Source organism: Eumetopias jubatus, unplaced genomic scaffold (assembly GCF_037043125.1).
Source record: "Eumetopias jubatus isolate StellerSeaLion01/CBP00866 unplaced genomic scaffold, mEumJub1_p1.0 scaffold_3, whole genome shotgun sequence".
NCBI lineage: Eukaryota > Metazoa > Chordata > Mammalia > Carnivora > Otariidae > Eumetopias > Eumetopias jubatus.
The window spans coordinates 111,791,652-111,863,740 of NW_028274809.1; positions in this window are offsets into that span (position 1 = coordinate 111,791,652).

Here is a 72,089-nt window from a genome sequence, read left to right on the forward strand (position 1 = left end):
TCAATGGAGAAAAACTGAGAGCTTTCCCCCTAAGGTCAGGAACACAGCAAGAATGTCCACTATCACCACTGCTATTCAACATAATATTAGAAGTCCTAGCCACAGCAATCAGACAACAAAAAGAAATAAAAAGCATCCATTTTGGGAAAGAAGAAGTCAAACCCTCCCTCTTTGCAGATGATATGATACTTTATGTGGAAAACCCAAAAGATTCCACCTCAAAACTGCTAGAACTCATACAGGAATTCAATTCAGTGGCAGGATATAAAATCAATGCACAGAAATCAGTGGCATTCCTATACACCAACAAGACAGAAGAAAGAGAAATTAAGGAGTTGATCCCATTTACAATTGCACTCCAAACCATAAGATAACTAGGAAAAATCTAACCAAACTGGCAAAGGATCTGCACTCAGAAAACTATAAAATACTCATGAAAGAAATTGAGGAAGACACAAAGTAATGGAAAAATTTTCCATGCTCATGGACTGGAAGAAGAAACATTGTGAAGATGTCAATGCTACCTAGCGCGATCTACACATTCAATGCAATCCCTATCAAAATACCATCCACTGTTTTCAAAGAAATGGAACAAATAATCCTAAAATTTGTATGGAACCAGAAAAGACCCTGAATAGCCAGAGGAATGTTGAAAAAGAAAAGCAAAGCCAGTGGCATCACAATTCCGGACTTCCAGCTCTATTACAAAGCTGTCATCATCAAGACAGTATGGTACTGGCACAAAAACAGACAAACAGATCAGTGGAACAGAATCGAGAGCCCAGAAATGGACCCTCAACTCTATGGTCAACTAATCTTCAACAAAGCAAGAAAGAATGTCCAGTGGAAAAAAAAGAGAGTCTCTTCAACAAATGGTGTTGGGAAAATTGGACAGCCATATGCAGAAGAATGAAACTGGACCATTTCCTTACACCACACACAGAAATAGACTCCAAATGGTTAAAAGACCTAAATGTGAGACAGGAGTCCATCAAAATCCTAAAGGAGAACACGGGCAGCAACCTCTTCAACCTCAGCCGTAGCAACTTCTTCCTAGAAACATCACCAAAGGCAAGGGAAGCAAGGGCAAAAATGAACTATTGGGACTTCATCAAGATAAAAAGCTTTTGCACAGCAAAAGAAACAGTCCACAAAACCAAAAGACAACCGACAGAATGGGAGAAGATATTTGCAACTGACATATCAGATAAAGGGCTAGTATCCAAAATCTATAAAGAACTTATCAAACTCAACACCCAAAGAACAAATAATCTAATCAAGAAATGGGCAGAAGACATGAACAGACATTTTTCCAAAGAAGACATCCAAATGGCCAACAGTCCCATGAAAAAGTGCTCAGCATCCCTCGGCATCAGGGAAATCCAAATCAAAACCTCAATTACATACCACCTCACATCAGTCAGAATGGCTAAAATTAACAAGTGAGGAAATGACAGATATTGGCGGGGATTCGGAGAAAGGGGAGCCCTCCTATACTGTTGGTGGGAATACAAGCTGGTGCAAACACTCTGGAAAACAACATTGATGTTCCTCAAAAAGTTGAAAATAGAGCTACCATACAACTACAAATTGTACTACTGGGTATTTACCCTAATGATACAAATGTCAGGATCCGAAGGGGTACATGTACCCCAATGTTTATAGCAGCAATGTTCACAATAGCCAAACTGTGGAAAGAGCCAAGATGTCCTTCAACAGATGAATGGATAAAGAAGAAGTGGTGTATATGTACAATGGAATATTATGCAGCCATCAAATGTAATGAGATCTTGCCATTTGCAACGACCTAGATGGAACTGGAGGGTGTTATGCTGAGTGTAATAAGTCAATCAGAGAAAGACATGTATCATGTGACCTCATTGATATGAGGAATTCTTAATCTCAGGAAACAAACTGAGGGTTGCTGGAGTGGGGGGAGTGGGAGGGATGGGGTGGCTGGGTGATAGACATTGGGGAGGATATGTGCTATGGTGAGCGCTGTGAATTATGCAAGACTATTGAATCACAGATCTGTACCTCTGAAACAAATAATGCAATATATGTTAAGAAAAAGAAGAAGTAGAAGATAGCAGGAGGGGAAGAATGAAGGGGGGAAATCAGAGGGGGAGATGTACCATGAGAGACAATGGACTCTGAAAAACAAACTGAGGATTCTAGAGGGGAGGGGGGTGGGAGGATGGGTTAGCGTGGTGATGGGTATTAAAGAGGGCACGTTCTGCTTGGACCACTGGGTGTTATGCACAAACAATGAATCGTGGAACACTACATCAAAAACTAATGATGTAATATATGGTGATTAACACAACAATAAAAATTTTAAAAACATTCAAAAACTAATGTATGGTGATTAAGATAACATAATTTTTTTAATTAAAAAATAGAATGTTTCAGTCTAAAACAGGAAATGTCAATAAGGCCTCAAAGCAGAAAGAAGAAAGAAGTACTCTTTTTCATTTTATGTTGGTTGCTCTAAATCTCATTTAATTCTTCAATATTAGAACATGGGTATTATAATATCTATCAACAGATAAAGAAATTAAGATTTGGCATAAATTTAGCAGGATGATAAAGCTAGTAGTTCCCAGAGCAAATATTGTAGGCCAGGTGTGATTACCTGGAAGTTATATCTTTTCCATCACTGAGCTGTCTCTTGTGGACAAAAACAGGAAAAAAAGAATAAAAGAGATTCCTGGTTTTCATGTAGTCATCGTTTCAATTATAAACCACAAAATATGTATTTTTCTTCCACTTAGGTATAACTTAGATTAGCTAAATTATTAATTGTTATTTGAATATCTACAACATGCCAATTTAGAGCAAGAATAAAGAAATGCAACATTTAGATGTAAGGTAGCGGCATGTATATGTCAACTATGATTAGTCACTGACAATACTATTCTGATATTAGTGATTATTTTCTGAGGAAACAGATTTGTTTTTCTTTTTCAAAGGAAATAATAGAACTCATAATCAGCCTCACCAAGCATAAGGGGGGACATAAGACACTCTCATCATGATGACATGAGCACAAAGATGAGATTCAGTCAGTGGGACCATAAGTGGGAGCCAGTTAGCTTCATCAGTGCAAAACTCTGCTGAGAATAGCAGCACAAAGGAGTCTTCTTCCCTGCCTTGTCTGCCCACCTGCCACCCAGCATATTAAATATTATCTGGCTACAGTTTTGCTAATATCCCTGGAATGCCTGACTTCCATACTCTCCATACCCATGCCATGAAACATAGTTCTGAGTTCTCCAGTTATGATATTGGGTGTTCCCCCAAAACACTGGTTTATTAAGTTGGTCCCTGACATTCTTTACTCTTGGTTGCCTCTATTGGACCTTACTGGGGTTACACAGTAGAGCTCCAGGAGAATGCTCACCTGGAATCCACATGCCAGCATTGCACAGATGGAAAAAAGGGTTAGTTAGTTCCCATGTCATGTTTCATCATCAATCAACCAAACAAATAAGTGCCTACCACAGGACAGAGATGAAGAACTCACAATTTGTAAGAAGCCTAGCGCCTGGTGTCCTCAAGCCCACACAAAGGAGGACTGATAGTTGGGACTCTGAATGATGAGTTCAGACGGAACTGAGACCCATTAATAATCCGCTTCCATGCCACTGGGAGCATGGCACTCAATGATTGAAGGCACTCTCTTGCCACAATGCAGTGAATGCATGATTTTAACAGAACCCATGTTTTTTCTTATAATTCACTCAATTATGTTCTTTAGTCATTCATTTGATAAACATTCTTTAAACACTTCACATATGCTGGATGATTTTCCAACCTTTTAGTTACCAGGAAAATATGACAAAATATGAGCTATCACTGTGCAACTACCAGAATGACTGAAATTAAAAATTTTAAATGGGAGCATGTTTTCAGAAAAAGTGGAAAATTTATTAATTGCTGATGAACTAAAATTGATATAGTCACTTTGGAAAACTGTTTGGCACTCTCCACTAAAGCTGTGTCTGCAAACCATATGACACAGAAATTTCACCCTTAATAGGTACTCAGTGGAAGTGGATAATTGTGTCACTAAAAGATATATTCAAACAGGTGCTGGGGCACCTGGGTGTCTTAGTCAGTTAAGCATCTGCCTTTGGCTCAGGTCATGATGCCAGAGTCCTGGGATCAAGCCCGTGATGGGCTCCCTGATCAATGGGGAGTCTGCTTCTCCCTCTCCCTCCCCCTTTTCCCCTCCCCCACTTGTGTTCTCTCTCCCTTTCTCTCTCTCTCTAATATATAAAATCTTAAAAAAAATGCCCCAAAGTGGAAACAACTCTAAAAAGATGGATAAATGAATTGTGGTATTTTTATACAATGGAATACTATTTTTCAAGGAAAATGAATAAAATAAAACCACCTTCTACAATACCGGTGAGTTTCACAGACAACATTCCTTGAAAGCAGACAAACACAAAAGAGTTAATACTGAATTATTGCATTTATATAAAATTCAGAATTATGATAACTAATGTATGGTGTTTGATCAGGACAGGGTTTAACTTTTTTTTAAAGATTTTATTTATTTATTTGACGGAGAGAGACACAGCGAGAGGAACACAAACAGGGAGAGTGGAAGAGGGAGAAACAGTCTCCCCACGGAGCAGGGAGCCCAACGCGGGACTCGATCCCAGGACTCTGGGATCATGACCTAAGCCGAAGGCAGACACTTAACAACTGAGCCACCCAGGCACCCCAGAACAGTGTTTTACTTTGACAGGATGAAGGGGTTAGTGATGGGGCAAAAAAAGGGCTTCTGGGATGCTGGCGATATTGTTTTCTGTATTAGTTACATGGGTGTGTTCACTTTATGATAATGCTGTGAGCCTTATATCTTACATAATTTTCTAGGTATTAAATTCCAAGTTAAAAATATGTATTAATAAGAAGAAAGAAAATGAAAAACCAAAAATGCAAAGGATATGAAATGTTTTATTATTGAAAAGAGAGAGTGTTGGATGTGTAGTCTCAGATATCTCAGAAAGTAGGGGTCTAGGATGGACTCAGAGATCCTTACCCAGTGGATCCAAAGTCCAGTTCTGGAGACTCTCTGATAATTCTTAAATATCTCTTATCTAGATTCTTCACCCCCCAGAATGTCTTCTGGAGGGTTGTCAACTTTAGGAACATAAAGACCTTTGTATGTGTTGTTCTAAGTATTGGTGAGAATGGAAAATGGGGCTTCTGACATCTACTTATAGAATCATTGGCTGCCTTCAAAATTTCCTCTTCATTTTGATTTTCAGAGGTGTGAAATATGTTATGCTCATGGTCAGATTTTTTAAAAATTATTTTTAAATTATTTGTTGTTTCTGACTTCTGGTCTTCAGGGAATGATTAGTGTATGTCATGAATTTTGGAATATTTTCAGTGTTATTTCCCCAAATATGTCTTCAGACCCATTCTCTTCTCTTTCTGGGATTCTAATTCAATAAGACCATTTGATATTTTCCCCCAGCTCTTGGTGCTCTATCCCACTTTTTTTTTCTCACTAATTCCTCTTTGTACTTCAGTTTGGGCAATTTCTATTGACCTGTCTTCAAGTTCCCTGATTATTTTAAAACTATATTAAGTCTCCTGCTGAGTCAAACTACCAAAGACTTAGTCATAGAAATCATCTGTGCTTCTGATGACATGATACTCTATGTAGAAAACCCAAAAGATTCCACCCAAAAATTACTAGAACTCAGATAGGAATTCATGAGTCACAGGATATAAAATCAGTGCACAGAAATCAGTGGTATTTCTATACACTAATGATAAGGCAGAAGAAAGAGAAATCAAGGAATCAATCCCATTTACAATTGCACCAAAACCATAAGATACTGAGGAATAAATCTAATCAAAGAGGTAGAGGATCCGTACTCTAAAAACTATAAAATGCTTATGAAAGAAATTTAAGAAGACACAAATAAATGGAAAAACATTCTATGCTTATGGATTGGAAGAACAAATATTGTTAAAATGTCTTATGCTACCCAAAGCAATCTATGCATTCAGTGTAATCCTTATCAAAATACCATCAACATTTTTTACAGAGCTGTAACAAACAACTCTAAAATTTATATGGAACCAGAAAAGACTCCAAATAGCCAAAGGACTGTTAAAAAAAGAAAACCAAAGCTGGAAGCATACAATTCCAAACTTTAAGCTGTATTACAAAGCTGTAATACAAAGCTGTAATAATCAAGACAGTGTGGTACTGCCACAAAAACAGACACATAGATCAATGGAACAGAACAGAGAACCCAGAAATAGATCTTAAACTCTATGGTCAACTAATCTTCAATAAAGCAGGAAAGAAAAAGAAAAAAAAAAAAAGAATATCCGATGGAAAAAAAGATAGTCTCCTCAACAAATGGTGCTGAGAAAATTGGACAGCCACATGCAGAAGAATAAAACTGGACCACTTTCTTACACCCTACATAAAGATAAACTCAAAATGGATGAAGACCTAAATGCAAGACAGGATACTATCAAAATCCTAGAGGAGCACACAGGCAACAACCTCTTTGACCTTGGCCACAGCAACTTCTAGCTAGACATGTTTTCAAAGGCTAGGGAAACAAAAACAAAAATGAACTATTGGGACTTCATCAAGGTAAAAAGCTTTTGCACAGTAAGGAAAGAGTTGACAAAACTAAAAGGCAACCTATGGAATCGAAGAAGATATTTGCAAGGGTCTTATCAGATAAGGGGCTAGTATCTAAAATCTATAAATAACTTATCAAACTCAACACCCCCCCAAAAAAATCTAGTCAAGAAATGGGAAGAAGACATGAACAGACGTTTCTCCAAAAAAAGACATACAAATGGCCGATAGAAGCATGAAAAAGTGCTCAACATCACTCCGCATCAGGGAAATACAAATCAAAACTACAATGAGATATCACCTCTCACCAGTCAGAATGGCTAAGACTAACAACTGAGGAAACAACAGATGTCGGTGAGGATGTGGAGAAAGGGGAACCCTCTTACACTGTTGGTAGCAATGTAAACTGGTATAGCCATGCTGGAAAACAGTATAGAGGTTCCTCAAAAAGTTAAAAAAAAAAAAACTACCTTATGGCCCAGTAATTACACTATTTAGGTATTTATCCAAAGGATACGGACAGTGATTTGAAGGAGCACCTGAAACCCAGTGTTTATAGCAGCAATGTCCACAATAGCCAAAATATGGAAAGAGCCCAGCTGTTCATCGACAGATGAATAGATCAAGAAGGTGTGGTATACAGATAGAATAGATAGAATAGAATATTACTCAGCCATCAAAAAGAATGAAATCTTGCCATTTACAATGACGTGGAACTAAAGGGTAGTATGTTAAGCAAAATAAGTCAATCAGAGAAAAACAAATACCACATGATTTCACTCATATATGGAATTTAAGAAACAAAACAGATGAACATAGGGGAAGGGGAGGAAGGGGAGGAAAAATAAAATAAGATAAAAACAGAGGGAGACAAACCATAAGAGACTCTTTTAACTATAGGAAACAATAGGGTTGCTGGAGGGCAGGTGGGTGGGAGGATGGGGTAACTGGGTGATGGGCATTAAGGAGGGCACTTTATGTAATGAGCACTTAGAGGTATATGCAACTGATGAATCACTAAATTCTACCCCAAAACTAATATTATATTATATGTTAATTAAATTGAACTTAAATTAAAATTTAATTAAAAAGAAAGAAATCATCTGTTTCTGACTGCTTATATTTCCAAGTGATTCTCATAGTTTTCATCTGTTGCTGATATTGCTTGCCTGATCTTGCAGGTTTTCTACCTTTTCCATGTATTGATAATTACTTAAATACCTGCCTTAGAGCTCTTGCATCTGTGTCATACCTGAGTCTGGTTCCAATCATTGCTCCTTTGCATTCCTCCTCACTTTTTGTTGAAATGCACACTCGTACAGGAGAGTATATACTAAAGTAAGTATTTTTTTAAATTTTATTATGTTATGTTAGTCACCATTAACCAATCCCCCCCCTAAAATCCTGTTTGTTTCTCAGAGTCCATAGTCTGTCATGGTTCATCTCTCCCTCCAATTTCCCTCCCTTCATTTTTCCCTTCCTTCTCCTAATGTCCTCCATGCTATTCCTTATGTTCCACAAATAAGTGAAACCATATGATAATTGACTTTCTCTGCTTGACTTATTTCACTTAGCATAATCTCCTCCAGTCCCATCCATGTTGATGGAAAAGTTGGGTATTCATCCTTTCTGAGGGCTGAGTAGTATTCCATTGTATATGTAGACCACATCTTCTTTATCCATTCATCTGTTGAAGGGCATCTTGGCTCTTTCCACAGTTTGGCTATTGCAGACATTGCTCCTATGAACACTGGGGTGCATATGGCCCTTCTTTTCACTACATCTCTGTCTTTGGGGTAAATACCCAGGAGTGCAATTGCTGGATCATAGTGTAGCTCTATTTTTAAATTTTTGAGGGAGCTCCATACTGTTTTCCAAAGTGGCTGTACCAAACTAACATTCCCACCAACAGGGTAAGATGGTTACCCTTTCTCCACAACCTCTCCAACATTTGTTGTTTCTTTCCCTGTCCATTTTTGCCATTCTAACTGGTGTAAGGTGGTATCTCAATGTGGTTTTGATTTGAATTTCCCTGATGGCTAATGATGATGAACATTTTTTCATGTATCTGTTAGTCATTTGTATGTCTCCTTCAGAGAAGTGTCTTTTCATATCTTCTGCCCATTTTTTGACTTGATTATTTGTTTTTTGGGTGTTGAGTTTGAGAAGTTCTTTATAGATCTTGGATACCAGCCCTTTATCTGTAGTGTCATTTGCAAATATCTTCTCCCATTCTGTGGGTTGCCTCTTTGTTTTGTTGACTGTTTGCTTTGCTGTGCAGAAGTTTTTTATCTTGATGAAGTCCCAAAAGTTCATTTTTGCTTTTGTTTTACTAGCTTTTGGAGATGTATCTTGAAAGAAGTTGCTGTAGTGATGTCAAAGAGGTTACTGCCTATGTTCTCCTCTAGGATTTTGATGGATTTCCTGTCTCACACTGAGGTCTTTCTTTGAGTTTATCTTTGTGTATGGTGTTAGAGAATGGTCAAGTTTCATTCTTCTGCATGTGGCTGTCCAATTTTCCCAGCACCATTTATTGAAGAAACTGTCTTTTTTCCATTTCATGTTTTTCCTGCTTTGTCAAAGATAATTTGACCATAGAGTTGAAGGTCCATTTCTGGGCTCTCTATTCTGTTCCATTGATCTCTGTGGAGTACCAGTACCATGTTTTTGTGCCAGTACCATGCTGTCTTGGTGATCACTGCTTTGTTATATAGCTTGAAATCGGGCAACATGATGCCCCCAGCTTTGTTTTTCTTTTTCAACATTTCCTTGGCAATTCGGGGTCTTTTCTGATTCCATACAAATTTTAGGATTGTTTGTTCCAGCACTTTGAAAATGTTATTGGAATTTTGATTAGGATGGCATTGAAGATATAGATTGCTCTGGGTAGCATAGACATTTTAACAATGTTTATTCTTCCGATCCATGAGCATGGAATATTTTTCCATCTTTTTTGTGTCTTCTTCAATTTCTTTCATGAGTGTTCTGTAGTTCCTAGAGTATAGATCCTTTACCTCTTTGGTTAGGTTTATTCTGAGGTATCTTATGGTTTTTGGTGCTATTGTAAATGGAATCATTTCTCTAATTTCTCTTTCTACAGTTGCGTTGTTAGTGTATAAGAAAGCAACTGATTTCTGTGCATTGATTTTGTATCCTGCCACATTACTGAATTTCCATTTGAGTTCTAGTAATTTGGGGGTGGAGTCTTATGGGTTTTCCACATAAAGTATCATGTCATCTGCGAAAAGAGAGAGTTTGACTTATTTTTTGCCAATTTGAATACCTTTTATTTCTTTTTGTTTTCTGATTGCTGTTGCTAGGACTTCTAGTACTATGTTGAACAATAGTGGCGAGAGTGGGCATTCTTGACGTGTTCCTGATCTTAAGGAAAAGGCTCTCGGCTTTTCCCCATTGAGGATGATATTCGCTGTGGGTTTTTATTAGATGGATTTTATGAACTTGAGGAATGTTCTCTCTATCCCTATACTCTGAAGAGTTTTAATCAGGAAAGGATGTTGTATTTTGTCAAATGCTCTTTCTGCATCAATCGAGAGGACCATATGGTTCTTCTCTCTCCTCTTATTAATGTGATCTATCACATTGATTGATTTTTGAATGTTGAACCACCCTTGCATCCTGGGATAAATCCCACTTGGTCGTGGTGGATGATCCTTTTAATGTATTGTTGGATCCTATTAGCTAGGAGTTTGTTGAGAATTTTGGAATCCATATTCATCAGGGATATTGGTCTGAAATTCTCCTTTTTGATGGGGTCTTTGCCTGGTTTGGGGATTAAGGTAATGCCGGCCTCATAGAATGAGACTGGAAGCTTTCCTTCTGTTTCTATTTTTTGAAACAGCTTCAGGAGAATAGGTATTTTTCTTTGAATGTTTCGTAGAATTCCCCAGGGAATCCATCAGGCCTTGGACTCTTGTTCTTTGGGAGGTTTTTGACCACTGCTTCAATCTCATTACTGGTTATTGGCCTATTCAGGTTGTCAATTTCTTCCTGTTTCAGTCTTGGCAGTTTATAGGTTTCCAGGAAGGCATCTATTCCATCCAGGTTGCTCAATTTATTGGCATACAGTTGTTGATAATAATTTATAATAATTGTTTCTATTTCCTTGGTGTTAGTCGTGATGTCTCCCCTTTCATTCATAATTTTATTAATTTGGGTCCTTTCTCTTTTCTTTTGGATAAGTCTGGCCAGTGCCTTATTGATCTTATTAATTCTTTCAAAGAACCAGCTTCTAGTTTCATTGATCTGATCTACTATGTTTCTGGTTTCTTGAGGTAAGTATTTTTTATACTTATAATGAGTGCAACTTCTCTTCAGCTAGGTCTTTGGTATAGGTTTGTGTGTTACTCAAGTTTAAAACAAGTTGGGAGGCTGGGTTTAAAATTTATTGTTACTCTTAGTGCACTGAAGGTCCAAATCACTTGACTCTCTATAATTGTCTCTCTTGGTTTAGGGTCTTCTTGTTATACTGTCCTCCAGAGACTGTCTTCCTCTCTCAGCTTTTCTAGCTGTTATTTTAATTTAGCACTTGTTAACATGCTGGTGGAGAGTAAACAAGAGAGTGTGCATGTTTTTGAGGCTTTCCTTAAGCTTCAGTCTTAAGCAAGGAGTGTAAATCTGTCTTGGGGTGTGGCCTTCACCAGTGATATTGCCCCCACCAGATGAATTCTGGGCCTAGCATGCACCCCTGCTCTTCCCTCAGTAGAAGAGCTTTGTGCCCTTTCCCTATCCCCCTTGCCCTTTCCAGCTGAAGTGAGTTGATGTGAGTATCCTTAAGCTACAGTTTGATTATTTTTCCCCAGAAGTTTAAGCCTATTTGTTCATAGTAGCGATGGGTTTGGGGAGATTTCACTGTGGTTTCTATTACCCTCCCTTAACCAGACCACAGGTGAAACCTTCTCCAGGGTCTTCATAGTCACCACAGCCAGATGGAGCCTGAGGAGCTCCTGGAGAAAGAACCCACAAGAGGATGTTACAATCCCTATGGTCTCAGCCCTGAGAGACTTTCACACTCATGTTAACCCACAATTAGCCTTTAGAAAATGGTTAAAGTTTTCTACTTTAATTTTCCTTTTTTATTTTTATTATTTTATTTAAATTCAATTAGCCAATGTATAGTACATTATTAGCTTCAGATGTAGAGTTCAGTAATTCCTCAGTTGTGTATAATACCCAGTTGCTCATCACATCATGTGCCCTCCTTAATGCCTATCACCCAATTACCCCATCCCCCAACCACCTGCCCTCCTGCAACCCTGCTTCTTTCCTATAATTAAGAGTATTTCATGGTTTATATCCTCTCTCTAATGACTTCCCATCCAGTTTTCCCTCCTTTCCCCTATGACCCTCTGTGCTATTTCTTGTATTCCACATATGACTGAAACCATATGATAATTGTTGTTCTCTGATTCACTTATTTCACTTAATGGCATGTGAGGCATTCCACAGTTTCTGTTCCAGGAAAATTATCTTGCTTTGTCTCCTTGCAGAGTACTATCTTTCTCTGTAGATCTCAGGTTAACTATCTTCCCTATGACCTCAGTTCTCTGGCTCAAGAAAAGTCACTAATTTGAAGTTTGTCCAGCTTGTTTCTTGTACTAAGGGAAAAAGTGATATGCTTTTTAGCATATCTTTACATCTTGGAACTGAAACCTATTGAGCCTTAATGCACTTAATAATTCCTTAATAATAGCATTTGACCAACTCCAAATAATCCAGGTACTTTAGACCAAAGAGAGCCATTATTTACTAAAATCATATATAGAAACACATTTTGTTTGGGGTGGCCAAATAAGTTGAAAAAGCACAAATTGATTCTTTAACAGGCATTTTTCTATAGAAATAAATCATTTTACTTACCCTTAGGGTATACAAAGAGTTTTCAATAATATATCAATTATTAAGAAAATTGATTGTAGACTTGAAAATAATGTAAACTACAATAAATAAAATTAAACTATAAAATAATAACTGAATCTTCTTTAAGGATATTTTTAAGACTTTTAAACGGAGAACAAATAAAAAAAAAACTTAAGGCATAGGCTACTTAAATAATAGTAAAAAAAAAAAAAAGGAATCATACCAAACATGATACAAAGTCAAAGCTATATTTATAAGATAATTCAAGTCCAGGGAACTTCTTACTATTAAATAAGATAGAATGGATATAACTAAAATAACTTTTCATCAGAAAAGTCTTAAAAATATAAGATTATCAAGTAAGAGCCATGTCCTTCAGCACATGAAAATGAGATACCACTTTCTTCTGTCCTCCTTATCATCAGATGTGAAGTCAGCCATTATTTGAACTGGTGTCCCTGTAGGGAATGCATTGTTTCTCTCTGGTAGCTTTTAGGATAATTTCTTTAGCTTTCAGAAGTTTAAATATGATGTGTATTGGCATGAATTTCTCTGGGTTTATCCCATTTGGGGTGTGCTCAAGTTTCTGACCCTGAGTTTGTGTCTTATACCAAATTTAGGATGTTTTAAACTGTTAGTTCTTCAAATATATTTTCAACACCTAATTCTTTCTCCACTCTTTCTGGGCCCCTAAGATACAAATATTAGGTCTTTTGTTATAGTTTCACAGAAGCCTGAGGCTGTTCCAGTGGTGGTGGTGTTGCTGTTGTTCTTTGTAGTCTATTGGTTCTCTGTTGTTGAGATTGAGTACATTCTATTACCTGTTTCAAGTTCATAAATTCTGTATTCTGTCATATTCATTCAACTACTGAGTACTTCCAGCAAGTTCTCTATTTTGGTTATTGTATTTTTCAGTTCTATATTTATATTTGGCTCCTTTTTCACAACCTCTGTGTCTTTGCTGAGCTCATCTTTTTTTTATTTATTTAGTTTCTTCCAAGAAAATTCATAACTACTTGTTTAAGTGATTTTATGATGGCTGCTCTTATATCTTTGTCAAACAAATCCAACTTCTTCTCAAGTTCACCTCAATGTAGTGTCTATTGGTTGTCTTTTTCATTTAAGTCATGATTTTTATGTTCTTGGTATGATTGTGATTTTTTATTGTATTCTGGATATTTTACATATTATGAGTCTCTGGGTCCTGTTTAAATCTTCTCTTTTAGCAGGCAGTCACCTTGTTTAAGTTTAGCATGCAGGTTCTCAAGGCCCTCCCTTGTTCTGAGCAGATCAGGTCAGCTGCAGTGTATGGTTTGGAGGCTGGGAAAGCTTGGCCTGCCAGGTTCTGCTGGAAATGCTCTTGTGGATATATCAGCTGTCACTACTCCTGGGGATGGGTTTTTGCACCACATCACCACTGGGTTTTCCATTTGCTGGTCCCTTTGCTAAGAAATCAAGCTTTTCTTGTTCTCTTTCCTTTTTTTTACTTTCTGTCCATGACTGGTGATTGTGGGTTGTAGGATTTTTCTGTCACCCAATCTGACTTATATAAGAGATAAAATTAAAGACCACTAGACTCATTGTAATGTCATTCTTCAGATCCTTAAATTGTTGGCAGTTGACCTTCCTCTTCTCACCTTTGAGATTCCTTTTATAATTGCCTGTTGCATTATTTCCAGTGTATTTGTCTTGAGAGTAGAGAAGCAGGGTCTATGTCATCTTATCCATGAACTAGAGCATTGCCATCCTTTCTTCTCAACTGCTGGCCTAACTGATCAGTTTCAGTGCCACATACAGACAAGAGTAAAGACTTCTCCACAGACACCAACAATGGGTAAGGTCTAATCCCTAACTGAATATTCCATTCATATAACTCATAGTGTTTGAGTTATAAGAACAGTCATATAACTCTGCTTCTCTGATTTTATTCCTAGCTGCAACAGAAATAAATTTCAGAAGACAGTAAAAAATTATGAGTCTAATGTACACAATAATATACTAATTCTTAAAACCTCAAATAACATGTTCTTAAAGAAAAAACATTTCAAAAATAATTAAGAAATATATTGAATGCCTTTATATCCCAATATTAAACAAGTATCTTTTTAAAAATCTCAAGAGCCTTTTATTTGATCATTCAAAAAGGAAATAGATATATCCTATAATATGCAAACCATTCTATGGAACTCAAATCTTTGAAAACTCCCACCATATTTGAATAACACAGTATAATAACCAAGATATCAAAGCTTGAAAAAAATGATAGGCAAAAAAATTTGTAGACTAGTACCTCAATTAGTAGATAAACATTGTAAACATTGTGGTTGCAAACACTGTTACAGTACTAAATGCCAATGAATTGTTCAGTTTAAAATGGTAAATTTTATGTTACGTGAATCTCACCTTAAGAAAAATATGGTACCTGGAAGTTTAAAACTCAGAGATATTCTTCGAACTATTGAATTAGCCAGGATTCCTTAGAGAAAGAGAACCAAGAGGAAATTTTGTGTGTGTATGTGTGTGTGTGTGTGTGTATAATTTATATATTGTATAAATATATAATTATTTGAAAATATATATAACTATTCTTTGCCAATTTGAATACCTTTTATTTCTTTTTGTTGTCTGATGGTTGCTGCTAGGACTTCTGTTCAACATAGTACTATGTTGAACAATAGTGGTGAGAGTGGGCATCCTTGTTTTGTTCCTGATCTTAAGCCGAAGGTTCTCTTTTCCCCATTGAGAATGATACTTGCTGTGGGTTTTTCATAGATGGATTTTATAAAATTGAGGAATGTTCCCTCTATCCCTATACTCTGAAGAGTTTTAATCAGGAAAGGATGCTGTATTTTGTCAAATACTTTTTCTGCATCAATTGAGGGGACCATATGACTCTTCTCTCTCCTCTTACCAATGTGTTCTATCACATTGATTGATTTGTAAATGTTGAAACACCCAACACTCTCTCTTCACAGATGACATGATACTTTATGTGGAAAACCCAAAAGGCTCCACCCCCAAATTATGAGAACTCATGCAGCAATTCAGGAATGTGGCAGGATACAAAATCAATGCACAGAAATCAGTTGCTTTCTTATAGACTAACAATGTAACTGTAGAAAGAGAAATTAAAGAATCAATTCCATTTACAATAGCCCCCCAAACCATAAGATACCTTGGAATAAGCCTAACCAAAGAGGTAAAGGATCTATACTCTAGGAACTACAGAATACTCATGAAAGAAATTGAAGAAGACACAAAAAGATGGAAAAACATTCCATGCTCATGGATTGGAAGAATAAACATTGTTAAAATGTCTATGCTGCACAGAGCAATCTATACTTTCTCAACGTCATCAAGATCAAAATACCAATGGCATTTTTGAAAGTGCTGAAACAAACATCCTAAAATCTGCATGGAATCATAAAAGACCCCCGAATCACCAAGGAAATGTTGAAAAAGAAAAACAAAGCTGGGGGCATCACGTTGCCTGATTTCAAGCTATATTACAAAGCCGTGATCACCAAGACAGCATGGTACTGGCACAAAAACAGACACATACTGATGGAACAGAATAGAGAGCCCAGATATGGACCCTCAACTCTATGGTCAAATAATCTTCAACAAAGCAGGAAAAAACACGCAATGGAAAAAAGACAGTCTCTTCAATAAGTGCTGCTGGGAAAATTGGACAGCTATATACAGAACAATGAAACTCCATACACAAAGATAAACTCAAAGTGGATGACATACCTCAATGTGAGACAGGAATCCATCAAAATCCTAGAGGAGAACATAGGCAGTAACCTCTTCGACATCGGCCACAGCACCTTCTTTCAAGATACAATTGCAAAGGCAAGGGAAACAAAAGTGTAAATGAACTTGTGGGACTTCATCAAGATAAAAGCTTCTGCACAGCCAAGGAAACAGTCAACAAAACAAAGAAGCAACCCACGGAATGGGAGAAGATATTTGCAAATGACACTACAGACAAAGGGATGATATCCAAGATCTATAAAGAACTCCTCAAACTCAACACCCAAAAAACAATCAAATCAAAAAAATGGGCAGAAGACATGAACAGACACTTCTCAAAAGAAAACATACAAATGGCTAACAGACACATGAAAAAAATTTTCAACATCATTAGCCATCAGAGAAATTCAAATCAAAACCTCATTGAGATATCACTTTACACCAGTTAGAATGGCAAAAATTGATAAGGCCTGAAACAACAAATGTTGGAGGGGTTGTGGAGAAAGGGGAACCATCTTACACTGTTGGTGGGAATGCAAGTTGGTACAGCCACTTTGGAAAACAATGTGGAGGTTCTTCAAAAAATTAAAAATAGAGCTACCCTATGACCCAGCAATTGCACTAGTGGGTATTTACCCCAAAGACACAAATGGAGTGAAAAGAAGGGCCATATGCACCCCAATGTTCATAGCAGCAATGTCCACAATAGCCAAACTGTGGAAAGAGCCGAGATGCCCTTCAACAGACGAATGGATAAAGAATGTGGTCCATATATACAATGGACTATCACTCAGCCCTCAGAAAGGATGAATACCCAACTTTTACATCAACATGGATGGGATTGGAGGAGATTATGCTAATTGAAATAAGTCAAGCAGAGAAAGTCAATTATCATATGGTTTCACTTATTTGTGGGATATAAGGAATAGCATGGAGTACATTAGGAGAAGGAAGGTAAAAATGAAGGGGGGAAAATCGGAGGGAGAGATGCACCATGAGAGGCTATGGACTCTGAGAAACAAACTGAGGGTTTTAGAGAGGAGGGTGGTGGGGGTTTGGGTTAGCCTGGTGATGAGTATTAAGGAGGGCACGTATTGCATGAAACACTGTGTGTTATACGGAAACAATGAATCATGGAACACTACATCAAAAACTAATGATGTACTATATGGTGACTAACATAACATAATAATAAAAAAATAAAAAAACAGAAAACAAAAACAAGAACAAAAACAAAAACAAAATATATAATTATTAAAATAGGTATTTATATATAAATATAAATATAAATATAATTTTAAAATATATTTATTTATATATTATATAATATATATTTTAAATATATAAAATATATGTATTATACATAAAATAAATATATATAAATATAATTTATATATAAATTATATATAAGTTTTATATTATATATAATATATAAATATAAAAATAAAAATATGTGTGTGTGTGTATATATAATCTTTTAAATTTACATAGAGAGGTATATTTAAAGATTGGCTCACATGGTTATGGCAGCTGGCAAATCGTAAATCTACAGGGTGGGCCAGCAGGCTGGAGATGACAAGAGAACTGACGCCAGAGTTCCAGTCTCAAAGCAGTTCATTGTAGAACCAGAATAAACCAATATTTCAAATAAAATTGAAAGACAGTTCTGCCAGACAATTCTATCTTGCTCAAGGGAGGTCTGTCTTTTTGTTCTATTCAAACCTTCAACAAATTGGATGAGGCCCACACATATTTAGGAGGGAAATCTGCTTCACTCAAAGTCTACTGTTTTAAATGTCAATCTCATCCAAAGATATCCTCACAGAAAAACCTAGAATAATGCTTGACCAGATCTCAGGGTGCCCAATAACCCAGCCAAGTTGACACATAAACTTAACCCCACAATTATCCATCCCAGAAATATTAGTAAAGTGACAGAGTAAAGGGAATGTGAGACTATAAGCCATAATAGCATAGTAAGTTTTTTAAATATGTGTATAAAATAACCATAATGGTAACTGCAAAATTGTTAGTAATCAATGTCATGAGGATTCTGTTCCCACACTGTATGTACACAGTATAGGAAGATGGATCAAAGAAGTTGACATACCTTTGTTTTCTAACCTTTGACAATTCAAATGGTTACCTGTACAATAAAAACTAAAATAAAGATGATGTTAATCACACACAAAACTTCTGAAGTGTAATTGAAGCTTGTTTAATCAGGGATATTTGACCAATTATTTTGAGACAAAAGTTAAATTCCTCACCTTTCACTTTATGTGTACCAATATAAAGTTTTAGTACAATAACAAGTTAAGTATAGAAAATGAAACTTAGAAACTAGAAGATATAGAAGCAAATTGCTATTCAATCCTGGGATGGAGAAAAAGTCCTTACAAGCTGAAAAATAATAAGAGGGGCACCTGGGAGGCTCAGTTGTTAAGCATCTGCCTTCGGCTCAGGTCATGATCCCAGGGTCCTGGGATCAAGCCCCACATTGAGCTCTCTGCTCAGCGGGAGGCCTGATTCTCCCTCTCCCACTCCCCCTGCTTGTGTTCCCTCTCTTGCTGTGTCTCTCTCTGTCAAATAAATAAATAAAATCTTAAAAAAAATAAAAATAAAAATAATAAGAAATTGTTGACAATCTAAATACTGTGTCATTCATTCTCTTAACTCATTTTCCCCAGGAAATCTAGATTAAGCAAAGGTCCCTGGACCCTTCCAAGGGATGTTCTTTTTGGGATAGTAGAGCAGGGGGAAGAGTGAGAAACGCTCTGGGAAGTACCTCACTACTTAGCCAAGCACCAGCACCTCAGCTCTGTAAAGGGCAAGGGTGGAATGCTGGTTATTACCACACTGTTCATAGATCTCTTTCTTCCCAAGAGCCTGGTGCCCAATTAGGTGAACGTGAACTTTGATTGCAACATTTTGAAAAAAACCTACAAATGTCACTAGGGAATGGGTATAGATGGGGCACAAAATAATGAAAGCTCGAATAAACCCAAACTATAATTACTTTAGATTTCTAGGATAGATAGGTACAGGGAAAATGGATGGGGAAAAACAGGACTCATGATGTGCTGCATCAGTGTGAGATTTGCAAAATGCTCCTTCTTTCAGTGGACTTCAATTTATTCAAGGGAAATTAATAACCACGTCAATCTTCAGTTCAATTACAGTTAATAGACTGCATGCCTGTTATGTGTTGGCTGCAATACCAGGAGCTGAGGTTACCAATGAGGAATGAAATTTCCACTGTGCTCAACTCCTTAGTCAGAGGGATACATATATAAGCAAATATGCTTTACAGGACAAGTGACTTCAGAAAGACAGGAAGGAAGGGGGGGGAGGGAAGAAAAGCTAAATAAATTAGAAATTGTATTTGTTGACCAAAAGCCAAACTCCAGAAGCATTTTTTTGTTTGTTTGTTTGTTTAAATTATGGGCTACTTTTTTCACATAAAGAAGTCCAGAATTGGCTGTCCAAGGCTGTGATACAAGCTCTAAGAAGTCACCAAAGACCCAGGCTCCCTCATTCTTTCTGCTTCACCATCTTGGTATGTTCTTTCCTCAAGATCACAATATGGCTGCTGAAGATCTAACCTTGTAGGTTAGAAGAAAGAGAAGATCAATGAGCAAAAAGAACACTTCTTCTACTTTCCCAGAAGCCCTCTCTGGTTATATCTACTTACATTTCATTGACCAGTCATACTGTAGTGGAGTGTGGGATAGTTTTTTAGCCGAGTATATTGACACTCTGAATAAAGCAGGGATTTGTTATTAAGTGTATCAATCAGGATTCAGTCATAGAAGCACTACAGGGAATTACAAGGATAAACTGAAATCTGCAAGCATGGCTGGAGCCCATGAGGACAAACTGCCATCTATACAGATAAAGTGAAATCTACATCTGTCTCTCACTGTCTCCAACCTTAATGGCATGGGTGACCTGAGGGAAAAGTTGGTGCTCCTTGCCAAGGAGTGATGTATTCATTCTTCCCAGGACTCAGAGCAGCTGAAGGAAGCAATCTGGTAGAACTGCAGGAGACATGAGCCAACAAGGCAGAGACAACACACATGAGGGCAGCAGCACCTGGTACCCTACAGGAGCTTCAGAGCATAAAAAATTCCTGCTGCTTCATCTCTGCCATGCAAATCTTAACACAAATCATTTTATTTTCTGGTAAACCCTTATCCAAAACTATACAGAAAAGTATTTTGGAAAGGTAGTTTCAATTTAACTAGGTTGACATATCTCAAAACCATCCCATTAAGGTAAAAGGGATAATGGGCATTGTTCAGGCAAGAAGCCATGTCTGCCACAGAAGGAGAGTAAAAACATAGGACATCCAGGGAAGGACAATGATGAACCAGCACTGGGTTGTAGAAGATGATGTGTTTTCTGACTGCATGGGAAACTTCTCAGACTGAAGTAGCAGCATGTGCCAAAGAGGAAGAAAACACAATCTGATAGGTACTTCCATATCACTAAAGCATAAAATAGAAGTAGGTTTGGAGAAGTGAAAAGGAGAGAAAGCTGAAAACCATAGAATAATTTTCACCTTAATTTCATAACCCCCATAATGTAAGAGAAAGTATCATTAACTCCTAACACTCTCATGTTTGACAGGATCTTGACCCCTTTCCAAGGATGTGAGGTTGCAGTTATCAGTTAAGATTGTATCCAGTTTTAAGGAAAAGAAATTCAAATGACAGTAGCTTAAATATTTAGAGTTTTATTTGTCATAAAATACAAACATATGGAAGAAGTTCAGAGCAGATGTAGTATCTGAGTGGTGACATCAGGCTTTTTCAACATTTATCCTCTACTGTGCTTTCTGAGTGTTTTTGATTGCGTATGCTGGAAACAAACCCTGAAACCAGGCTTTGCCTGCAGAGGGTTCACTGGGGAGACCTTTCAGGAGATACAGCAATAAGAATATGAAGAAGGCAGGTCTGGCCAAAGGGAGAAGCTGAACACCAAACAGTTTCAACTGATTACTCAGTTAATCTTACTAAAGCTCTGGGACAACGATACCCTTTGGAGTCATCCCAAAAGTAGATACAGCAGTGGGGCCTCTATAACTTCACATCAGTCTGTCATTGCCATCACCTTGCCCCCAGGAGGGTTAACTATGGGCAGGGTTGTTCCCTTAGGTCAAGGGAAATTTCCTATAAGAGATGCAGTTGTGTTTTCAGCTATTATTCTCAGTAACTGGAGGACAGATATGTGAGACCCCAGAATCCACTACAGTTGGTAAAATTTCATCCTCATATGTGTCATCTAATGGTCACAAGGTGGCTGCTGTGTCTCTTAGTTTCATATCCTCTTCAGGCAGATTCTAAAGGTACAAATGGGCACAAACATTTTTCCAACAAGGCTGAATCTTTTCATTCATGAATATGTGCCCTTCTAAGGGATTTCTGCTGATATTTTATTTGTGGGAGCTTTCACCTACTATAGGGAAAGTTGGAAATTCAAAGTTAAGGATATTGTTAAAGACAATGTATGACATACAAGTTTCTTTGTAAAAGGAGGGGGCAGTGAAGAATGGATATTTGGAAGGTAGTTATCAGGTCTGATACACTGCTTTAATGACATTAAAGGGAATTGAATAGAACTAGTCCCCAACCATCCTAAATTCAGGTGTCAACTGACAAATGTTCTAGGAAAAAGAAACCATCCTCTACTATCAGCATGAAGAAATATTGGAACACAACTTTGGAGAATAATTTGTATTTATTAATGTTAAAAATGTGCATAATCTTCAGACTAGAACTCCTCATCTAGGAATAGATTCTAGAGAAACCCTAGCACATGTGCAGGTAAAGGAGCCATATCTTTAAAACCTAAATGTCAAAGATAGGGAAATGAATGAATAAGATGTAACAAGGTCATAAAAGCATGCATTCACTCCACAGATATTTCTTGAGCTTCCATTAAATGTTAGGCCTTGGTCCTTCTTTTTCAGAGGCTTGAGAAATTGGCCAAGAAGACTTGGCCCATCCATGATGTTACTCCTATTGATTCTTCTTGGGTCTGTTTTTGCTCAACAAGACTCCTGCTTGTTCCTTTCTTAGAACTGCACAAAAACATTGATTTGACTGAATAAATCCTGTCCTGGAAGCAATTGCTGTGGCATGTATCACAAGATAAAGCAGAGAGCAGGTGTGGTCCTTAAAGCCATGGCTTCCCGATCACAGCTGGCAGGGCCTTAGAGCTCACTACAATACCTAGATCAGACAGAGCACATGTCTAGCCCGTTACAATGAATTACTATTAACTTCTTTAATTGAAGCCAATTATTAGAGCAGTGAGAATTACTGAGGGAGTCTTGAACTATGGACATAAAATGGAACAGAACTGAAAGCATAATTGTCTCAAATCCTGAGAGAAGTAATTTGATTCATCAATTTTATTATTTGAGGGTTTTTAACTCAAAATCATTTGTTTTTTAAATGGTATTTTTGTGGATTCAAAATTATATCATAAACTTAATTATATCTGATTATAAATTATATAACAACAATTATTCTATTATTTGTTTATAAATAAATGGTTCAATAATAAATAACATAATCTGTATAGACTGTGAGTGTCCTCCTTATTAAATATAGGATACTATACACCAAATGTCATCTCACAGCTGAGATAGGAGCTGGCATCCTACCAGAGATTGTATGGGATAAATGGGAATTGTCACAAACTCCCTCCTTCCCAGAAATGTAAAACAAAACAAAACAAACAAACATCCACAGTGCAATAAGACCTCATTTCTTTCTGCAGAAAGAAGTGAGTAAATGCAATAGGTAAGACCAGGCATCCGAGTCATCTAAAGACTGTTGTTTATCCTGAAGGATAAACTTGAACCTATTTCAGACTCTCTGTAATCTTGTTTTAGAAATAAATCTAACTGGTTAGAGGAGCAGTTAACCCATGCCATTTAGCTTTACCTAGTGGTTTCTCCCGACTGACTCATTCCACCGTGTAGGAAACAGCTTTCTCATGACTTCAGGAGAAATGTTTTCTCCTTAAGAATGTAAGCCAGTGCAAAAGGGTTCATCCCCTCTCTACCTGGCCAGCTGGGTCTTGGACATCTTCAGGTGGGAAGGGACACGCTGTGGGGGTTGGGAGTTCCTAAGTCCCTGTTCCTACAGACTCCATCTTTGCTATTTCCAATTCATACTTTAAGAACTAGACCACAGTAACTCTCTGCAGAGGGTTTTCGTAAAGGGCCAGGCGGGTGGGGTCTTCTTGTCCTCAGTGGGAGTGGACATCCCTTTCCCTTAATGGCAGCAAAAAGACCACCTTCACCTTCATGTGTCCTGCCAAACAGGAAGGCCAAGATGTCATGACTGGGAGTTTACTGAAGGAAAATATCAAAAACACTGGAAACATTGGCTTTCAAATGTTGTAACTACAGTAGAATCCTGCTAGGGGTAGGAAGCAATATCAACTTTCTTGGTCTTCCTCAGAGACACAGTGAAAAGTGGATTCTATCAGGCAGAGGAACAGAGAGTGAGAGAGAAGACAGGAGACTCACAGTGAGCCTCACACATCAGCTCACTGGAAGGTTTGCTCAGCGTCATAGCCTCTTGCCAGAGGAGGTCAGTGTGAATGAGGCAAATCGGAATCAAAAGTTCCAGGCTTCTGTACATTTATGGGACAGAGACTGCAACCAGGAGTGATGTCATTACAGCTGAGTGAGTGGGTGCTCATGTGCCTGAGTGTGCATGCACCTGGAGAGTTAGAGAGCAAAGGCATGACCTTGTTGGACAAGTGTGAAATTGCAAATTAGTTTTTCTGATATGATATTACTTCATGAGTAATTGGGACATTTCTTAACCTCAGGGTGTGATTTGAAATTGGAGCATGGCCATATGGCATTATTATTATGCAGTATCTCTATCAACAGTGGCTGCAGGAATAGAATTATTTTCTACAACCATGTTAAAGGTTTTTTGTTTGTTTGTTTGGTCATTTTTAATCCAAAATACTGCTAGATAGATCAGTGAGCTTTGGTTCAATGGGATAAAATTCCTTGGCACAGACAGCATAGTAGAGGAATTCCACTCAGTTAAAGACAAGTCTGGGTGACTTCTCACTGTTGCATTTTTTTTCCCTCTACATTGTTGACTCAATTTTCACATGCTAATTTCTCTTCCATTCTTACCACTCCCCTCCCAAGCTAGTGGAGAATCTCACATGCATTAATGAATAAAACAATTAATGCCCACCTATGATTCTGATGAGGTTTGTAGGCCATCTAATCTAGACACAGAGCATAATTTTTCAGTCTGCAGGTACTCAGAAATGCACACAGATAATGGTAATGAGGCCATTACCACCCCCAATTTGGCCAGCCCTAGTTCAGTTTCTGTCCTGTAAGTGTACATGGTCCTGGCACCGTTGGTACAGAGACCTTCCTGAATTTCCCTCTGCAGAAGAGTCCAGGATTGTGAATTAAACATTTCAATAAAGAGTCTCTACCACCAAACAATGTGCAACCTGGGACAGGACACTTACCTATTTAGAGCTTGACTCGTGATATTATGTCAGCTCACCTTCCACTTGCATCAAGAAATAGAATATTGCCCTTTTCACTCTAGGTTATCTTGCATCTGACTCATTTGTGTCCTATTAAACTGTTATAGGGGAGGAAGATATATGATACTTGCCTATAAGGAAATGCTGTATCCTTGCCTTTATTTTTGACACAGTCTGCTCCAACCCTCCTGAATCATTCATACGGAGAGTGGGGTCCTCTAGTGCATGAAAGAATTCTCCAACTATTCATTTATTTGCTAAGCACCAATGAGATAGATTGTATGGTCTCCAACACTCTGGCTACTCTCCTTCCTAGACTCTTCATCAGGGATGAAAATCCACTTCCACTTCATTATGTTACAGTTAAGTATGGTTATCATACTTTGAAAACTACAGAAGCAAAATATGTGGTGTAGCCAACCATTTTTTTTTGCCAGATGTTAATTTTATTGAAGCTGGATTTACATATAATAAAATTAGTAGGTTTTAAGTGTATAATTTAATGAATTTAACAAATGTATACTCCTGTCTAATCCACATCCTGACCAAGGTATGGGAATTTTTTATAAACCCAGAAAATTCTTTTATGCTCTTTTACAAGCAATTCCCTCACTAGTCAATCACTAATCTGATTTCTTTAATCATATCTCAGTTTTGCCAATTCTAGAGCATTGTATAAATTGTATTTTACAGTATATACTCTTTCATTGAGTGTAATGTTTTGAGATTCATATGTATTGCTGCATGTCTCAGTAATTCATTGATTTTCATTGTAGAATAGTGTTTTATTGTGTGGATATACAAGAACTTGGTTATGCATTCACCTGTTGATTAGCAAATAGATGATGGGATTTTTGGCTATTTTTTTAATGTAGCAAAGTTAAATGCATGAAATGATTAGACAATAATGTGCCAGTTTATTCAGAGCTCAAATACATGCTACTACCATAGTGTGTTGGAAAGAACACAGAATTTCAAGGAAAATAGGGGAAAAAAGCTTTCTAGTTTCATTTCTGCAATTACCTGGGGATCTGAAAAAACCAACAATCTTTTTAATGTTGGTCTTCTCCCATATCAAAAGGTTATCAGCTGTTGAGAAGATAGAATATACGCATGTTTCCCTCCCACTGAGTACAAGTAAAAACCCTGGACATTTTATATAGAAAACAAACATAAGAAAATTTTGAATGGTGAAGAGAATAAATCAAATGAACTAGAATTTTCAGGACCTAAGGAACAACACAGTAATAAGTTCCCTGGGTTCCTTTTGCATTATATATCCCAGAGTTGGAGCCAAAGAAGCCAACAACCCAGAAAGGCAAGGAGATGAAAATTAAAACAAAACAAAACAAAACAAAACAAAACCCAACACACACACACACACACACACACACACACACACACACACACACACACAAACTCTGCTCACTCTACCCAAAGCACCAAGAAAGGCGTCAGCTTAGTAAGACAGAAAGCTTTCAGATCATAATTACTCAAGCCAAACACAGAAGAAAAAAAAGGGGGACCCACCTCAACTCAGGATAGTAAAGGTCAAGGGGAACTCTAAATGTCCACCCTTGCCAGCTATACTCTCCTGGTGCCATGTTAGTATCAGTCAAAGCCAAGCAGGGGGTTAGGATCTGGTCCCCATTGGGCAGTGATGGGCCTTCTCCTCTTGCCATGGTGGCAGTGGAGACCAAGGAGAAGATTGGACTTTCATAAGCACCCAGCCACTAAGATGTTTTACTTCCCCACCCTCACCTCCACTGGGTTAGTCAGAGGAGGCCTGGGAGAGAGTCAAGACTTTCACAACTACTCGGTGGTAATAAGGCCACACATCTTCCCAGTGCCAGTGGGGGCAACATGGGGAAAAGTAAACTGGAATTCCTACCTCTTCTTGCCAAGGAGACATCACTGGAGGCCTACAGGAAGGCCAGACTCTTATTTTCCCTCGCCTATAACCATAAGCCTTCCCAATTCAGGTGTCAGTTGGGGCCAAGTAGGGAACCTGGACTTCTACTTCAACCTGGCAGTAATGAGATGACATACATCTCTTTTCCCAGCACTGTGGTATCAGAGGAGGCCAGCTAAAACAAAAGGCTTACATAAGATCCAGAGTCTCTATAAATTATAGCCAAAAATTCTCAAATTTCAATGAAGAACCACTTATCATACCAAGAGCCAGGAAGATCTCAAAGTGAAAAGAGACAATAAATATCAACATCAAGATAACAGAGATGTTAGAAATACCTGAAAATAATTTTAAAGAAACCATGATAAAAATGTTTCACAGAAATCACAAACATTTGGGAAACAAATGAAAAAGTAAAAGAAGCCAATGAAATAAAGATTTTCAATAAAGATATCAAAACTATAAAGAAAAACCAAATGGAAATTGTAAAATGAAAAACATGATAGCCCAAATAAAAAGCTCAATGGATGAAATCAATAGCAGAATGGAAGGGACAAAAGAAAGAGTTAGTCAGATGAATGGATAAAGATGTGGTCCATATATACAATGGAATATTACTTAACCATCAGAAAGGATGAATACCCAACTTTTACAACAACAGGGATGGGACTGGAGGAAATTATGCTAAGTTAAATAAGTCAAGCAGAGATAGTCAATTATCATATGGTTTCACTTATTTCTGGAACATAAAGAATAGCATTGGAGGACATTAGGAGAAGGAAGAGAAAAATGAAGGGGGGAAATTGGAGGGAGAGATGAACTATGAGAGACTATGGACTCTGAGAAACAAACTGAGGGTTTTAGAGGGGAGGGGTGTGGGGGGATGGGTTAGCTGGTGATGGGTATTAAGGAGGGCACGTTCTGCATGGAGCCCTGGGTGTTATACACAAACAATGAATCATGGAACACTACATCAAAAACTAATGATGTAATGTATGGTGATTAACATAACAATAAAAAAACCCAATGAACCGTGGATCACTACATGAAAAACTAATGATGTATTGTATGGTGACTAACATAACATTATAAAATAAAATTAAAAATAAAAAAAGAGTCAATTAGAAAATAGAACAATACAGTCTGAACAGAGAGAAAACAGGCTGAAAAAATTAAGGTCCTAAGGAACTTATAGGAGTATAACAAAACATCTAATCATTTCATAGGAGTTGCAGAAGGAGAGGGGAACAGGGTGCAGTTGGAAAATATACTTTAAATATTGATGAAAACCTCCCAAATTTGGAAAGAGAGACATAAACCTATAGATTCATGAGGCTGACTGACTCCAAACAGAATTAAACAGGGAATCCACACCAAGATAGTAAAAGTTCAATGAAAAGCAAGAAAGAAAATCTTTAAATTGATGAGAGGAAAGACAACATATAGGAGAAAAAACATATCACTCACCAACATAGATGCAAAAATTCTTCACAAAATGTAGGAATCAACAATAAATTAAAAATTTACACACTGTGAGAAGTGTGGTTTATTCCAGAGATGTGAGGCATACAGTATTTGACAATTAATCAATGTAATCCATATATTAACATGCTAAAGGAGAAAAATCATATTACATTAGTTGATGCAGAAAAAGCATTTGACAAAATTCAACAATGACTGATGATAAAAATTCTCAGAAAATAGGAATAGAAGGAAACTTCCTCAACTGATTAACAGCATGTGCAATCTATAGCTAACATCATACTTAATGGTGAGAGACTGAAAGTTTTTCCCATTGGATCAGGAACAAGGCAAGGATGACCACTCTTATCACTCTTATTTAACATCGTGCTTCATGTTTTAGTGAGTGCAATAAAGCAATAAATGAAAATAAAAGACCACCAGATTGCAAAGACATAAAGAAAATTATCCCGACTTGCAATTGTCATGATTGTTTATGTAAAAAATCACAAGGAATCTGAAAAAATAACTTTAGAATAAGTAATTCCAGTGAAGTTGCAGTTTACTAGATAACAGAAAAAATAATCATATATATATATATATATATTCACACATATTAACAATGAACACATAGAGACTAAAATTAAAAATAAAATACTACTTACAGTCACTTAAAAATGTGAAATGTTGGGGCACACTGATGGCTCAGTTAAATGTCTGCCTTCAGCTCAGATGATGATCCTGGTGTTCTGGGATCCAGCCTTGCATTGGGTTCCCTGCTCATTGGGGAACCTACTTCTCCCTCTCCCTCTGCCCCTTCTCCCCAGCTTGTGCTCTCTCTCTTGCTGTGTCTCTCCATCTCAAGTAAATAAATAAAATCTTTAACAAAAAAAAAATTGTGAAATGTTTAGGTATAAATTTAACAAAAATATGTACAGGATTTGTATCCTGAAAACTGCAAAGTGTTGATGAAATGAACCAACAGGAATCTAAATAAATGGAGAGCCATACCATGATCATGAATTAAAAGACTTAATGTAAAAGATGCCAATTCTCCCCAGATAGATACACAAGTTAAAAACAATTTCTTATCAAAACCGACTAAGATTTTTTTTAGATACAGACAAGATTATTCTAGAATTTATATTGAAAGACAAAAGAATGAAAATAGCTAAAAGAATTTTGAAAAATAAAAGCAGAGTGAAAAGAATCAATCTACCTGATGTCAAAACTTCTTATATAGTGTGACACACAGTGTCAAGACTATGTGATTGACAGAGGGGTAGGCACAGAGATTATTATTTGATCCACATGTGATTTAGAAGCCTACTGCTTAGTTTCCAAATATTCGTACCATTTTAATTTATAGTTATTGATTTCTAGCTTAATTCCATTGTGATCTGGGTACATACTTTGCTTTCTACTTTTTTAAATAGGTTTTTTTTAATACTACTTTTATATGGTTTGAGTGGGGTATATTTTAGTGGATGTTTCATGTCAACTTTAGAAGAATGTGTATGATGCCATATGGAATATTTTATAAATGTCAGTTATATAACGCTGATTAGCCATGCTGTTCAGGTTCATTTTTTTTTTCATTGATACATAGATGAAAAAGAAATTCAATAGAGAAAAAATAGCCTTTTCAACCAATGTAGTCAAAGCAACAGGGCATTATAAGCAAAGGAAAATGAATTTCAACCTAACTTCACACCTTATATGAAATTTAATTAAATGTATCACATACTTAAATACAAAATTTTAATGTATTGGTATATTATATATAGATATAACAATATATTATATAGAGATATATCTATCTGTATTTATATCTCTGTATCTATGTATATCTCCCCACCAAACTCAAGTTTAAAGAAATAATCCAATCCAATCCAATAATCTTTGTAAAGATGGATAAAAAAACCATGAAGAGATATTTTATCACAGAGGATATACAGATGGAAAATAAACAAATGAAAAGATATCCACCATCATTAGGCATTGGGAAAATAAAAATTAAAACCACAATGGAATATCATTACACACTTATTAGAATGTTTAAAAATATATGGTGACAACACCAAATATTGGCAAGAATGAAGAGAAACTGGATCACTCACATAGTGTTGGTAGGAATATAAAATGATGCAGTGACTTAAAAATGTTTGGGAGTTTCCTATAAACAACTCAATGTTGCAACTATATCATATAACCCAGCAAATCCACAGTTGGGCACTTATCCTGGAAAAATGAAGACTTGTGTTTATATAACAATCTGTGGTAGGAGTGAAGATGTGAAAAAGCTGAGAAATAACTTAGAACCAGGTTAATATTCTTGAATATGGTTTCAGAATGGAGGCTGTGAATAAACAGGAAGCTAGAGTGTAAGTTCCTAGGAAGTGTCCTAAAATGGTTAGAAGTGGAGAGAACATAGCAAAGATCAACAATGTAATACATTCTCAACAATATTCTCAGTCAGAGTGGTTGTATTCCTGAAGACTTAGAAACTTTAAAAACTTGCTTATATATATCTCCGTTTCTGCCCTTGAGTCAGGATATGACCCTGAGCAAATGATTTAAGCTCATTGCCTACACATTCTCCTTCACCAAATTGAAGCCTCAGCCTCACTAATGATTCTCCTAGAAAGAATGACTACAATTTGAGAACTCTTGTGCTCAAAGGTGCCAAAAAGGCACACACTATCATTATCAGGATGAAATACAAAAGGATTTCTCTCAAAAAATAAAAAATAAATAAAAAATGATTTCTCTCCTACAAAAGCATGGGTGACAGGAGCTGTGTCCTGAAGGTCCCAAGGCTGCTGCAAAAAGGAGGTATTGAGGGACTGTAGGCTGAGGGAAGAAAAGAAAATGGTAAAGTTTGAAAGTACCTTATTATTTAATGATTAAAAGTGATAGAGAAAGAGAGCAGACAGATCAGAGTAGTGTTATTATAAGGATCCTGGGAAGGAGGGAAAGCCAGAGCTGCCTATTATTTAAGAGTTTCCTATTACTTAAAAATAGAAAGAAGGATAGAGAAATATTGAAAAGAGTGATCATCTTAAATATGTGCATCAAACTCTGCTCTTTTCAAATTCCTTTTGCAAGCACCATTATACCTGGAAATACCTGGGAAGTAGGATGGCTATCCAGAGAGTTTAGATTCCTGAAAGAACTTGCACAGCTGATGATGGAGCAGGCATTAAACTGACGCATTGGAACTTTGGAAAGATCACAGTGGATGCACTTCTGACTTTCTTTACCAGGGCAGGGGCCCCCACACTGCTCTTCCTCACACACTGGGGAAGGGCATAAAAATGAGGCAGGAGGGATCCCACTCCCATCCTGTTCTAAGATACTGCTATGGTTGAAAGGAAAAGGAAGGCTGGAACCTCCAGAGAACCACCAGAAGTGTTGAGAGGAAAAGGAACAAGTGTGGATAAGCTGTTGTCTTCATTACTGATTGGAGAGCAAGCATAAACTGGTATAAAGATGAAATCCTTTTCAAACTACAGAGTGGCAATAAATAACCAGTTTGTCCCTCCCATTAGTTTTTCCTCTCTTTAAGTTAGGAAGAATGTCTTAGAATCTCATATCTCCTGTGGTGAAGGCCATGATCAAAAATGTCTCCCACTTAATGTTTGATTCAACACTATTTTCAGTATAAGTCTATTTATATATATATAAATAGACTATATATATATATTGTATATCATTATTATGTGATATATAGTATTAGTATTTATATATTATATACAATATTATGTATATTTACATATATTTCAGCTAATTTCATTGGGTAATATCTGGAATAATGTTTAAATAGACATTAAGTAAAACTAATGTTGACTGGTGGCACCTGGGTTCATATTTTTAGTTGTCTTTTCACTTTTCCATGTTGTTGGAATTTTCACCCAAATGATAAAGTCATTAATCTTTAAAACAAAGCAATAAGATAAATGCTAGTAAAATAAGATTAGGAACACTGACAAATTACAAGAGAGCAAGCAAGAATTCTTTTTTTTTTAAAGGTCAATTTAAGGTGCCTGGGTGGCTCAGTTGGTTAAGTGACTGCCTTCGGCTCAGGTCATGATCTTGGGGTCCTGGGATTGAGTCCCACATTGGGCTCTCCCAGCTCTGCAGGGAGCCTGCTTCTCCCTCACCCTCAGCCTGCCACTCCCCCTGCTTGTGCTCTCTCTATATATATCAAATAAATAAATAAAATCTTTGAAAAAAAAAAAGTCAGCTTAACAAAAGGAAGCTGAAAAAGTAAGAAAAACAAACTGAAATTATTACATATGGCCACTGTGAAATAAGGTAGAGGGGATATAATGAATCATTTAAATTATAAAAATAAAACTGACTAATTGAATTGCCTTTATAAAGACATAAAGGCAAGATGGCGGAGGAGTAGGAGACCTGGATTTCGTCTGGTCTCAGGAATTCATCTGAATAGGGATCAAACCATTCTGAACAACTACGAACTCAACAGGAGACCAAAGAAGAGAGTAGCAACAACTCTGAATAGAGAAGCGACCACTTACTGGAAGGTAGGACGTGCGGAGAAGTGAATCCGAGGCAATATTTGGGAGGATAGATGGCGGGGAAGGGGGTCTCCGTTGGCCGCTTCTGACAAGTGATAGAGCCGCGGAGCACAAAATCAGGACTTTTAGAAGTCGGCTCTGCTGAGGGATGTCGCTCCAGTGGTTAAGTGGGGGGTGGAACCCTCGTGGACAGTGTGGTCTCAGGACCCTCGGGATCACAGAAAGACCGGGAGTGCCTGAGTGCAGCAGAGCTCCCAGGTATCGGAGCAGGGAAGCCGGCTGCAGAGACAGAGCCGAGGCGCGGGCTCTCAGCTCGGGGTTGCCATAAACTGTGATCTGCGGCCCAGTCGGGCCACTGCTCCTCCAGCAGGGACCCAACAAGCGGCAGAGCTGGGGAGACTCCCCTCCCTCCCCCGGGAGGAGCGGCGCGGGAGTGCACCGCAGGGATCTGCTGGGTTTGGAGACCCCACACGGGGTCGGGTGCCAGAGATAGAAATGCTCTGTCACAGGCTGGGTGAGCACGGAGTGCGGCCGGAGACCAGGGAGACAGGAGTGACTGCTCTTCTCTGGGGCGCACTGAGGAGCGGGGCCCCAAGTTCTCAGCTCCTCCGAGTGGAGATTGGGAGGCCACCATTTTCGCCCTGGTCCTCCAAAGCTGTACCGAGAGCTTGCAGGGAACAAAAGCTCCTGAGAGCAAACCCGAGCAGCTTGCTTAGCCTGGACCGACAAGGGCAGGGCAATTCAGCCTCGCAAAGACAATTGGGAACCATGGCAACAGGCCCCTCCCCCAGAATATCAGCACGAACAGCCAGCAAGCCAAGACCAAGTTTACCAAACAAGGAGAACGGGAGAACTCCAGTGCTAGGGGAATACTGCACATAGAATTCATGGCTTTTTTTACCATGATTCATTAGTTTTTCAAAGTTATTTTTTTTAAACTTTTTAAAAAATTTTTCTTTTTCCCTTTTTCGACCAACACCTTATCAATAACTTAAAAAAAAACATTTTTTGTTTTTCATTTTTAGAGTCATATTTTATCCCTTCATAGTAGTTACCCTTATTTTTGGCATATATATAGATAAGTTGTCCTCTCTTTAAAATTTTGAGATACAGTTTCTTCTAACAGATCAAAATATACCCGAAATCACTAGTGTATGGCTTTGTTCTAGTCTCCTGCCTGATCACATTCTCTCCCTTTTTTTTTTTTAATCTTCTTCTTTCTTTTTTCAAACAACTTCTTATCGAATCAATTCCTTTTATAAAATCTTTTATAATTTTCATCTTTACAGTCATCTGCCATCCCTTCATTGTATCAACCCTTATTTTGTACATATATAAGTCTTCCTTTAAAATTTTAGGAGGCACTTTTTTCTAACAGACCAAAATATGCCCAAAATCTAGTGTGTGGCATGGATCTATGCACTAGCTTGAACATATTTGATCATATTCGGTTTTTTTTTTTTGTATTGTTCTGTTTTTATTTTCTTTTTCTTTCTTTTCTCTTTCTTTTTTCTTTCTTTCACTTTCTTTTCCCCTGGTTTCAGGGCTTTTCTGATTTGTATAGAGTATATTTGCTGGGGACGTTGTAAACCTGTTAGCATTTTGTTCTCTCATTCATCTATTCTCCTCTGTACAAAATGACAAGATGAAAAAAAATCACCTCAGCAAAAAGAACAAGAGATACTACCGTCAGCCAGGGACCTACTCAATACGGACATCAGTACGATGTCGGACCTAGAGTTCAGAATCATGACTTTAAAGATACTAGCTGGGCTTGAAAAAAGCGTGGAAGTTATTAGAGAAACCCTTTCTGGAGAAATAAAAGAACTAAAATCTAACAAAGTCGAAATCAAAAAGGCTATTGATGAGGTGCAATCAAAATGGGGGCACTAACTGCTAGGATAAATGAAGCAGAAGAGAGAATCAGCGATATAGAAGACCAAATGATGGAAAATAAAGAAGGTGAGAAAAAGAGAAACAACTACAGGATCACGAGGGCAGAATTCGAGAGATAAGCGATACCATAAGACGAAACAACATTAGAATAATTGGGATCCCAGAAGAAGAAGAAAGAGAGGGGCAGAAGGTATATTGCAGCAAACAATAGCAGAGAACTTCCCTAATGTGAGGAAGGCAACAGGCATCAAAATCCAGGAGACACAGAGAACCCCTCTCAAAATCAATAAAAATAGGTCAACACCCCGACATCTACTAGTAAAACTTACGAGTCTCAGAGACAAAGAGAAAATCCTGAAAGCAGCTCGGGAGAAAAGATATGTAACCTAAAATGGTAGAAATATTAGATTGGCAACAGACCTATCCACAGAGACCTGGCAGGCCAGAAAGGACTGGCATGATATCTTCAGAGCACTAAATGAGAAAAATATGCAGCCAAGAATACTATATCCAGCTAGGCTGTCATTGAAAATAGAAGGACAGATAAAAAGCTTCCAGAACAAACAAAAACTAAAGGAATTTGCAAAGACGAGACCAGCCCTCCAAGATATATTGAAAGGGGTCCTCTAAGCAAAGAGAGAGCCTAAAAGCAGCATAGATCAGAAAGGAACAGAGACAATATACAGTAACATTCCCCTTACAGGCAATAAAATGGCACTAAATTCATACCTTTCAATAGTTACCCTTAATGTAAAAGGGCTAAATGCCCCAATCAAAAGACACAGGCTATCAGATTGGATTAAAAAGCAAGACCCATCAATATGGTGTCTGCAAGAGACTCATTTTAGACCCAAAGACATCCCCAGATTCAAAGTGAGGGGGTGGAAAACCATTTACCATGCTAATGGACACCAAAAGAAAGCTGGGGTGGCAATCCTTATATCAGACAAACTAGATTTTAAAACAAAGACTGTAATAAGAGCTGAGGAAGGACACTATATCCTACTTAAAGGGTCTATCCAACAAGAAGATCTAACAATTTTAAATATCTATACCCCTAACATGGGAGCAGCCAATTATATAAGGCAATTAATAACAAAAGTGAAGAAACACCTTAACAACAATACAATAATAGCGGGGGACTTTAACATCCCCCTGATTGAAAAGGAGAGATCATCTAAGCAAAAGATCAACAAGGAAATAAAGACTTTAAATGACACACTGGACAAAATGGACTTCACAGACATATTCAGAACATTCCATCCCAAAGCAATGGAATACACATTCTTCTCTAGTGCCCATGGAACATTCTCCAGAATTGATCACATCCTAGGTCACAAATCAGGTCTCAACCGGTACCAAAAGATTGGGATTATTCCCTGCATATTTTCAGACCACAATGCTTTGAAACTCGTACTCAATCACAAGAGAAAAGTTGGAAAGACCTCAAATACATGGAGGCTAAAGAGCATCCTACTAAAGAATGAATGGGTCAACCAGGAAATTAAAGAAGAATTAAAAAAATTCATGGAAACCGGGGAGGCGGAACAAGATGGCGGAGGAGTAGGAGACCTAGATTTCGTCTGGTCTCAGGAATTCAGCTGAATAGGGATCAAACCATTCTGAACACCTACGAACTCAACAGGAGATCGAACAGGAGAGTAGCAACAACTCTCTGAACAGAGAAGCGACCACTTACTGGAAGGTAGGGCGTGTGGAGAAGTGATTCCGAGGCGATATTCGGGAGGATAGACGGCGGGGGAGGGGCCTCTGCTGGCTGCTTCTGGCAAGTGATAGAGCCGCGGAGCACAAAATCGGACCTTTTAGAAGTTGGCTCGGCGGAGGGACGTCGCTGCAGCGGCTAAGTGGGGGGTGGAATCCTCCCAGGACAGTGTGGTCTCAGGACCCTTGGGGTCACAGAGAGACTGGGGGTGCCTGAGTGCGCCAGAGCTCCCAGGTATCAGAGCAGGGAAGCCGGCTGCAAAGACGGAGCAGAGTCGTGGGCTCTCAGCTCGGGGTTGCCATAAACTGTGATCTGCGGCCCAGTCGGGGCACGGCTCCCCCAGCAGGGACCCAACAAGCAGCAGATCCGGGGAGACTCCCCTTCCTTCCCGGGGAGGAGCGGTGCGGGAACGCACTGCAGGGATCTGCTGGGTTTGGAGACTCCGCGCGGGGGCGGGTGCCAGAGATAGCAACGCTTGATCACAGGCCGGGTGAGCATGGAGTGCGGCCGGAGACCGGGGACACGGAAGTGACTGCTTTTCTCTGGGGGCACACTGAGGAGCGGGGCCCCGAGTTCTCAGCTCCTCCGAGTGGAGATTGGGAGGCCACCATTTCTGCCCTGGTCCTCCAAAGCTGTACCGAGAGCTTGCAGGGAACAAAAGCTCCTGAGAGCAAACCCGAGCAGCTTCCTTAGCCTGGACCGAGAAGGGCGGGGCAATTCCGCCTCCGGCAAAGACATTTGGAAACCACAGCAACAGGCCCCTCCCCCAGAAGATCAGCACAAACAGCCAGCAAGCCAAGACCAAGTTGATCGATCAAGGAGAATAGGAGAACTCCAGCGCTAGGGGAATACTGCACATAGATTCATGGCTTTTTTTTTTTTTTTTACCATGATTCATTATTTCATCAAAGTTAATTTTTGTTGACTGTTTTTTTTTTTTATTTTTCTTTTTCCCTTTTTCAACCAACATCTTATAAATCCCTTTTTAAAAAAAAAAAAAAACATTTTTTATTTTTCATTTTTAGAGTCATATTTTATCCCTTCATAGTAGTTACCCTTATTTTTGGCATATATATATATATAAATTGTTCTCTCTTTAAAATTTTGAGGTACAGTTTCTTCTAACAGATCAAAATATACCCGAAATCACTAGTGTATGGCTTTGTTCTAGTCTCCTGCCTGATCACATTCTCTTCCTTTTTCCTTTTTTTTTTTCTTAAATCTTCTTTCTTTTTTTCAAACAACTTATCTTACCAAGTCCTTTTATAAAATCTTTTATAATTTTCATCTTTACAGTCATCTTCCATTCCTTCATTGTATCAACCCTAATTTTGTACATATATGTCTTTCTTCCTTTAAAATTTTAGGAGGCACTTTTTTTCTAACAGACCAAAATACGCCCAAAATCTAGTGTGTGGCACTGATCTATGCACTAGCCTGATCATATTTGATCATATTCTGCATTTTTTTGTATTGTTTTGTTTTTGTTTTTATCGTTTTTTTTTCTTATTCTCTTTCGTTTTTCTTTCTTTCCCTTTCTTTTCCCCTGGTATCAGGGCTTTTCTGATTTGTATACAGTATATTTGCTGGGGACGTTGTAAACCTGTTAGCATTTTGTTCTCTCATTCATCTATTCTCCTCTGGACAAAATGACAAGACGAAAGAAATCACCTCAGCAAAAAGAACAAGAGGTAGCACCGTCAGCCAGGGACCTACGCAATACGGACATTAGTACGATGTCGGACCTAGAGTTCAGAATCATGACTTTAAAGATACTAGCTGGGCTTGAAAAAAGCGTGGAAGTTATTAGAGAAACCCTTTCTGGAGAAATAAAAGAACTAAAATCTAACCAAATCGAAATCAAAAAGGCTATTGATGAGGTGCAATAAAAAATGGGGGCACTAAATGCTCGGATAAATGAGGCAGAAGAGAGAATCAGCGATATAGAAGACCAAATGATGGAAAATAAAGAGCTGAGAAAACGAGAGAGAAACAACTACGGGATCACGAGGGCAGAATTCGAGAGATAAGTGATACGATAAGATGAAACAACATTAGAATAATTGGGATCCCAGAAGAAGAAGAGAGAGAGAGAGGGGCAGAAGGTATATTGGAGCAAATAATAGCAGAGAACTTCCCTAATGTGAGGAAGGAAACAGGCATCAAAATCCAGGAGGTACAGAGAACCCCTCTCAAAATCAATAATAATAGGTCAACACCCCGACATCTAATAGTAAAACTTACGAGTCTCAGAGACAAAGAGAAAATCCTGAAAGCAGCTCGGGAGAAGAGATATGTAACCTACAATGGTAGAAACATTAGATTGGCAAGAGACCTATCCACGGAGACCTAGCAGGCCAGAAAGGACTGGCAAGATATCTTCAGAGCACTAAACGAGAAAAATATGCAGCCAAGAATACTATATCCAGCTAGGCTATCATTGAAAATAGAAGGAGAGATAAAAAGCTTCCAGAACAAACAAAAACTAAAGGAATTTGCAAACACGAAACCAGCCCTCCAAGAAATATTGAGAGGGGACCCCTAAGCAAAGAGAGAACCTAAAAGCAGCAAAGAGCAGAAACGAACACAGACAACAGACGGTTAAAAGTCACCTTACAGGTAATACAATGGCACTAAATTCATAACTTTCAATAGTTACCCTGAATGTAAATGGGCTAAATGCCCCAATCAAAAGACACAGGCTATCAGATTGGATTAAAAAACAAGACCCATCAATATGCTGTCTGCAAGAGACTCATTTTAAACACAAAGACACCCCCAGATTGAAAGTGACGGGGTGGAAAACCATTTACCATGCTAATAGACACCAAAAGAAAGCTGGGGTGGCAATCCTTATATCAGACAAACTAGATTTTAAAACAAAGACTGTAATAAGAGCTGAGGAAGGACACTATATCCTACTTAAAGGGTCTATCCAACAAGAAGATCTAACAATTGTAAATATCTATGCCCCGAACATGGGAGCAGCCAATTATATAAGGCAATTAATAACAAAAGCAAAGAAACACATTGACAACAATACAATAATAGTGGGGGACTTTAACACCCCCCTGACTGAAATGGACAGATCATCTAAGCAAAAGATCAACAAGGAAATAAAGACTTTAAATAACACACTGGACCAAATGGACTTCACAGACATATTCAGAACATTCCATCCCAAAGCAACGGAATACACATTCTTCTCTAGTGCCCATGGAACATTCTCCAGAATTGATCACATCCTAGGTCACAAATCAGGTCTCCACTGGTACCAAAAGATTGGGATCATTCCCTGCATATTTTCAGACCACAATGCTTTGAAACTAGAACTCAACCACAAGAGAAAGTCGGAAAGAACTCAAATACATGGAGGCTAAAGAGCATCCTACTAAAGAATGAATGGGTCAACCAGGAAATTAAAGAAGAATTTAAAAAATTCATGGAAACCAATGAAAATGAAAACACAACTGTTCAAAATCTTTGGGATACAGCAAAGGCAGTCCTGAGAGGAAAGTATATAGCAATACAAGCCTTTCTCAAGAAACAAGAAAGGTCTCAAATACACAACCTAACCCTACACCTAAAGAGAAAGAACAGCAAATAAAGCCTAAACCCAGCAGGAGAAGAGAAATCATAAAGATCAGAGCAGAAATCAATGAACTAGAAACCAAAAGAACAGTAGAACAGATCAACGAAACTAGGAGCTGGTTCTTTGAAAGAATTAACAAGATTGATAAACCCCTGGCCAGACTGATCAAAAAGAAAAGAGAAATGACCCAAATCAACAAAATCATGAATGAAAGAGGAGAGATCACAACCAACACCAAAGAAATACAAACAATTATAAGAACATATTATGAGCAACTCTATGCCAGCAAATTAGACAACCTGGAAGAAATGGGTGCATTCCTAGAGATGTATCAACTACCAAAATTGAACCAGGAAGAAATAGAAAACCTGAACAGACCTATAACCACTAAGGAAATTGAAGCAGTCATCAAAAATCTCCCAAGAAACAAAAGCCCAGGGCCAGATGGCTTCCCAGGGGAATTCTATCAGACATTTCAAGAAGAATTAATACCTATTCTCCTGAAACTGTTCCAAAAAATAGAAATGGAAGGGAAACTTCCAAACTCATTTTATGAGGCCACCATTACCTTGATCCCAAAACCAGACAAAGACCCCATCAAAAAAGAGAATTACAGACCAATATCCTTGATGAACATGGATGCAAAAATTCTCACCAAAATACTAGCCAATAGGATCCAACAGTACATTAAAAGGATTATTCACCAGGACCAAGTGGGATTTATTCCTGGGCTGCAAGGCTGGTTCAACATCCGCAAATCAATCAACGTGATACAATACATTAACAAAAGAAAGAGCAAGAATCCTATGATCCTCTCAATAGATGCAGAAAAAGCATTTGACAAAGTACAACATCCTTTCTTGATCAAAACTCTTCAGAGTATAGGGATAGAGGGTACATACCTCAATATCATAAAAGCCATCTATGAAAAACCTACAGCAAATATCATTCTCAATGGGGAAAGGCTGAGAGCTTTTCCCCTAAGGTCAGGAACGCGGCAGGGATGTCCACTCTCACCACTGCTATTCAACATAGTATTAGAAGTCCTAGCCACAGCAATCAGACAACAAAAAGAAATCAAAGGCATCCAAATCGGCAAAGAGGAAGTCAAACTCTCACTCTTTGCAGATGATATGATACTGTATGTGGAAAACCCAAAAGACTCCACCCCAAAACTGCTAGAACTCATACAGGAATTCAGTCAAGTAGCAGGATATAAAATCAATGCACAGAAATCAGTGGCATTCCTATACACCAACAACAAGACAGAAGAGAGACAAATCAAGGAGTCGATCCCATTTACAATTGCACCCAAAACCATTAGATACCTAGGAATAAATCTAACCAAAGAGGCAAAGGATCTGTACTCAGAAAACTATAAAATACTCAGGAAAGAAATTGAAGAAGACACAAAGAAATGGAAAAACGTTCCATGCTCATGGATTGGGAGAATCAACATTGTGAAGATGTCAATGCTACCTAGAGCAATCTACACATTCAATGCAATCCCCATCAAAATACCATCCACTTTTTTTCAAAGAAATGGAACAAATAATCCTAAAATTTGTATGGAACCAGAAGAGACCCAGAATAGCCAGAGGAATACTGAAAAAGAAAAGCAAAGCTGGCGGCATCACAATTCCGGACTTCCAGCTCTATTACAAAGCTGTCATCATCAAGACAGTATGGTACTGGCACAAAAACAGACACATAGATCAATGGAACAGAATAGAGAGCCCAGAAATGGACCCTCAACTCTATGGTCAACTTATCTTTGACAAAGCAGGAAAGAATGTCCAATGGCAAAAAGACAGTCTCTTCAACAAACGGTGTTGGGAAAATTGGACAGCCACATGCAGAAGAATGAAACTGGACCATTTCCTTACACCACACACAAAAATAGACTCCAAATGGTTGAAAGACCTAAACGTGAGACAGGAGTCCATCCAAATCCTAAAGGAGAACACAGGTAGCAACCTTTGCGACCTTAGCCGCAGCAACTTCTTCCTAGAAACATTGCCAAAGGCACGGGAAGCCAGGGCAAAAATGAACTATTGGGATTTCATCAAGATAAAAAGCTTTTGCACAGCAAAAGAAACAGTCCACAAAACCAAAAGACAACCGACAGAATGGGAGAAAATATTTGCAAATGACATATCAGATAAAGGGCTAGTATCCAAAATCTATGAAGAACTTATCAAACTCAACACCCAAAGAACAAATAATCCAATGAAGAAATGGGCAGAAGACATGAACAGACATTTCTCCAAAGAAGACATCCAAATGGCCAACAGGCACATGAAAAAGTGCTCAACATCGCTTGGCATCAGGGAAATCCAAATCAAAACCTCAATGAGATACCACCTCACACCAGTCAGAATGGCTAAAATTAACAGGTCAGGAAACGACAGATGTTGGCAGGGATGTGGAGAAAGGGGAACCCTCCTACACTGTTGGTGGGAATGCAAGCTGGTTCAGCCACTCTGGAAAACAGTATGGAGGTTCCTCAAACAGTTGAAAATAGAGCTACCATACGATCCAGCAATTGCACTACTGGGTATTTATCACAAAGATACAAATGTAGGGATCCAAAGGGTACGTGCACCCCAATGTTTATAGCAGCAATGTCCACAATAGCCAAACTGTGGAAAGAGCCAAGATGTCCATCGACAGATGAATGGTTAAAGAAGAAGTGGTATATATACACAATGGAATATTATGCAGCCATCAAAAGGAATGGGATCTTGCCATTTGAAATGATGTGGATATAACTGGAGGGTGTTATGCTGAGTGAAATAAGTCAATCAGAGAAAGACATATATCATATGACCTCACTGATATGAGGAATTCTTAATCTCAGGAAACAAACTGAGGGTTGCTGGAGTGGTGGGGGGTGGGAGGGATGGGGTGGCTGGGTGATAGACATTGGGTAGGGTATGTGCTATGGTGAGTGCTGTGAATTGTGCAAGACTGTTGAATCACAGATCTGTACCTCTGAAACAATAATGCAACATATGTTAAGAAAAAAAGAAAAAGAAGAAAATAGCAGGATGGGAAGAATGAAGGGGAGTAAGTCGGAGCGGGAGACGAACCATGAGAGACGATGGACTCTGAAAAACAAACTGAGGGTTCTAGAGGGGAGGAGCGTTGGGGGATGGGTTAGCCTGGTGATGGGTATTAAAGAGGACACATTCTGTGTGGAGCACTGGGTGTTATGCACAAACAATGAATCATGGAACACTACATCAAGAACTAATGATGTAATGTATGGTGATTAACATAACAATAAAAAATTTAAAAAAAGACATAGAAACATATTTGTTTGTAAAAAATACAGTAAGAGCAGAACAAAGAAAAAGGATACAAGAAAGTTTGCAAGAAAGGGACATACAATTATTGACAAATAGAAACAAAAAGGCAGAATTTAGGCAATGTTTTAGGGCCAAGTGTCACCAAGAAGATATGAGCCATTGATATTATTACCTGATAATGAAATTCCAAGCATTTAAATTATAAACAAATTATTGTATCTAAGTATTAGAAAGATAAAGTACATGTACTTATCCTTATATTTTCAAATACAACCAAAAAAATCCTCGAGTCTATATAAAACAAACATAAGAATACTCTGAAAACTATAGAGTAGAAGGATAACTGTTAGATACATCAGCATCCAAAGAGTAGCAGTGGGTGGTACCAATGGAAACCGAGCAGAGAACTGGAACTTCCATCCTATATGTGTGTAACAAGGAAGCAACCCCTTCACCTGAAAGAGCTGTGTCACAGGAGGCCTGCTAAAACAAGATTTAAAATATCCACAGACAACTTATACATCCAAAATGCACAGATTATAGTTGAAAATCACTCATCATACCAAGAAACAAGATCTCAAACTGAATCAACAGATGCCAACATTAAAAGAGCACAGCTATTAGAATTATCTGACAAAAATTAAAATAGACATTAAGAAAAAATGTTTTTTAGCAACTGAGAACATACTTGGAACAAATAAAAAAGCAGAAATTCTCATAAATAAAATAGAAAATCTCAGCAAATAAATAGAAGATATGAAGGAGAACCAAATTCAATCTGTAGAATTGAAATATATTATAACTGAAATAAAACCTCAAAGGAGGACACAGAGGCAGAAAGGAAAATACAAGAGAAACTTAGAGGTAGAACAACAGAAATTACCCAGTCTAAACAATCACTTAAAAATAGCCTGTGCAAAATGAACAGAACTTCTGGGGCCTGTAAGGCTATAAAAAAAGTTGTTGTTTTTTTTTTTTGTTGTTTTTGTTTTTTTTTTTTATCATTAGAGTCCCAGAAAGAAAGAAGAAAGAGAGTGGGGCTTAAAGGTATTTGAATAAATAATGGCTAAAGATGTCCTAAATTTGACCAAAATATAAGTCTACAGATTCAAGAACCTAAACATACTTCAAATCATATAAACCAAAAGAAATCTCCACTAAGACACATCCTATTAAAACATCTGAAAACTGAAGACAAGAAAAAGTCTTGAAAGCAGCAAAAGAAAACATAAAAGTTACCTGGAAAGGATAAACCAATTCAAATGACAGTACATTTCTCATTAGGAACACAGAAATGGCACATTTTTCAAGTACTGAAAAAACTGCTGAGGTGCCTGGGTGGCTCTGTCAGTTTAGCATCCGTCTCCAGCTCAGGTCAGGATCTTGGAGTCCTGGGATCAAGACCCACAATGGACTCCCTGCTCAGCAGGGAGGCTGCTTCTCCCTCTGCCTCTGCCCCTCCCTCTGCTTGTGTTCTCTCTTTTACTCACTCTCAAATAAATAAATAAAAAATCTTAAAAAGAAAAGAAAACTGTCAATCCAGATTTCTGGATTCAGTAAATATATGCTTCAGGAATGAAAGAGAAATCAAGACATGAGAGATGATGGACTCTGAAAAACAAACTGAGGGTTCTAGAGGGGAGGGGGTGGGGGGATGGGTTAGCCTGGTGACAGGTATTAAAAAGGGCACGTTCTGTGTGGAGCACTGGGTGTTATGCACAAACAATGAATCATGGGACACCAAATCAAAAACTAATGATGTAATGTATGGTGATTTACATAACAATAAAAATTTAAAGGATAATAATAAAATAAAACATCATATAAAGGAAAAAAGACATCATGAAATGAAAGGAAACTAAGAGAATTTTTCATGAGAAAATCTACATAAAAGAATGGCTAAAGAAAGATCTCTAAACAGAAAGGAAGTGATAAAAACAGGAATTTGAGAATATCAGAAAAGGAAGACAGTAAGAGAAAAGACAGGGATGAATACAATAGACTTTCTTTTTTCTTTTTGAATTTTCTTCTTGAGTTTTATAAATTGTGTTAGATGTTTGAAGGAAAATTTTAACATTGTCAGATGGGGTTCTCGATATATGTACAGAGAATATTTTATATGATTATATTATAATGGGGGAGGTTTAAAGGAACATAAATTTCCTGTAATCCATTTGAGCTGGTAAAATGTCAATACTAGCAGACTCTGACAAGCTATGTATATATAATACAATACCAATATACATACATTTATAAAAACGAAATTTGTGGGAAGCCTGGGTGGCTCAGTCATTAAGCCTCTGCCTTTGGCTCAGGTCATGATTCCAGGGTCCTGGGATTGAGTCCCGCATCAAGCTCACTGTTCCGTGGGAAGCGGGCTTCTCCCTCTCCCACTCCCTCTGCTTGTGTTCCCTCTCTTTCTGTCTCTCTGTCAAATAAATAAATAATATCTTTAAAAAATTTGTAAGGAGAGGGCGCCTGAGTGGCTCAGTTGGTTGAGCGACTGCCTTCGGCTCAGGTCATGATCCTGGAGTCCCAGGATCGAGTCCCGCATTGGGCTCCCTGTTCAGCAGAGAGTCTGCTTCTCCCTCTGACCCTCCCCCCTCTCATGTTCTCTTTCTCTATCTCATTCTCTCTCTCAAATAAATAAATCTTTAAAAAATTTTTAAGGAGACACACTTAAACCACTTAAAAAAAACCACTATACATAAATGAAAATTGTATTTTTAAAAATATTTAAATAAACTACAAGATGGCAATAAAATAAATAGAACAAAAAACATTAAGAACAAACAAAAGAACAAATGAAATGATAGATGTATGCCTTAAAATGGCAATAATTTCATTAAATATAAATGGCCTCCATATAGTCATTAAAAGAGAGATTGTCAAGAACAAAAATAAGATTTATTTGTATGTTGTCTACAGGACCCTCACTTCAAATATAGTGATATCCATAGGTTGAAAGGATGGAAAAGTTACCATACAAACATCAATCATAGTTGGAGAGATAATATTAATATACAAATTTGATTTCAGAGAAAAAAATGCACAGAAAGTGGCATTACCTAATGATGAAGACCAACCCACTAAGAAGACATAGTAAACCCAAAGCGGACACACCAAACAATGAAGATGAAAATTATGCAAAGAAAAATACTTAGAAGTAAAAGAAATAGGCAAATTCACAATTACAACTTGAGACTTCAACATCTCCCTCTAAACAATTGAGAGAAAATCTACAAGTAAATAAATGAACTCAGTAACACCATCAACCAAAATGAACTAATCAACATTTATTGAACAAGATACCCCCAAAAGCAGAATAAACTCTTTTAAATAATACACTGAACATTTGATAAATATGTACTATATCTTTGGCCATAAAACAAAACTCAATAAATCAAAAAAATTGAAATCATGAGAGTTTTCTGACCATAAATATAGAAATCAATAATAGAACAATAACAAAAAAATCTCCAAATAATTAGAAACTAAAAACCACACTTTTAGATAATTCATGGCTCATAGAGAGAGTATCAAGAGAAATAAAAAATACATTGAGCCAAATTAAAACAAAAAGACAACATAAAAATTTGAAGATCACAGATAGAGCAGTGCTAAGAGAGAAACTTATAGTGCTGAATATTTACTTTTTTTTTTTATATGCCAGCCTAAGGCTTGCCAGTAGCTTGATCAAATGGCCAGGACATTAGGTGTAGCCATGAGTCAGGTTTATAACTGTAGCAATTCCTATTAATGGTTGAGAGTAAAGTCTAAGACAGGGGCACATAGACAATATATCAATACCAATAAATCAATAGCAGGGGCCATAACAGAGTTTTATAGACCCAAAAGAACCTACTCATAATCAGGCTAGGTCAAAGATTCTGGTGTTGGTGGCCTCAGACCCAAAACTGGAGACCTGTTTTCCCCTTACTTTGGTGCAGGGGGTTTGTGTTTCCTGTGCACCAGCATCTAAAGGGTCCAAGAAATGCAAATTTCCCATCTCCCCATGGACTTCTAACCTTGGCATAGGACCTATGGTCTCTCCTGAGGGCAGAAGGACATCCACTTACCAATCACTAGTGTTATTTATTTCTGAACACTGAGAGGTCTGAGCAAAAGAAAATGAGTCCTTCCAACCTATCTTCAGACCCACAGGGAGAAGCAGAGGACACAGTCCTTTATCAATCATAGGATCTGCCAAAGTATAAACTTCTGTAGGGTCACCTGTCAGGATTTGATCATGAGTTTTCTGAGGTAGGGCTGGGAGTAGAGAGCCAGGAAGAGCACCAAGCTGGATAGACAGCTGTTTCCCAGCCAGGACTCCAAGGGATGGCACAGGATAGGTTCATTCAAGCAAAGCCTAGGCTTCTCCACTCAGAAAGCTATTGCAGCAGCCTGGGTTTTCTGTTTTTCTGAGAGTGACTGTCATGAGGGCAATCTGAAGGAGGGGTTTTTAGTAATGCATCTGCCACACCATGCCACTCTCTTTTACTAATTACCTCTGAAGAGCATTTAATTAATTCTCGAAGATCTCCTCAGGGTCACTGGACAAAGTGATCTCAAAGGACTCCACATTTTTCCTTCTGAAATTTCAACAATTTGCTGTCTTTCAGGGATCTGATTAGTGCCAGAGACCTGCTTAGTTTCTAAACCTATGGAAGCCCATCAACTGTCTCTGGTCCTGTCATCAGAGTGCTGCAAGCACTGGCTAGAGAGCTGCTTCCCCAGTTTTCCCTGAACTCCTCTGTGGTATCTCTAAACCAGCTCACTGGGAGAGCTTAGCCAGGGAGCTGGAGGCTAAAGAGAAGTACCAAAATTCCCCCAAAACCCAAATAACTTACATGAACAGTCCCTTAGCATCTTCCTAAGATACCCTGTGGCTTCTGCCAGCACTCCCCAAGACCCATTGGAATGACTAACAAAGTGCCACATGGGATCCTCTAGCATCTTCCATGACCTATGGGCAAAACGCCTTGAAGGACCTTCATATTCTTGCAAATGATCTGTTAAGCACACATCTGGAACGTCCCATTTCTCTGCTAGTAATAAGGCTACCCTATGACCCAGCAATTGCATTACTGGCTATTTACCCCAAAGACACAAATGGAGTGAAAAGAAGGGCCATATGCACCCCAATGTTCATAGCAGCAGTGTCCACAATAGCCAAACTGTGGAAAGAGCCGAGATGCCCTTCAACAGATGAATGGATAAAGAAGATGTGGTCCATATATACAATGGAATATTACTCAGCCATCAGAAAGGATGAATACCCAACTTTTACATCAACATGGATGGGACTGGAGGAAATTATGCTAAGTGAAATAAGTCAATTATCATATGGTTTCACTCATTTGTAGAACATAAGGAATAGCATGGAGGACATTAGGAGAAGGAAGGGAAAAATGAAGTGGGGGAAATCGGAGGGGAGATGAACCATGAGAGACTATGGACTCTGAGAAACAAACTGAAGGTTTTAGAGGGGAGGGCATGGGGGGGATGGGTTAGCCTGGTGGTGGGTATTAAGGAGGGCACATATTACATGGAGCACTGGGTGTTATACACAAACAATGAATCATGGAACCCTACATCGAAAACTAATGACATACTGTATGGTGACTAACATAACATAATAAAATAAAATAAAATAAAAGGTGACTCATGGGATCTTCAGGTGTTTTACTATGTGCCAATTTGTCAGGAGCTCAGCTGAGCTGGAAAGAGCCAAGCCAGCAGGTATCAAAGAAATCAGTTAATATAATAAATTAAAATTAAATAATAGTCAAGTTTTTAAACACTTACTGCAATAGTATAAGCAAGAGGCTAAGCTAGAGAAAGCACTGGCTACTCCCTGCTTCATTTTCCACCATGGGACAGCACCAATGGGGGATCAGGGAGACCAGATGTTGGGATTGTCTCACTGCTAAGGGAGACCTGAACAAAAGGCTTCTGCATTTTACAAAACCAGAGGGCCCAGGGAAGATTGATGGGACACTTAGTAGTGGAAAGGACTGAGCCAGAGTGGAGCAAAAGTGTCTTCAAAATTTTTTCTCTCCTTCCCATGATAAGGAGGGCTCAGAAGTGGCACTTGAGGAAGGCATTGGCTGAAGGCCCCAGATCTGAGTGGAGGTGCCTACAGCCTAAGAATACAGCTGTGTGTAAGAACACAGCCAGCTTGGGGCCCTGAGTCCTGAATTCAACTCCTTTTAGGGACTACACTGCATTGGCTATGCACCAAGTCTGCTGTGGGGAGAGCAGGTAAAGCCTTTTTAACTGCCTGTGCTTGGCCTGGAAAATCACACATAGGTTAATAACAAGGAGCTGGTCTCCTTAGACACTAGAAAAAAAAAAAAGAGAGCAAAGCAAGCCTAAAACAAGGAGAAGAAAGGAAATGATAAAGATAGGAGCACATCAATTAAAATTAAAGCAGACAAACAATAGAGAATCAATGGAATAAAGTTTGGTTCTTTAAAAGGATCAATAAAATTCACAACTGGGGCACCTGGGTGGCTCAGTTGTTAAGCATCTGCCTTCAGCTCAGGTCATGATCCCAGGGTCTTGGGATCGAGCCCCGCATCAGGCTCTCTGCTCCGCGGGAAGCCTGCTTCTCCCTCTCCCACTCCCCATGCTTGTGTTCCCTCTCTCGCTGTGTGTCTCTCTCTGTCAAATAAATAAATAAAATCTTTAAAAAAATAATAAAAAAATAAAATTGACAACTGCTAGCAAGCATAACAATAAAAAAAAAGAAAACACACTGATCACCAATATCAGGAATGAAACTGGTGGTATTTCTAAAGATTCTGAAGACTTCAAAATGATAATCATGGAATACTATGAAGAATTCTATACACAAAAATTTGACAATTTAGGTGAAATGGACTAATTCTTCAAAATCTAAATCAAACTATCACAACTCACCCAAAATGAAATAAATAATTTGTATAGCTTTTAAACTATCAATAAAATTGAATTTATAAGGAAAATATTTTTCTAGGGTGAAAAAATAAAAAACCTCTTGACCTTTATGGTTTTTTAAGGCCAAATGTACCAAACATTTAAACTATTAACACTAATTTTAAGATAAATCTTTTCTTGAAAAGAGAATAAGAGGTATCACTCCCCAACTTATTTTATTGAAACAATACTTCTCTGGTAGAAAAACCAGACAGACAGTACAAAAAAAGAAAAATACACACCAATATTTCTCTTAAATTCATGTGCAAAATTCCTCAACAAAATATTAGAAAACCAAATCCAACACGTGTGAGGAAACATAATACATGTAATCAGCTGGGTTTTATTCCAAGTATATGAAGCTGGTTCAAGCATTCAAAAATCAAGCAGTGCAATCCCTTATGTCAACAAGCTGAAGAGAAAGTATTTAATAATATCGTTTGGTGAATAAGAGAATATTTTACAAAATCTAACAACCATTTATGATTTTTAAATTCTCAGGAAACTAGAAGTAGAGGGGAAACAGCCTCAACTTAATGAAGATCATCTGTAGAAAAACAACAATTTATATCATATTTAGTGGTGAAAGACTGAATATGCTTTCCTCCTTAAATTGAGAAAAAGGCAAGGATCCCTTCTCTCACCATTGTAATTCAACACAGTATTGGGAGTTCCAAACAGCACAAGACAGGAAAAGAAAATGAAAAACATATAGTTTGGAAAAAAAATTAAACTGTTTCTATTTGCAGACAAGCCAGTCTACACAGAAAATCCCAATGATTCTACAAACAAAAATGAAACTAATAAATGAGCTCAAAAAGTTTGTAGAACACATGATTAACATAAAAATTAACTATATTTTGATGAAGTTCCAATAGTTCATTTTTGCTTTTGTGTCTCTTGCTTAAGGAAATATACCTAGAAAGAAAATGCTATGGCCGATGTCAAAGAAGTTACTGCCTGTGTGCCTCTCTAGGATTTTGATGGTGTCCTGTCTCACATTTAGGTCTTTCATCAATTTTGAATTTACTTTTATCTATGAGTAAGAAAGTTTTTACACATTCTTACACATAATTCTTCTGCATGTTGTTGTCCAGTTTTCTCAGTACCATTTGTTAAAGAGACTATCTTGTTCCCACTGTATATTGTTTCCTGCTTTGTCAAAGATTAATTGACCACATACTTGTGAGTTTATTTCTGGGTTTTCTATTCTGTTCTATTGATCTATGTGTCTATTTTTTTGTGCCATTACCATGCTGTTTTGATGACTACAGCTTTGTAATACTACTTGAAGTCTAGAATTGTGATGCTTCCAGCTCTGCTTTTCTTTTTCAACATTGCTTTGGCTATTCAAGGTCTTTTGTGGTTCCATACAATGGGAAATAAGTCAGATAAATACAAATACCATATGACCTTATTCATATGTGGAATTTAAGAAACAAAACAAAGAAGCAAAGCAGAAAAAAAAGAGAGAGGCAAATGAAGAAACAAACTCACTATAGAAAACAGACTGATGGTTACCAGAGGGGAGGTGAGTGGCGGATGGGTAAAATAGGTGATGGGAATTAAGGAGTGCACTTGTCCAGGTGAGCACTGGGTGATGTATGGAAGTGTTGAACCACTAAATTGTACACCTGAAACTAATAACTAACTGGAATTTAAATTAAAACTTTTAAAAATTTAACTATATTTTTAAACTTGCAATTAACATATTGAAACTAAAATTAAAAATATAATTTATAGTTGATTAAAAAAAGAAAGAAATATTTAGGTGTAAATCTATCAAAACACAGTCAGGACTTGTATCCTGAAAACTATAAAATGCTGATGAAAAAACAAACAAAATCAAAATAAATAGAGATGTCTTTGTTCATATCAAATAACTGTACTTCATCAAAATTAAAACTTTTCCACTGTGAACAATGCCATTAAGAGGATGAAAAGACCAGTTATAGACTAGGTGAGAATATTTGCAAAGCACATACCTGGAGAAGGATTTAGATAGAAAATATATGAAAAAAACTGAATATTAAAGAAACAACCTATCCAATTAGAAAATGGGCAAAAGATATGTAAAGACATTTCACTAAAGGGAATATTCAGATGACAAATAAGCACAAGAAAAGATGTTCAACCTCATAGCCATTAGGGAAACGCAAATAAGATCACAATGACATGTCAGTAAACATCTATTAGAACAATTAAAATAAAACATAGTGGCAATAATGAATACTGGCAAGGTTGTGAAGAAACTATTTCTCATATACTGCTGGTTGGAATGTGAAATGTTAAAGCTACTCTGGAAGAGTTTATACTTAGTGTCTTAAAAAACTAAACATAATAAACAACTGCCCGACTTGGCATTTTCCCAGAAACACAAATATCTACACATGTATACTAACAAGCCCAACTCTGTGATGACAGCTTCCAAATGGTGCACTTTCTACCCCTTTGCCTTCTGCCCCACATCTGATGAGAACTGGTGAGAAAGCCTGGGGCTCCCTCCTTAGGTCCTGCTGGGAAGTTCAGAACCTGCAAGCTTCCTTAAAGGAATACTCAGGGGGAAACCAAGAAGACCAAAAGTAAAATAACTAAGACACACCAGAAACTAATAAAAAAATCAAAAGTAAACAAGTATAATTTAATACTGTAAAAAACAAATAATAGAAAAATAATACTATTTGATCAATAAAGCCAAAATCAGTTTCTGTGAAGATCAAGAAAATGAAATTAGCAGTTGTGATCCAATAAAGATTGAGAAGAAAGACTGAATTTAAATATTTGGATTGAGGAAGGAGACAAATAATATAGAGGCAATAAACCATAAGAAAATACAAAATATGAATGGCTTTATATATAAATTTGAAAATGTACAGAAAATGGATGTCCTCCCTAGGGGGAGAAATGATTAAAAGCAGCTCAAAGAGAAATAGAAAACTTGAAGAGACTGATTAAACTTTGAAGATATTGTAAAGATAGCTAGACTAGTACAATTCTGCAAATTAAAAAGAGAAAACCTTCACTGTTCAGCGCTAGCTCTCCAGATTACTGTTTTCTTCACAAGCCATGCCAGGCCCACATGGAAGCAACTGTGTCTAAAGCACTGATCTTGGCACCACTTACCATGTGGGTGTTTTCCAGAACAGGAAAGTGAAAATAATTGCCAATGACCAGGGAAACTGAACTACCCCAAGTTATGTCTCCTTTGAAACTGGACGATTGATTGGTGATGCTGCAAAGAACCAAGTTGCAATGAGCCCCACCGACACAGTTTTTGATGCCAAATACCTGATTGGATGTAGATTTGACAATGCTGTTGTCCAATCTGATATGAAGCATTGGCCCTTCATGGTGTGAGTGATGATGGCAGGCCCAAAGTTCAAGTAGAATACAAGGGAGAAACAAAAAGTTTCTATCCAGAGGAGGTGTCCCCTGTGGTTTTGACAAAGATGAAGGAAATAGCAGAGGCTTACCTTGGGAAGACTGTTACCAAAACAGTTGTTACAATACCTGCTTACTTTGATGACTCTCAGTGTCAGGCTGGAATTATTGCTGTCTTAATGTACTTAGAATCACCAATGAGCCAACTGCTGCTGCTCTTGCTTAAGATTTAGACAAAAAGTTTGAAGCTGAAAAGAATGCTTATTTTTGATTTAGGATGTGGCACTTTTGATATGTCAATCTTCACTATTAAAGATGGGATCGTTGATGTAGTGATCCACAATTCATTGTTTTTGTATACCACCCAGTGCTCCATGCAGTACATGCCTTTGTGGATCACTACATCAAAAACTAATGCTGTATTTATGGTGAGTAACATAACATAATAAAATTAAATTAAATTAAAAAAAAAGATGGGACCTTTGAGTCAAATCTACACCGGGAGACACCAACTTAGGCGGAGAAGACTGATTCCTTAATGGTCAACCATTTTATTGCAGAGTTCAAGTGCAACATAAGAAGGACATTGGCGAGAACAAGAAGGCAGTCTGACACCTCCATACTGCTTGCAAACATGCTAAGCATACACTTTCTTCTAGCACCCAGGTCAGTATTGAGATTGATTCTCTGTATGAAGGAATCAACTTCTATATCTTATTATTCATGCCTGATTTGAGGAATGCTGACCTGTTCTGTGGCACCCTGCACCCCATAGAGAAAACACTTCAGGATGCCAAGCTATATAAATGTCAGATCCACAATTTGTCCCTGTGGGTGGTCCTACTCATATCCCCAAGATTCAGAAACTTCTGTAAGACTTTTCCAGTGGAAAGGAACTGAATAAGAGCATCAACCCTGATGAGGCTATTGCTAATAGTGTAGCTATCCAAGCACCAACCTTTCTGGAGACAAATACGAAAATGTTCATTTGCTGCTGTTGGATGTCATTCAGTTTTCTCTTGGCTTTGAAAGTGCTGGAGGAATCATGACTGTCTTTATCCAGTACAATACTACCATTTCTACCAAACAGATGCAGACCTTCATTACCTACTCTGACAACCAGCCTGGTGTGCTCATTTAGGTTATGAAGGTGAGCATGTTATGACCAAGGATAACAACCTACCTGGAAAGGCATTCCTCAGATTGAAGTCACTTTTGATATTGATGCTAATTGCATCCTCAGTGTCTCTGCTGTGGATGAGTACAGGAAAAGAGAACAAGATTACCATCACTAACGACAAGGGCCACTTGAGAAGGGAAGACATTGAGCTGAAAATGAGAAGCAGCAGGATAAGATGTCTTCCAAGATTTCACTTGAATCTTATGCATTCAACATGAAAGCAGATGTTGAAGATGAAAAACTTCAGGGCAAGATCAATGGTGAAGACAAAAGATTCTTGACATGTGTAATGACTCTACAACTGGCTTTATAAGAACCAGTCTCCAGAGAAGGAAGAATCTGAACATGAGCAGAAAGAGTTGGAGAAAGTCTGCAACCCCATTATTACCAAACTGTACCATAGCGCAACAAGCAGGTCAGGAGGAATGCCTGGGGACTTCCCTGGTGGTAGAGCTCCTCCATCTGGTGGTGCCTCTTTTGGGCCCACCATTGAAGAGGTTGAATAAGCCAACCTGAGAATAGGTCTAACATTCTTCCACACAAAACATTTAAAGGGCCCAAATTTGTAGCAAATTCCATGGCACTTTTAAAGTTGAGCTGCTATAGTAAATAAACTGGACATTCTTGATATTTTAATATGGAATATGTGCACAGGGAAAGGAAATAAACATTGTACTTTATAAGCACTGGGTTGTAAGTGGAAAAACAATATCTTAAATAAAACTGTATTTAAGATTGAAAAAAATAAAAAGAGAAAAGAAGCATACCACAGAAGGTGAAAAATAACTACCAAAATTCAACCTACATTTCTGAAAAGAACAACAAACCCTAAACTACAGGTAAGCCAGAAAGAAACTGATAAACATTTTCTCCAAGAAATCTAAGGAAACATCATAATTAGTGACCAAATACCAGGGCATTCCCATGAGACAGTTTTAAGATAAGAATTTGTTCTTCTACTCTCATTCATTCATTGCTACTAATTCTTATTGTACTGAAAACTCTTGCTAATATATTCAGCCAACTAACCAAAATTTAATATTAGAAAGAAAAAATCAAAACTGTCTTTTTTTTTCTTTTGCACATAGTAAGGTAGTTTATTTTAAACATACAAGGTATTCAGTTGAAAAATTAGTGAACTAACATGAGTTCAATTAAAGATGTTAAATCAAAATTAACAAAAACTAATAATGAAATTTATGATGTAGCAGCACAAACCAATAATAAAATTCTCTAGAAAAAAATATTCCCCATTCACATTAGTGAAAATAAAGACAGGTGAAAAACAAACCTCATACATATATCAAGATAATCAAAAAAATTGTACCAAAGATTAAGAAATCTGAACAAACAGAAAGCCATACAATGTTTTGATTGGGAAAGCTCTACAATGCTTTTGATTGGGAAAGCTCTACATTATGAAAATATTGGTTCTTCTCCATTTAACCTATACATACAGAAAGTCCCAATCAGACTTTTAGTTTCAAATAGTAGACTGAGTACATGCATTTATATCTTCTCCTTCTTGAGGTTTCATTTAAATGATAGCAAAGCAAGAAGATGCAAGAAGACACTGCAAAAAAAAAATAGAATTTAAGTTAAAGACAGAGGAAAGATAGAAGAATGTTCACAGCTTGGGAGAGACATGGAACTTCTGAGTGGTGCCAATCTGCCCTGCTCAACCCCGAAGAGTTTTGCATTTGGTGGCTATAGGTCTAATGGAGGGAAAATAGAGAATGAAGTTTTGTGTGTGGAGTAGTGGCTCTCATCACCACACCATCACCCATAAACAAGAGAAATACACAAGAGTCTCAGTAGCCAGACCAGCTCTCTCCAGGCAGAAAGGTGAAAAGTTATAAAGAATTTGAACACTCTTGGGGAGAACTAGAGTGCCTGATGAGGCTGTTAGAAGTCCTGAGAAAAGCATGCAATGATCTGGCCCTGCTCCCTCCTCCACCCAATAAAGCTGGCTGCCCCCCAACCTGCTCATTTCAAGGTAAAGACCTTCAGTGGACAATCCCTATCCATGTGCACATGCTCCCAACCAGGTTTATCATTCTTCACTCTTAAATATGAAATGAAACATGACAACCAAGGAAACCAGACATTTAAGAAAAGACCACTGATGTACACCAAGAGGCAGAAAACCATGGTTGCACATAGAAGATGTTTGATGAATATTTGCTGAATAGTAACTGGCCAAAAGAAAAGTTACAAAAACTGACAGTGGAGGAAATGTAATTCAGGAAATGGAAAATAAATTAACATATAAAACAAGAAGTCTAGTATTCTTGGTGAAGTTTGGAATTATATTCCTCCCATAAAACAGGAACAAGTTATTAAAGTAAGATAGACAAAAGGAAGGAGTAAAGAAGAAAGGAAGGAGGAAAGGTAGGGAGGTAGAAAGGGAAGGAGGAAGGAAGGAAGTCTGATGGAAAGGGAGGAGGAAGAGAGTGAGCTAGAGAGAAAGGAAGAGAGAGAGAGAAAGGCAGACAGAAAGAAAGGAAGACAGGAAGAGGAAGGAAGAAACTCTTAAGATTTTTTTAAATGCAGTTTCCCACCCACACTGCCCCCAAAAAACTTGAAGGATACAATGAAGGAAAGCAAACAAAATGTTGGAAAAAAGAGGAGATAAAATACATAAGAAAAGGTCAATTTTGAGGATTCATGGTGGGCACATAGTTCATTTTTCTAGAGGAGTTCTGGAGTTATAAGGGAGTGCGCCCTACAATATGGGCAGATCCACATTCTAGAGTGTGCACATGAACACACAGCACACATGCACATACATGTACATACATGCACATGCTCGTGTTCATGTACATATATACCCATACCTGCATGCATGCATGCACACATGTTGGCACCCATGCACACATGCAGCTGCATTGCTAACCCCCTTCCCCAGATGGCTGTTTTCATCTGGTACTTTAGATGCAGATTCTCACTACTCCATGATCTCAAATCCAACCTAGAAGGATGGATAGGGCAGAGTGTGTGCTGCAGAAGCATGTGCACCCTGATTTGAGGGTGGAGGCTCTATGAGTGGGCAAGAGTAAGGACATGTAGGTATATCCAGCCACATGCTTCAAGTGGTTGCTAATGTGGCACTGATGCTCTGCTTCTGATTTAAAAATAAGCTTGATTTCTGCATCCACCATTTGGTTACATTTAAGTGGATCTTCTGATTGAAACTGAGATCTAGCACCCCTAATTCACTTCCACCCTCCTAAGCCCAAAAGTATTTCCACCAAGCCCAACATCACCCAACCTGGCTAAATGGCAGCTGTTCATGTCTCTGGATATTCATGTCAAAAAATATTAACTTTGACACTTTGACCATTCTCAGAAGTTAACTTTAAAGTTATCTATGAAGGAAGTTAAAACCATAAAATTCTGGAAATGTAAGAAAATGTCTTCATGGTCTTGGGAGTAGGCAAAAATTTCTTAGAAAAAGTGTGGAAAACATTTATCAAAGAAGAAAAAATAAAATTTACTTCATCAAAATTTAAAATTTTACTTGTCAAGTACACCATTTACAAAGCAAAAATACAAGCATAGACTGAGAAAAAAATGTGTGCAACAAATACATCTAACAAAACTTTTATTCAGAATATATAAAAATGGGGGCACCTGGATGTCTCAGTTGGTTAAGCATCTGCCTTTGGCTCAGGTCATCATCTCAGGGTCCTGAGATCAAGCCCCAAGTGTTGGGCTCCCTGCTCAGTGGGGAGTCTGCTTCTCCCTTTCCCTGTGCCCCTCCCCCAACTTGTGGTCTCTCTCTCTCTCTCTCTCTCTCTCTCAAATAAATACAATCTTTAAAAAAAAGAATATGTAAAAATGTACAACAATCAATGAAAATGTACAACTGAATACAAAAATTAACAAAGAACTTGAACAGACATTTTACAGAAGAAAATATCTGTAAGGCTAATAAACATATGATTAGATGTTCACATGAATTAATTAGTTATCAGAGAAATGAAAGAAAAATAAGACAAAACAAACAAACAAACAAACAAAAAAACATGTTGTGGTATATCACTACACACTCACTGGAATGACCAAAACTAAATAATCCAAATGTTGGGAATGGGTCAAATGAACCTCTCATACGCTGCTTTTCAGATTGTAAAATGTGTAATAATATTGAGAAACTGACAGTTTTAAATAAAGTTTAACCAATTTTTACCCCATGTTTCCCACAATTCCACTTCTAGATGAATACCTACATTAGTTTTCTAGGGTTGTCATAACAAAGTATGATAAATTGGGCGGCATAAACAGAAATGTATTTTTTCAGAGTCCCAGATGCTAGAAATCTAAGATCAAGCTATTAGCAGGACCATGTTCCCTCTGAAAGCAGAATGGAAGGAGCTCTTCAGGACTTTCTCCTAGTGTTTGGTAGATCCTTGGCTTGTGGCAATTCTCCAGTTTTCTCATGTCATTCTCCCTGTTTGTGTACCTATGCCCAACCCCTCCCTTTTTTTTTTATAAGGACACTAGACATATGGGATTAGGCACCACCCTGCTCCAGTTATGACCTTATCTAAACAAATTATAAATGCAGCAACCCAATTTCCAAATAAGGTCACATTCTGAAATACTGGGGGTTAGGACTTCAACAATATGAATTTTGGAAAACACAATTCAAGCTATAGCAATACCCAACAAAAGTGAATATGTATGTTCACCAAAAGTCATATATAAGCCCATTCATAGCAGTTTAACTCGTAATAATCAAAACTGAAAATAAACCAAATGTCCAACAAAGAATGGACCAAAAAAATGTCATACATTTATGGGCGCCTGGGTGGCTCAGTTGGTTAAGTGACTGCCTTTGGCTCAGGTCATGATCCTGGAGTCCCGGGATCGAGTCCCGCATCGGGCGCCCTGCTCAGCAGGGAGTCTGCTTCTCCCTCTGACCCTCTTCCCTCTCATGCTCTCTGTCTCTCATTCTCTCTCTCTCAAATAAATAAATAAAAAAGTCATTTTAAAAAAGTTTTTAAAAAAGTCATACATTTATACAATGGAGTATCAAATGATGATTAAACAACAAAACAAAACAAAATGATTGCTACACTTAACAATAGGGTTGACCCTCAAAACATTATACACAGCCCCCTTTGTCCATGGGGCATTCTTCCCAAGACAACGACCTCCAATGGAGGCCTGAAACTGCAGATAGAACCAAACCCTGAATATACTATATTTCTTCCTATACATGCATGCCTATGATAAAGTTTAATTTATAAATTAGGCACTGCAATAAAAGTTACATGAATGTGGTCTCTCTCTCCCTGTCAAAATATCTTATTGTCTTATAGTCATACTTCTTCCTGTGCTTATGTAAGATAATAAAATGCCTGTGTGATGAAATGAAGTGAGGTGAATTATGTAGGCATTGTGATATATGGTGAAGCCACTATTGACTTTCTGACAACACATCAGAGAAGATCCTCTGCTTCTGGACCATGGTTGACCTCAGATAACTGAAACCATGAAGAGTGAAACGGTGGATGGGATGGGGGGGAACTATTGTATAAAGCAAAATAAGCCAGACCAAAGAGGTCATACACACTGATTCCTTTTTTATAAAGTATATATGAACTATAGAACTTTACATCAACAAGTACACTGTGATGGAAGCTGGGAAGTAATAACCCATACTGTGGAGGTAGGGTGGCAGTGAGTATTGACAGGGAGAGGCATGAGGGAACTTTCTGAGGAGAGGAAACATCCTGCCTTCGTCTGGGAATTGGTCACTCCCTCCAGAGCACATGCAAATGTAATCCAGATGTGATTGAAATGCATTTTACTCCATATATCATATCTAGGGAAGACTTTAAGAAAAATAACAAAAACTGTACAGAGGGACTGGTATGCTTTAACTCAGAGTCTGCCATGTTGACACGATTTTGCTAAAATGTTGATAAAAAATAGTTTATTTGGAGGATGCTTAATAAAAGCTACCTAGCAGGGGCTGGTTAATCCATAGCCCCCAGGTCTAGGCAAAATAGACCTGGGAACACATTCTCTTATGTTCTAATATTGCAGGCTCTGAACCAACAGAATCTAGTGATTGGATAACTGCATCATCTCATGAGTGCCTTTTACTTCATGCTTCTGAATAGTATAAGCAAGGATAGGAGAGAAGATGAAGAAAGAGAGGGTAAGGGAGAGGGATAAAGAGGAAATTAAAAAGAAAGATATAGACATAATTATTTTTCCTGCATACCCTAGTAGACACATTGATAACACAAGAGATAACCCACTGCCTGGAGTGGGAGGCAAGTAAGTAGAGAACCAGGTCACATTTCAGGGCTTTCACCCAAAACAAGACCACCTGCAGTATTTACAGAAGAGTGAAATAATTGACCTTAATATTGATGATGCTTGAATCCCTAATCTTCTGTTTCCTGTTTGAGAAAACAAGAGTATGGAGATATATATATATATATATATATTTATATATTTAAATATTTATTTAAAAATTATGATATTAAATATTATATATTTAAAAATATATAAATATATAAATATATTTATATATTAAAAATATTAATATATTTAAAGATTACTCTTGTGCCATAGAGAGGCATTTTTCATAAGGAATTAAATGGGAAAAAAATCACATACCCAATAAATCCCATTGCTTGAGATGTGTGTGTGTGGGCTTTTCTACATGAATGATGCACAACTGTTTTCTGAAATGTGGGATTATGGAGGCCCCTTAGCCAAGCCAGTCCATCCATTACTCAGTGGGAGATGCAACCTCAGGCCCCTATCCACTGAGACACAAAGGGGTCTAGAAACCATCTGATTTTAAGCAGGAGTTCTTTCTGCACTGACCCAGAGGGATGGTGCCCATCCCAGAGGGGTAGGATTGAGAAGGCTGGGATATCCCTTGGCACTCAGACTGAGGTTCAGTAGTTATGATGCTAGAGTATTCTCTGTCCCTCAGAGCTAAAACCACCTACCCATAGGTCCTAGTTAAGCCACCTGCATCTAGTGCCCCTTTGTCATGATTGTTCTGGCTTTTTTATTTGCCACTCCTCACCCCCAGACTCTACCCCTTGCTGCCTGATCTGCATCTCTGGAGGCTGATACACAGAAACTTATATTATTATTATTTGCCTCTGTAAAAGCATTTTTTCTGACCTCTGCACTTGTTCAGTGTCTTCCTTCATTTGAGGGTAAGGGCCACATGACAAGGATTATGCTTATTTCATTTTCTACTATATGTCCGAGGCCTAGAACAGCAATGCATAGGATGCAGTAAATGCTCAATAAATATTTGTTGAATAAATAGAAGAATAAGTAAATAAATGAGGATGTAAGTGAATAAGGCAGGAAAATGTATTTGGGGCCAATTCTACTAGTGACACAAGAAATAAATCGAATTCTTTATACTCAAATTATAGTTATATGAAAAGCTAATTTAAAAAGCAAGGCAGAAATAACAAATGCAAAAGCAATGGGGAAATAGGAAATTACCATTAGAACAGCACAGTAATAATTGCTCCAGGTAACTGATGAATGCTAAAATTAGTGGGTGGTACATTAAGGAGAAACAGGAGTTTGCATAGCCTCAAAGTATCTCCTGCAAAATATTTAATTACTGTGCTGGCTTTCACATACATTTATAAATTCTTTGATACTATTCCTTCTACAAGGTAAAGCTCATTTCACTTCCTGTTGAGTATGGGCTGAAGGTAGTTTGTTGCTGCTAATGGGTAGAACAGGGTCTCTCAGCCCTCACTCTTCTCTGTTGTAGTGGCTACTCTGTACAATATAAGATGTTCAGAAGCATCTCTCACTTCTACCCACTAGATGCCAATAGTACTGTCCTCTCCCATCTGTAACAACCAAATATGTCTCCAGACATTACTGAGTATTTCCTGCAGCACAAAACCACTACTGGTTGAGAACCATTAAGGTAGGGTATGGAAAAGGGAAAAACTGCCAAAAACCACCAGAACTCAGCCATCAACATTAATATCACCAGCGACAAATTGTGTTGACATTAGGTACTCCCTGATATGATGAGATGAGAAAGACAAACAGTCTAATATTAGAATGTATCAAACAAACCCAAATTGAGGTAGCTTCTGCAAATATATCTGACAAGTACTCTTCAAAAGTGGCAAGGTTGTGAAAAACAAGAAAAAAATGAGGGATAAAAATCACAGATTGGAGAAAACTTAGGAGACATAATGATTAAATGTAACATGGTATCTTGGACTAGAGCATGTAACAGAAAAATATACATTAGTGCAAAAACTGGCAAAATCTAAATAAGTCTGTAATTCAGCTTATAGTGTTATACTGTTATAAGTTTATTGGTTTTGATAACTATACTTCATAGTTAGGTAAGATGCTAATGTAAGGGAAGGAAGGACATACAGGCACTGTCTGTATTAACTTCACAACTCTTCTGTAAATCTAAAATTATTATAAGGTAAGGTCAAACAATGAAAAACCAAGTAAGGTAGTGAGTACTAATTGCAAACAACTGGTAAAGAACACTATTCAATCTTTCTTTCAATATGCTCCTTTACTTCAGCACCTTTTCCCTGGGCCTATATTTCTGGTACCCTTTGCCAGTCCAAATTCATAATTCAGCTTATACTTGGAGTGACTTCTGGGTTCTATATTTTATTCCAGTTCCATGACAGCCTCACTTGTTAGGTAAACAAGATGATAAAATTTCTAGGCCTCAGGCTGAGAAAAATAGCTTGGGCAAAGTTTCCTCTAACTCAAGTTCAATTGATGGAAATCTCTTGGAAGTAAATTACTTCCATTTATCCCAAATTTCACTGTCTTTCCAAATGCCTACCTGATGCCGCAGGCCCTCTGAGAATGGAGTCTCATTGGTGGAAACGCTTATGTTGTTTTGAATTTTCTCCTGGAGTGATACCATTTGTGGACAGGCTGACCAATGAGATTTCCTGAATTAAGATAAGGCACTAAGCTCTTCCAGTTGAAGAGTTATCTGTCCCATAATAGGAAGTGTAGGAAGTCTCACTAAGGCCAGGTCAGGGCTGGGGAAACGCACTACACCTTCAGTAAGGGCAATGAGTACACAACAAAACTGTATTCATTTTGATGGAAAAAATACTAGCCATGATTCCAAAGCCTCCATTTGGTTTCCCAAGAATTATGCTCGCAGGGGGGCCTTGACTGGTCCCCTCCTGGGCTGGATCATACCTAGAGGCTGTGGAACCTTAAATTCAGTATCTTTCCTCAAGTCCCTGCTAGAGGAAGACTTGAATAATGTGTTCACAAACTGTTTGTGCTCCCTTGCCCCAGCACACTGTCCCTCATGAGCAGGAGAAGAAGAGCATAGACATTCTTGCTCCATACTTTATTATGTCTCTTTGGAGATAGTGGTGTTTACCTGAGGTTAGGGAACCCCTGCCTTTTCTCTTAGGAGCCACATGGAGGAAGGATAGGTGTATAACCAACATTTCGTGCCTGGCAATCTTCAACAAAAGGGATTCTTAGGGACTATCAAAGGACTCATGGAGTTATTAGTCCAAGGATGGCTGATTTGTTGATGTAGGAGATCTATGATTTTGGTCCATTGAATTTGGGCATGTGAATGTTTAAATTATGGATATTTCTAGCTAAAATAATATTGACTTTTTTTTTTAGAAAAGGAAAAGATAAAATTAACTACAACGTCAAAAGTCTGAGCATAAAATGGACCCTAACAGAAACCATTGAGGAAAAAGTCTTCAAGATTTGATTTCAAAAATATTAAGAATTTGGGTACTGTCGGGTGCCTGGGTGGCTCAGTTGGTTAAGTGACTACCTTCAGCTCAGGTCATGATCCTGGAGTGCCAGGATCAAGTCCCGCATTGGGCTTCCTGCTCAGCAGGGTGTCTGCTTCTCCCTCTGACCCTCCCCCCTCTCATGTGCTCTCTCTCTCTCTCATTCTCGCTTTCAAATAAATAAATAAATAATCTTTAAAAAATTTGGGTACTGTCAAAGGCATCATATAAATTGTTAAGTGACCACATGGGAAAAAATAGTGAAAATTTATGTGATGAACAAAGAGTTAATATTCATAGTTGTAGGGAGTGCCTATATCAATGAAAAAAGAAAAATTAATAGAAGATTTTGGTAGTGGCTATGAATGAGCAATTTACATATTAAAAACACAGATCATCAATAAACATTTAAAAATATACAACTTCATAAATAATCAAATAAAATTTAAGTAAAATAATATTTAAATAAAAATTTAAACTGCAATGGGATTTTTTTCTTGACTCAAAAGACAAAAACTAAAAAGAATACCGATATCAATTTAGTATTGGCAGGAAAATTGGAGCTATTACCTATTTTTGGCAGAAGGATAGATCTCTTTAAATTAAAAGTTATGTACTCTGTACAAAAGTAAATTTACACAAATACCTTGAAGACAATTTGCCAAATTGATCAAAACTTAAAATTTGCATGTCTCTTACACTCAACATTTCTACTTACACCAAGGAGCCTTACAGATAAATTTACACAAATATATACAAATGATAATAAAACCAACACCAAAGAAAGCCATGAGACTTAAATAAATGAAAATGTATATAACAATTTGAAACAATGGCTGATATTAGCAAATATACATTGTAAATTACTATTTTTATTTTTACAAAGATGTTAATTTTAGTGAGGATTATAGTAATCAACAAAATTAAAATCTGTTTATCATAAGAGACTGGTTAAATAAATCACACTATATCCACATTGGTACCTGATTGCTGATCTAAAGGTATTTGTTGAACAAATGAATACTTCTCGTTGTCTTTGGAGATTTGGCTTCACAGAGTGGTTTTGTGCAAATTCTGGATGATTCTCGAATATCTGTTGGTCTTTGCTTTAGAGCATCAGTGTTTACTTGCCAGTTCCCCCTGCCACATGCTGTCTTCAGACATTGCTTGGGAGGCATATACAGGCTGCACAAGGGCAGCCAGAAGGCTTTCTGCTGGGTTTGGGGACCCCCCTGCCCTCAGGAGTGATACCACCTACCTGAGCCACAATCTTGACTCATCAAACCCACACACAACACCTCAGTGTTCTGTGGAGTAATTGCAGTGGTCCCCAGATTCTCTACAGAGGATGGCAGCTACCTGGCTAGACACTCTCAGGGTTATCTGTCCCACCTCCTACTTATCACTGCCACTGGCTCTAAGCCATAATCTCTGTCACTTCTGTGGCAGTTGCTCAGTGTTCACATGTTGGAATGTAGATTCCTATGCATGTTTTGATATAAAAGATCTGACTTGTTTCCTATTTTTCATGTCCTGTTTGCCGGGGCATGCTTTTTGTTTTCCAGAGCTATCACAGATTTAATGATTCCAAGTGCTGAGAAAAAAGGAAGGAAGGTTTTCTTAAGGATGGCTGAATAGCATCTGTGGAATGTAGGTCTAGTCTTTGGGCAGTTTCATATCTACCTATTATCCTATCTCTGGCAATATCTATTGATTATCAAAGTTTGGTCCAGGAAATATTAAGTTCCCCCAAATACTTTCAGTGGATCCATGAATTCAAAATCATTTTTATGATAATGCCAAAGAGGTGTTTTTAAAAATATATATACACTTTTTTTTCCACTGCCATTCTCTCACAACTGTACAGTAGGGTCTTCTTTTTTTTTTTTTAAAGATTTTATTTATTTATTTGACAGAGAGATAGAGAGCACAAGTAGGCAGAGTGGCAGGCAGAGGGAGAGGGAGAAGCAGGCTCTCTGCTGAGCAGGGAGCCGGACATGGGGCTCGATCCCAGGACCCTGGGATCATGACCTGAGCCGAAGGCAGCCGCTTAACCGACTGAGCCACCCAGGCGCCCCTACAGTAGGGTCTTCTAGAGGCTATCTGTCATATGGTATCACCATAGATTGCATGCAGAACAAGCAAAATTCAGCTGTCTTCTAGTAAGCCACACATTAAAGAGATTTTCAAAACAATGAATTGATGCCAATTTTCTCACTACATTTTTTTCTTTTGAAGAACATTTTAGTTAATTTTTTTAAAACAGAATTTATTTTATTATCAAATGTGTTTATTATTTTAAAATAAATAATATATTAATACATGTCAGACATAATTTCTAATACAGAAAATATGGATAGACAAGATCTTAGGTGTGCTCAGGAATTTTGCAAAGAGTAAAGGGAACTTGTGACAAAAGTTTTAGAACTACTTCTCTGGAGAATTGTTTTAACTCTTCCTTGAAAGTGAGCTGGCAGTGTTTGTTCCCAAGTGCCAAGAAGTTACCATCTACCTAGTCCAGATGCTGTGTCCCACACTTTGGTTCTACCCTGTTAGCTGATGCCTGCCCACCATGTCCTGCTGTCTGCATGTCTTTGATTGACATAGCCCGCCTACCGCCTCACTAGCATGGTAAACTAGCACATTGCTCTTCTCTGATTTACGTTCTATCAGATATTTTTGCCTCTCCTGCCTGAGAATCTTTTTCCCCCTCGAGGTCTCTGTGGTTTTGCTACTTAACTATTTATCTCTGCTTGGGGTTCAGAAAGTCAATAAAATGCAGTAAAGTACATAATTGATTTTAGGAATACTGGAAAGCCTCATGTCCACACCCATTCCTTATACATTATTACATCTTCTTGATGATGCTTTTCAATTCTTTTTTAAAAAGAATATTAAATTATTCACAATACATAAATAATTATGCATTTTAACTTTACATTATATATGGAATAATAAAATAATAGTTTTGAAATAATACATACTCTTATAACTAAAGATAATTTACATAAAATCTTAGTCACTTCTTCAAAAATACATTTAGTGATTGTAATTTTATAAAACAGGTAACACATTCTCACAGTATGAAACACATTCCTACAAACATTTTTGTTTCATAATACATAATTTCACAAGTATATCAGAAGTTACATATTGGTTCTTACCATGGGCATTTTTGATGCTTCTATTTGTTTTCCTATTATGAATCAAGCTGTACTTAAAATCTTTGTATCTTAACTTTTCTTCAAAACCATGATTATTTTCTAAGAATAAATTCCTAGAAATTGAAATATTAGCCCATAAAGCACAAAAAATGTTAAAGTTCTCCAATTTGGGGGCAACTTGGTTTCCAGGAAAGTTATACCAACACACACTCACTTTAGCAGCATATGAGAAAACTCATCTCCCTGGACCTCCTCAGAATTAAATAGTTTGATTTTAAAAATCCAATTTGGTTGGAAAAAGATGTATTTCTTTGTTGTTTAAGTTTCATTCTTTGGTTACTAGTATGATTGAACATTTTCCTCAATGACCTTTCTATGTTTTTTTTTTTTTTTTTTGGTCTGGTTTGTATATCTGTGACCATCCTGCCTATCCGTTTTAAGCCTATTTTCTCACTTAGATTATTTTTTCCCATGCTATCCATATCTGTCCACCTGCATTGGTTTGATAGGACTGCTGTAACAAAGTGCCATAAACTGGGCAACTTAAGAGAAACACATTGTCACAGTTCTGGGGTTGGAAGTCTGAGATCAAGCTGTGGGCAGAACTGGTTCCTTCTGGGGCTGTAAGGGAGACTCTGTTCCAGGCCTCTCTCCCTGATTTGTAGATGGCCATCTTTTCCCAATGTCTTCACACTATCTTCTCTCTCTACACAGTTCTGTTCAAATTTCCCCTTTTCATAATGACTTCAGTCATTTTGTACTGGGGCCCACTTTAATTACCTCATTTTAACTTAATTACTTCTATAAAGACCTTATCTTCAATTAAGGTCACATACTTGGGTACTGGGGGTTAGGACCTCAACCTATGAACTTTGGAAGGACACAGTTCAATGTGTAACACCATCCTTGAGCTTGAGCTTTGTCTTTATTTGTGATTATTTTCTTAGATTAATTTCTTGAGAGTAGAGATAAAGACTATAAATTTTGCTGCATACTATCAAAGTGATAGCTTGCCATTCTTTAAGAGAAATAACTCATTTACAGTTGGAGATGAGACTTTATAAGAAGCATCTTTAGTCCCCTGGCAAGAGTAGAATTAGTAACATAAAAGGAGGAATAAGAAACCAAGGGCACTGCCTTGTCTCAGGTTATATCCTGGTAGGGGAGGAGGAAAGATGAAGGCTCTGGGTTGCAGAGGGGTTGGGAGCAGATCCATGTGGACAGAGGATAGCCAAGGAAACAAAACTACCAGGGCAGATTCTGCCTAGTTTTATTCACCTTTCCCTAAGGGAGATCTCCTACTCAAGATTTGAGGTCTGCTGCAAACATTTATTCTGACAGACTATAGTCTGTCCTTACTGAAAGCCATGGAGAGAAGGTGTTTTCTTCAAGGGCTGGAAAAGTGGGCCTGGGGGAGTCTGGCAAGGAAATGGAGCCTCCAGGTAAAGTATCAACTCCTGCTGGCAACAACCATCTCTGAGGAACATGCACTGTCTGCTTCACCCTGCAGGTGTATCCTGTGTCCTGCTCATTTTACATCCATTTTCCAGTGGACAGAATCTCATTAAGAAACAATTTAGAATAATTAGAAGCCAGTAATGAATAAAAGGTAATGAGACATTCTGCCAGTAATTTAGCAAGAGCTCTGACTTTGCTAATTAGTAAGTAAAGCATCCGCCTGAACCTGGAACTACCCAGCAGTGTGCCAGTTTTGTGGCACAGACTCAAATGGCACAGGCACATGGAGCAGAAGTCACTGGGCAAGTGACGGTCAAGTACTGTGTTCATATTCCATGGAGGTAAAATGCCAGTGCTGACGGTGCTGCAGGGGCAGAGGGAAGGCACAGATAGATCCTGATGACTCCAGATCACCAAGTCCTGACCAGGAAGAAGGCACTGTGCTGGAGGCATTATATAAATCCTTGCAGTAACCTATAAGGTACATATTGTTACCCTCCGTTTTAATATGAGGGCATTATAACTATGGAAGAAGTGAAGAGACTAAAGGGAAGAGCTACTATTAATAATCCAAACCTGTCTGATTTCAAAATCTGGAACTTCCCACTTTCTATCATCACCTTGGAAACCTTGAGACAACAATCAGTGAAGGCAAGTTCCTATTGCTGTTCTGTTTCCTTCCTAATCAATGTTGGCTTAATTGAGAGGTGCAGCTTTTTTTGCATTACTAGTGACTCTTCTCTTAAGTCATCTATGATGGTCCTAGTGGGATTTTCCCCATTTTTGAGGGGGGAAAATGCAGAGAAAAATAGATTAGCCTCATTCCAGCCAACCTGTCTTGGAAAGATCCTCCTCAGCCACCACAATGAAATGACTTTCGTTAAATGACAGTGATTAGTGCCATATTCCACAGGGATAAGAAATAGGTATGCTATCTGGACCATTGGTAATGACTAGATAGACAAGCACAACTAATGGGAATTAAAGCACATGGTATAAAACAGTAAATAATTGAACAAGAACCTATGTGAATAGGTTCCTTAGAACAGAAAGGAAAGAACAAACATGACTTATTAGATTACTGTGTTAGAAGCTGTGCTATGTCCTTTACATATACTGGTCTCTTTGTCTTTTTTTTTTTTTTTTTTGAATGATTTCCTGCCTTTATTCATCTTCCTTAATCCACTTAAAAGAATTCATGAGATTAAGCTTCAGTGACATAATAGAGTTGAATATATTAATTTTCACTAATTTTTATGAAGGGCAAGATCACATCTGTTTTGTTTAATACTGTATCATATAAAGGACACGCTGTTAACATTTCTAGAACTCAATGATTTCTGCTACTTGCTTTCTTGTCATCCTGGGCTACTGAGCTCTTATCTCTGAGCCTCAGTTTTCTCATCTATAAAAGTGGATACAGGGGCTCCTGAGTAGCTCAGTGGTTAAGCCTCTACATTTGGCTTAGGTCATTATCCCAGGGTCCTGGGATCCAGCCCCACATCATATAGGGCTCCCTGCTCAGCTTTTCCCTCTCCCCCTTGCTAGTGCTATCTCTTGCTATCTCTCTCTCTCTCTCAAATAAATAAATAAAACATTTTTAAATGTTTTAATGGATACAGGATAGTGACATGTTTTAGGTATTCAATGAATATTCTGTCTCAGAGTCCAGACAATTGGCAAAGATAATCTAATAAGGATTTATGGATCCATCTACCACTGAATATGTGACTTTGGATATGGGATCAGATCAAGTTTCACACCAGGTTCCAAGCAGCCAGAGATTGGCAATGTTGGGTCTAGGCCCACTGATGGAGATATGAACAAGTTACTACAGCAGGACTTTCTCCAACCCCACTTCCACTAGAGAACTGATGTTTGTATATTGAAGCTGAATCTTCTTAAATTCTTTACTACTGTTGAAAATTTTGGAAATCTAATGTGTTCGATGGTCTTTATTTCTTCTATTTTTCAGACCCCATTATTCTGATAATCTATCCTGTTATTCTTGTGACCCCTTCCTTCTGATTCCAGCTTTCTTGGCCCAGAAAAGTATGTTTAAACAGATCCTTGGCGATCTCACTAAATCCCATCATTATACAAGGTTTTACTTGGATACCCTAAGGGTACAGTTAGGCATAGGGATTGAATAAACTTTCTAGGTCTCAGAGCAAGAGGGATGAAGCAAAGGCAAGTTCCTGGTTCTCAACCAACATTTGTCATCCTACCAAGCTGTCATCCTGACAATATCTACCATGCTTCCATTCTGCATTCCTTTTTCAACAGCTTCTCCAGTAACTAGGGCATTTTTATATTAACATTATCAAAATATTAATATGCTTTCCATCAAAAGCTTTATGATAATTAAATTGAAGAAAGGGAAAAATAAAGTTTGTCATATAAAGTAGTGATCCAATGAATTTATTGTATCAAGTAGATCAATTACAGCATTGCCAAAGATCAAAGTCACCTGAAATTGCTGTTTCTACCTATTGACAATGATTTTTGCTAAAGTAAATTTGGTGGTAAAAAGCAATATATTGGCATAATAGTTCAATAAAGATAAAAGTTCTGATTGTGACAAATAATTTAATGCAACAGTCACAATAACACATGGAGATAAAATATTGTTTTCTCTAAATTTGTAAGATGCTCAAAGCTTCACAGCAGAAAGGCATCCAAAATAGTGGTACAAAGAACTCAGGGAAAACTCTGCCCCAGATAGGTACCTACTAAGCTCATAAAAATTAGGAAAGTCAATCATTCAAAGTCTGTGAAGATTGATCAAAGGGCTTACAGCAAACTGAGAAACATTTATTCAACAAAATTTATGGCAACTCAAGTCATAACAGTGGATGGCTATGGCATTCATACTAGAGACTACACTCACCTCCTTCCCCAGCTCTTCCATGTTGTG